The 72089-nt window shown below is 38.8% G+C and overlaps 3 protein-coding genes and 4 long non-coding RNA genes across 13 annotated transcripts in view; all 7 read left to right on the top strand.

The window, feature by feature from the left end:
• The window catches only part of LOC113067602 (zinc finger protein 239-like), a 262749-nt gene extending 260519 nt beyond the window's left edge, over window positions 1-2230 (top strand). The window contains exon 3 of the mRNA XM_026239961.1: window positions 1200-2230. Coding sequence (XP_026095746.1) covers window positions 1200-2230 — 1031 coding nt within the window. The remainder of the gene's footprint in view (window positions 1-1199) is intronic.
• Window positions 2231-12064: 9834 nt separating this feature from the next.
• Window positions 12065-16891, top strand: LOC113067518 (uncharacterized). The gene is made up of 3 exons (XR_003279397.1): window positions 12065-12179; window positions 12285-12411; window positions 16695-16891. It is a non-coding gene; the product is annotated as an uncharacterized LOC113067518 (long non-coding RNA).
• Window positions 16892-31488: 14597 nt separating this feature from the next.
• LOC113067506 (uncharacterized) lies at window positions 31489-44932 on the top strand. The gene is made up of 3 exons (XR_003279385.1): window positions 31489-31501; window positions 33372-33373; window positions 44452-44932. It is a non-coding gene; the product is annotated as an uncharacterized LOC113067506 (long non-coding RNA).
• On the top strand, window positions 40828-42919 carry LOC113067516 (uncharacterized). The gene is made up of 3 exons (XR_003279395.1): window positions 40828-40990; window positions 41271-41411; window positions 42707-42919. It is a non-coding gene; the product is annotated as an uncharacterized LOC113067516 (long non-coding RNA).
• Window positions 44933-45150: 218 nt separating the features above from the next.
• Window positions 45151-48551, top strand: LOC113067442 (zinc finger protein 239-like). Of its 3 annotated transcripts, none has more exons than XM_026239863.1 (3): window positions 45151-45307; window positions 46693-46914; window positions 47246-48551. In XM_026239863.1, exons 2-3 carry the CDS (start codon window positions 46854-46856, stop codon window positions 48133-48135), a joined length of 951 nt encoding a protein of 316 aa, XP_026095648.1. In that variant the 5' UTR covers window positions 45151-45307; window positions 46693-46853; the 3' UTR covers window positions 48136-48551. The 3 variants fall into 3 exon arrangements, with proteins under 3 accessions (XP_026095648.1, XP_026095647.1, XP_026095646.1); XM_026239862.1 differs by having other exon boundaries at window positions 46681-46914; XM_026239861.1 differs by having other exon boundaries at window positions 46676-46914.
• Window positions 48552-53047: 4496 nt separating this feature from the next.
• LOC113067488 (uncharacterized) lies at window positions 53048-54978 on the top strand. Its single transcript, XR_003279360.1, has 4 exons — window positions 53048-53181; window positions 53387-53454; window positions 54250-54267; window positions 54804-54978. It is a non-coding gene; the product is annotated as an uncharacterized LOC113067488 (long non-coding RNA).
• Window positions 54979-64457: 9479 nt separating this feature from the next.
• LOC113067434 (gastrula zinc finger protein XlCGF7.1-like) lies at window positions 64458-68033 on the top strand. Of its 5 annotated transcripts, XM_026239849.1 has the most exons (4): window positions 64458-64583; window positions 65971-66209; window positions 66541-67320; window positions 67405-68033. In XM_026239849.1, the coding sequence occupies exons 2-4, from the start codon at window positions 66149-66151 to the stop codon at window positions 67512-67514; spliced, it is 951 nt and encodes a 316-aa protein (XP_026095634.1). In that variant the 5' UTR covers window positions 64458-64583; window positions 65971-66148; the 3' UTR covers window positions 67515-68033. The 5 variants fall into 5 exon arrangements, with proteins under 5 accessions (XP_026095634.1, XP_026095633.1, XP_026095632.1 ...); XM_026239848.1 differs by having other exon boundaries at window positions 66020-66209; window positions 66541-68033; XM_026239847.1 differs by having other exon boundaries at window positions 66008-66209; window positions 66541-68033.
• The last annotated feature ends 4056 nt before the right edge of the window (window positions 68034-72089 follow it).

The following is a 72089-nucleotide window of genomic DNA, read 5'->3' as shown; positions in this document are numbered from 1 at the left end:
CTTCGGAATGTAGTGAAGTAAAAGTAAAAGTTACTCAAAATAAATTTACTCAAGTAAAGTACAGATACTTGAAAAATGTACTTAAGTACAGTAACGAAGTAAAGCTACTCCGTTACTGTCCACCACTGGTGTCAGAGCTGTTACTTTTTTAATATTGTAATCAAATACTTTTCAAAGAGAAAACACTTTATATTTGCTAGGCTCTGGTCTCTTTGGCTTCACTTGAGTAAATGCTTAAATGTGTAAATGAATTCTCCAAAATCTGCTTCCAGAGAAATTGATGTTCAGTGAAGCTCCTCCCACAACAATCACATCAACAGTGAAGCTCCTCCCACAACAATCACATCGACAGTGAAGCTCCTCCCACAACAATCACATAATCAGTTAAGCTCCTCCCACAACAATCACATCATCAGTGAAGCTCCTCCCACAACAATCACATCATCAGTGAAGCTCCTCCCACAACAATCACATCGACAGTGAAGCTCCTCCCACAACAATCACATCAACAGTGAAGCTCCTCCCACAACAATCACATCATCAGTGAAGCTCCTCCCACAACAATCACATCAACAGTGAAGCTCCTCCCACAACAAATAACATCATCAGTGAAGCTCCTCCCACAACAATCACATCGACAGTGAAGCTCCTCCCACAACAATCACATCATCAGTGAAGCTCCTCCCACAACAATCACATCATCAGTGAAGCTCCTCCCACAAACCCTGCAGAATGGAACACTCTGAAGATACTGAAGAACACACAGGTTGGTGTTTATTCTTGATTCTTCATTAATAATGCTGATGGTTATGAAGCTTCAAGCACTTTTATGTTTTTGCTGTAAAAATCTTTAGAGCGTCTGAATAATCTTGCTGATGCATCATATAATAAGGGACACTTTCTATGAACTGGGAACTTTTTCCTCTAAAACGTTAGATATGTTGGATATTTGATCAAACATTTAATGGTTCTCCCCATAGAAACATGGGATTTGTGCCTATAATTGTTTTAGAAAATAACTGGGAGATTGGTGTAGCTCATTCATGAAAATAGTCAGGGACGCATAAATTATAAAAACGCATCAAAACAATCAACATCTTATATAATAACTGTCTTTTTTTCTGCTGTTAAATCAGGGTCCACTTTTATATTCCTTCATAAAAGTTCCTGAAAAGTAACCGTTTTTACTTTTATTTCAGAGCTGATTGAAGATAACCAGGAGAGTGAAGAATCAAGTGAAGTTGAGGAGACAAATCATGTCAAAACCAGAGAAAAACCTTTGAGTTGCCCTCAAACCAAACAGAAAGATTTAAAGAAAAGAAGAGCCAAGAAATCTTTCACCTGCACTCAGTGTGGAAAGAGTTTCACCCTCAAATATAATCTTGATATTCACATGAGACTTCATACTGGAGAGAAACCATACACATGTGATCAGTGCGGGAAGAGTTTTACAAGATCAGAAAAACTTAAGGGTCACATGAACATCCACACTGGAGAGAAACCTTACAAGTGTTTACACTGTGACAAGAGATTCAGTCTGTCAGGATACCTGAAAACACATGAAAGGATCCACACTGGAGAGAAACTGTCCACATGTGATCAGTGCGGGAAGAGTTTTTCGCGAAAAGAATGCCTTGCAGAGCACATGAGAGTTCATACTGGAGAGAAACCATTCTCTTGTGATCATTGTGGGAAGAGATTTACACAATCATCAAACCTTAAGAGACACATGAACATCCACACAAGAGAGAAACTGTACTCATGTGATCAGTGCGGGCAAACATTTTTGTGGGCTTTAGTCCTGAAGAAACACCTGACGGTTCATACACAGGAGAAGCCATATTCGTGTGATTTGTGTGGAAAGAGTTTTACATTGCTACAAAGTTTGAAACAACATCAGAAACTTCATACTGGTGTGAAAGAGTACATGTGCTTTGAGTGTGAAAAGACTTTTATTTCAGCGGACCGTTTAAAACAGCATGAGATGATTCACACTGGAGAGAAACCTTACAAGTGTTCACACTGTGACAAGAGATTCAATCAGTCAGGACACCTGAAAAGACATGAGATGATTCACACTAGAGAGAAAACGTACAAGTGTTCACACTGTGACAAGAGATTCAGTCTGTCAGGACACCTGAAAACACATGAAAGGTTCCACACTGGAGAGAAACTGTGTGATCAGTGCGGGAAGAGTTTTACGCAAAAGAATGCCTTAAAGAGCACATGAGAGTTCATACTGATGTCACTTCCCAATGCAAACACGCCCAATAAAATGGCCCCACCCCTGTCACTTGATTGACATTCAAATGCAAAAGGAATTGCGATTCCATTTGAGTTTTGGCAGTTTACATACGCAGTGCTGAGAGAGTGAAAAGGCAAATGCGGTAATTATTATTGTTATTTAAATATGACAGGCTCATAGCTCGTGAGATATGGGAATCACAATTGCAAACGGACTTTGTATTTCCATTTTAAATTTGGCAGACACTGTGCATTCACTTAAACAAAAATTAAAACAGTAATGCGCGATTTGCATTTGCGTTTGGATTATGTCACATTTTTATGCGTCCACAAATTGAAAGTCCGGAATATCATTCCATACTGGACGTTTTATTTAAAGTCAATGTCAACTTTAGGTTTTGTGTAACAAAAATAAAAATCGCTTTCTTTTTCTGGGTACAGTGTTTATTAACAGCATTTTTGCCTGATGTAGGCCTACTGTAACTTAACTATAACCACCTTAAGAACATGGTCACACATACATCACCGAGAGTCTGCATTTACATCTGCAAGACATATTTTTCAGAGAGTTTAGGACATTTCCTTTTAGATATCAAATAGACGTCTAATAGATATCTTTGAGATGTTTATGATTTAGGATGTATGTAAAACTTAGATCTTAAAGACGACTGTCAGATGTTTGTAGAGAGTACTGTAGATGCTTTCCATATTAAGAGATCTTTAACAGACATCTTTCAGATGTACGTGTGCTATCTAATCTGAGATTTTTTTTTACTAAAAAAATAAAAAAATAACAATGAAGCCACTGTGCAACTCAAGTATTGAAGAGCAGATGTTTCAGTCATTGACGTTGTTATGATATTTTCAGATTATTTCTAGTGAAATATACAGCGTAGAGTCCTGACAGATCTGAGGAGTAAAATAGTCTCTCCCAGACGTCTCTGTCAAAGTATATGAGATTAGAATAAGGGCATCCCAAAGCATAGTATGTTAAAAAAAAAATATGCCAAAAGTCCCCGGATGGTCTTCTATTTCAGGTGATTTTTGAAGTGTGAATCCGTGCACACTCTAACATACTTTTAGGGCGGAGTATAAGGCGGCACATGAGACTTATAGCCTACTGTATAAAGCAAAGGAGACATGTGATCCATAAATCCAAAGTAGATGGCGCTAATGAGAAAATACAAGCTGGCTATGAAGAAGAAGAAGAAGACTCTTCTGAGGTGAAGCGAACAGTTCACTGTATTTCACTTACACAACCATCAAACACATCTGTACCAGAGAATGTCTAATATTGCGAGAAGTTTCACTCTCACTACACTTCCGGCTTCTGAACTGGTTGCAGTTCCACTCTGATTCCATATGACAAGAGCAGAATGAATGGAGGTCAATGGCGGTATACCCCTCAAAATCCACTTTTCTCAGGACATGATTTTTTGTCTTGTAATTTGAATGTTTTATTGAAAGGAGATGCAAAGAAATTACAAATTGTTTTTTGTCGTCCTTGGGAAATGAGAAATAGGACAACGCTTGCCCACTATTAGAACAATTTATCATTGCACATCTGCGATTTTTTTTCCTTTTAAAATTTTTATTTATATTTAGCACTATTGAGCGTGACATTTGTTTGTGTTTTTTTAAGGTGGCAATACTATACCATATGTATCCGTTATTTCTTAACACAAGAATAACACAACAAGTACTCAAATTCAATTTATTTTCCGTGTAAATTTCACAGTACATACATAACAATAGGCAAATAAAAGTGCCAGCAACCAAAAAAAAAGTTGCTGCATTGAAAAGAAAAACTTGGGCGAAAAAGTTTGCCTTATCATTCTGATCCCACTGATTCTGATTCGGATATCATCAAGTGGTATCTCTGGTCGTAATCAGTCCTTCACTGACCAATCAGCTTTCATTAGCAGAATGCTAGCATGTTATGGGCAATAACAACTCAACCTGTAAGAAATCGAAAGGACATAAGTACTCGTTCATTCAACTCTCGACCTATAACCCATGTTGAACTTGCAAAACCTACAATCCGATCTGAGATTTATCAATGGCAATCGGGTGAAAGGGACAAATTTAGCCATCTAGCCTCATAGACTCCCATTCATTTTGCACTCATAGTGATCACCCCCAGTGGAACTGCAACCAATATTCGGTACAATAGGACTTAATAGGGAGTGGGAAGGCTCTCCGTAGAAGGGCTCTGTCTATACTGTTTGTTAAGCGACTTTTACTTCTGGTGTCTTCCTCCTGAAATAAACATTCAGTGCAGCAGGCAGCAAGCATGTGAGGAAAACATTCAGACTTCAATCTTCTATATATATATACGTGTGTGTATGTGTGTGTGTGTGTATTTATTCTTGTCTATGCTTTCAAATGTTTTTTCTTACCATTATTTTTCGGTGGCCGAGAGAGCTCCAAAAATTAAATAAATAAATAACACCTGGAAATCAAGAAAACATCTTTATCAGATTGACAGCAGATGCTGCAAATGCTCACAATGCAAACAAATAACGTGCTGTAAAATAATTTTTTATTTGATTGTGTTATGACTATTTGCTGTGTGTTTCTTTATTTGTTCTTGATTTACTGGTGTTTGCTGGTGTTTTTTGCATATGTTTTCTGAAGTTGCAACGCATTGAGCTCCCCCCGCCACCTTAATATTTGCTCGAATTTACAATAAATTGTAATCTGATGTTTCTTGATATAGGACTGTATTTGAAAGACACAGAACAATGTTAGGTTTAGCAATCAAAATCATTATGAACTACCATTGTTCAGTTACATCAGTTACTTTACAATGAATTGACAGACGGACATAAATCTATTTATTATGAAAACAAATTTAGAAGCTGATATATTTTTAATTTTGTCAGATTAGCTTTTCCCACAAGAACCCTGCAGAAAAACAATCAGGTTGGTATTCATTTTTATTCCTCATTCATTCATGATGCTGAAGAACAATCATGATTCATAGAGCCATAAATCATAAGATGTTCCTGCAGATGTTTATTTCAATCTCTGCAGCTGAATAAAATACAGAAAGAGAAACATAATGACAATTAAAGCTGCAAGTAGTGATGAAAGGGCTCTTGGACCCGGGCTCACCACCACCCAGTGGCCATAGGAGAACAGCGAACGTTTGGCCATTTGCTTATAAAAAGTTAAATATTTGTGCCACATTTCCTGCTGCCAACAGGTGGCGCTATAATTATAATTGAATATTGGCCTTTAGTTGTGTTCAGGCCAGGAGTCTTATAAAACGTGTGAAGACCCTCATTGTATGCATTAGTTACAACAACTTCCTGTTTCATAGTATTAATAGCAGCCTTTAGAACACAGTAAGTGTTGCTTACATGTTTGAGAATATTTCTAGCATGATTAGCACACAATGGCACATTTTATGGTGTTACTAATAGTGCAGAAAAGTATTGAAACATGTCACTTACTCTTGTCAGTAGGTAGCACTATACCTATAACCAAATATGAGCATGTAGATATCTTCAGGCCAGGACTCTACTAAAACTTGTGACGTTTGAGGCAGATTGGACATAGTTACAGTAATGTTCTGCTTCACTGCATTAATAGCATGCATTAACACTTAGCTAAGTATTGCTAGCATGTTTTAGCATGCCTCTAGAATATGGCCAGCATATTTATCAATTGTTGATGCTTTTTATCATGTTGCTAGGAGTCCATAACAGTGTTAAACATGCCACTTCCTGTTGCCAGCAGATGGCGCTAAGACTATAATTGAACATTAAAATGTAGGTGTGTTAAGGACATGACTCTTGTCAAACTTGTTAAATTTGGGCCAGATTGGACACTGCATGCCTGAGTTACAGTAACTTCCTGCTTCACTGCATTCATAGCATGCTTTAGCACTTAGCTAAGTGTTGCTAGCATGTTTTAGTGTGTTTGAGAATGTTGCCAGTGTATTTAGCATTTGATGACACTTTTTAATATGTTGCTTGGAGTCCAAAACAGTGTTAAACATGACACTTCCTGTTGCCAGCAGGTGGCGCTATGACTATAACCGAATAAGGGCATGTTGATGTGATAAGGACAGAATTTTACGCAATTTAACGTCACAAAGGTCTTATGATGACCCTCACCAAATATGAAGATAATCCGATTAAAACTGTAGGAGGAGTTCGTCAAAGTACGAGGCATGGAAATGGGTGAAAACTGCACAAAAATCTCAGGTAATGGTTCGCCATACGTGTGTAACGAATTTCAATTTCAACTAATTTCATGCATGTACGTGAAATGTAGCTCTGAATAGCAGACTATGTTCATAAAATTTTATTTCTGTGTGACAAATTTTCAAAGTAAGAATTCAATACAATATCTCCATTGACAGTTGAGGTATTAGCCATAAAAACGTAACCATAATTGGTAGACTTAAAACCAGCTACGGCTGTACTAAGCAATTGTATATGCTCATATAAACGCCAAAAGTTCATGGGGCACTAATCTTGTTTTGAGATAAATGCCTTTTATTCGCGATGTCTTGGATAAGTACTTCATTACCCACAATCCTGAACAATCCCACAGTGATGCATCTGATTGGTGGAACTCGTGGAACTGTCTAAACCCCGCGAAGGTCCTTGAAGACTGAAGATCATTAATTAAAAAATAAAAAATAAATAAAAATAAAAAGACTAAACCCCGCGAAGGTCCTTGAAGACTGAAGATCATTAATAAAAAAATTAAAAATAAATAAAAATAAAAAGGGCCGGCTGCCGTCCGTGAGGGAGCGGAGGAGTCGGCGCCGTTCGCCAGGGAGCCAGAGCCTGCCGCCTCCGTGACGGAATCCGGAGGGGCAGGGAACGGGGGACTCCTGCCGCTGCCCAAAATCGGATGGCAGCCGCCCCTCCATATCGTGGGCGGTCGGCAGCGAGCTCGCCCGTCCCCGGCAACTCGCTCCAGCCCACCGCCTCGAGCGTCCATGGCGGCACATACCTCGCCTGCTCGAGGGCACCGCGGATTCACCACAGCGGCGAGGGGGATCTTCAGCAGCGCGTCCCTCCTTCTCCCGGGTTTCGGCACCACTGTAACGATATACAAATCTCCATATTCATCGGGAAGAAGGAGGCGGGAACCGGCGCACGATCAAAACATAATTTTAATATTCAAAATAAACAAAACAGCACAAATAAAAAGCAAACACATAAAATAATGTCCCAGGCCTGGTCCTCTCTCGTCCTTCACGGTCGTCACTCCAGTTTTATATCCTTCCATCTCCTACGTGGGACTCAATACTGGCGGTGGGGCGCAGGTGTAGCTCATCTCCAATCACTACACCTGGCCTCACTCCTCGTTCCCACGCCTCTCAGCCCCGCCCCACTGACCACAGTGTCTACTAATAAACTCTGTGAGTTTCCTTTCAGTTACCCTGAGGGGTCTCCTGGCCACTTAGTGGTGCTGTAGCATCTAGGGGGAAGTGGAGGTGGCAGTTATAGAAGTCTTCTTGTATATGCTGCCTCCCCTTGTCCAAGGTTTCTAAAATTTTAGCTTGCCTCTCCCGTGCGATTCAGTGTCTCTCCGATGCTTAGGAACCTTTAAGTACACATGTTAAGCTTTATGTACTTTCTCAAAACCACATGGTGGTGAGTGTGCAGGTGAACACTTTGCACACTTTCTAAAATCCATGTAAGTTGTAAGTGTGCACGCAAGACTCTGCACACTTTCTGAAATCCTGTACGGTAAGGGTTACGCCCTCCGCTTCGTTCCCTTTCTTGATATAGTTAGACCTTGGTTCCTTGGGCTTCATTCAGCCAGTGTGTATTTGTTTGTACACTTTCAAACATCCCTTCCCTCAACATGAGGGGCTATTTGGGTGATTCTCGTGGTGGTTTAGCAGCGCTCCCCTTTTTGAAAGTGAAAGTGAAAGTGACGTGACATTCAGCCAAGTATGGTGACCCATACTCAGAATTTGTGCTCTGCATTTAACCCATCCGAAGTGCACACACACAGAGCAGTGAACACACACACACACCCGGAGCAGTGGGCAGCCATTTATGCTGCGGCGCCCGGGGAGCAGTTGGGGGTTCGGTGCCTTGCACAAGGGCACCTAAGTCGTGGTATTGAAGGTGGAGAGAGAACTGTACATGCACTCCCCCCACCCACAATTCAAATATTATTTACACGATTACTACTGAAAGAACTGCTATTAACTGCACATTCACTATATAAAATTCACTGGAGGACACGTCGTCAGATTTGGAAGTCACTCAAAAGACTCTTTTGCGGTTGTGGCTTCAGTCGACTTCAGTGAGGCGCAGTGGTTTATGGGATGAGTTCCTTTGCTCGGAAATGAAAATATGTACTGTCTTGTACCTTTGACTTTTTTTGATTTTCTCTTTGTTTTTTCACTCAGAAGGCTATGTTGTATGCTTATGAGTTCAGTCGTAGCTGGTTATCCTCAGACATGCTCTTAAACTCTTTAGATACAGTTGCCAGGTCTGTGCAGTTAACCCAACAAAATAGTTAATCAAACATTGCCCCAAAGTAGCCTAAATTAAGCGCATTTGGCAACAGTGCAGCATGCAAATACACGAAACACAACTGGATGTAAGGAAAGCAAAAAGGTAAAAATCTCTTGCTACCCTGCAGCATAGAAAAATGATTCTCACACTCCCGTTTATGTTCTATTTTTTTTCATCTTGCGATCGTTCCTTTATTTTTGTCTTATGTCCGAGTTTTTGCAGTTTAATTTTTTCATTGTAGATTAGTGTAATCTGTCCGCCCTGATGTCCAAACTCAGGGTATTATATTCAGTGTTGGGCAAGTTACTTTTAAAAAGTAATTAGTTACAGTTACTAGTTACTTCTTCCAAAAAGCTGGGAGCTGGCTCGCATATCTGAAGAGCCGACTCTATTTTTACTAATTTAGCCTATAGAAATTAAATAATTATGTAATAAAAATTGAAATATTATAGTCAAAGTCATTTAAAGAGTAAAAAAGTGTCTCTCGCTCAGAGATCTATTTGGTCTGATGAGAAAAAAAAACAGCTTCATCAGTTATAGTAACGCGCCACATTTTTTGGGCAGTAACGGTAACGGCGTTATTAAGATGAGAAGAGTAATCAATTAGATTACTCGTTACTGGAAAAAGTAATGCGTTAGTAATGGCGTTATCAGTGGTGGACGAAGTACACAAATCAAGTACTTGAGTAAAAGTACAGATACATATGGTAAAATATTACTCCAGTAAAAGTAAAAGTACTCCTTTTTCAATTTTACTCAAGTGAAAGTACAAAAGTACTCAATGTTTTATGTACTTAAGTAAAAAAGTACGGCGAGATAGATGTTTGCAATTTTATATAGGCTACTTAATTTAATTTTATATTAGCAAATTTTTTTATAATCCTACTGCTCAAAAAACCTTGGATTTTTTCAAAATAACCACTATATGGAGTCAAGATATATTTTTGTTGTTGATGTGGACTACGCTGATGAGTTATGTTCACTGTGAAGCTTACACTGTGATGTACCTGAGAGAAAACAGAGATGACCATCTGATTTTCACCAGTAAGAACAAAGTATTTTAAAGTTTGTTGTTTTACAGAACATCAAAGTTACAGTACAGACCAAAAGTTTGGACACACCTTCTCATTCAAAGAGTTTTCTTTATTTTTATGACTATGAAAATTGTAGAGTCACACTGAAGGCATCAAGGGCTATTTGAGCAAGAAGGAGAGTGATGGGGTGCTGCGCCAGATGACCTGGCCTCCACAGTCACCGGACCTGAACCCAATCGAGATGGTTTAGGGGTGAGCTGGACCGCAGACAGAAGGCAAAAGGACCAACAAGTGCTAAGCATCTCTCGGGGAACTCCTTCAAGACTGTTGGAAGACCATTTCAGGTGACTACCTCTTGAAGCTCATCAAGAGAATGCCAAGAGTGTGCAAAGCAGTAATCAAAGCAGAAGGTGGTTACTTTGAAGAACCTACAATATTACATATTTTCAGTTGTTTCACACTTTTTTGTTATGTATATAATTCCATATATAATTCCACATGTGTTAATTCATAGTTTTGATGCCTTCAGTGTGAATCTACAATTTTCATAGTCATGAAAATAAAGAAAACTCTTTGAATGAGAAGGTGTGTCCAAACTTTTGGTCTGTACTATAAATATGACATGATAATAAGGCCTGAAGTTAGAAAGGAAAACAAAATTTAAGGAAAAAATAATAAAAGAATTTTCATAATGATTTTATCCTTCTCAAATCTTGTCTGTGGTTTAAAAACACCTATGGCCAAATGGGGTGCATCTCTTCCCACTGATAATTACTGTAGTTACCATGTTCTGAACATCACATCCTTTCTTTTCTAACCAGATAGGTGGCTGAATAAAAATATTTGGACATTATTTATAAAAATTACATCAACTTAGCACCAACAAGCTTATTAGCTAGACAGTTAGCATCAGCTAACAATATTTACTTATTTTCAGTACGATGAACATTCATGTCTGTCTACTCGTCTAGTTAATCCAAACAATATACATATGTATAACGTTACTGTCGATAAACAATATAAAAACAGACGTCACAAAGGACATTTTAATTAAACTGTTAACATTACGGCAGCGATGAATTTGAACGTGCACAAGTTATTGTATTTAATCTGTGTTATTTTATGTTTTTTTTTGTTGTTGTTGTTTTTTTTTTTACCTAGAATTGATGTGTCTGCATCTTCTGCACTCGAGCATTTCAGTGGGCTTAAATAAATCACTCTTTACAATGGATTTAGTTCCCAAACAACTGACAGTTTTGACCCAAATATGATTTTCAGTTACAATAATTAATCCAAAATTTTGATATTAATAAGTTACTTTTAGCAACATCAGACGCACGCGCGCTCACAAGATCTCCCGGTTCTTACTTCTGTAGACTCGCACTAAACGGTTCATTTGAATCAGTGAGTGGTCGACTCCAGAACAGCTGCAATTGGATCATTCTAATTCGTAAACGAATTGTTTGGTGTGATTCGCGATCCGATTTAAAAGTTTCTTTTGAAAAGACTCAGTTCGTTCATGATGAATCAGACACCGCTTCTGCGTGTCGGAGCACGTGATATATTATAGGGAGTAACGATATGTTTTATGAAATGTAGTGAAGTAAAAAGTACGATTTTATGCTTTGGAATGTAGTGAAGTAAAAGTAAAAGTTGCTCAAAATAAAACTACTCCAGTAAAGTACAGATACTTGAAAAATGTACTTAAGTACAGTAACGAAGTAAAGCTACTCCGTTACTGTCCACCACTGGGCGTTATTCCCATCACTGATTATATTACTGTTTCCATATAGAGCAACAGCTACATTTGAACTAATATTCTATTTTATTCTGTTTACCTTCTTACTGATACAGTGGAATATAGTTCATCATATATGTCAAACCTATATGAGGACATTTTAAATTATAGAACCGTTTATAAAAAAAGGTGTTTATCCATAAAACTAATCATTTTTAGTTTTCGTCCGCAAAAATATATTCGTGACGAAAATAATGACGAAAATATTTAGTCAACGAAATTAACACTGATCGGTAATAAATCTGATTAAAAAAAGGAATCATTTCAAGTTGAAAAACCTCTCGTCTTAAAACTATTTTCAAGTTTAGGATATAGGACGGTATTTTGAACCCTTTGACTTGCCGTACATCCAGTCGTGCTTCATGTGCACGCTAGTTCTGATCGTACGTATAGTAACTCGGCAACTACGCAAGAATTGTAGTATGTTTGCGTAAAGGGCAATAGACATTCTGAGGGGAACAGAATCGACTGCTACACCGGCCCGACAGTCGAAAAGCGACTGGACTACTTCGTTTGCAAACCGCCAAATAAAAACCACAGAAGAAGAAGAAGAAGGAGGAAGAGGAGGAGGGTAACGGAGTTGTTACAGAGAGTGCTGTGCATGTGAGTTATAGGCTCGTTTATACAAGTTCCTGAGAAGAATCCATTGCTGTTTCTTGCCGACATCACGACATAACAACTGTAGGTCTTTTTGTTTTCTCACTACAGAGCTTAGTTTGACCAGTCTTGCCTGAACTAAAAAGCAAACGACAAATCCTTGGACTCGTTTTTCACTCTTTGTCTCGGTTTTATAACATCTTTTGGACGCAGCTGCAGCGAGTCTTCTTGAGGAGAGGTGAGCAATCCATGCAGCATATTTAACATATTTAAACCATTTTAAAATACGATTTACACAATTTATGAAACAATATATGATTTTATCGGACATCGAATATTTCCTGACCTCTGAACAAGAATGTAAAAAAACAACAACAACAAAAAAAACAACCTGTTCATTAAAACCCCTTTACGTGCAAACATCGCCGAGCCCCAGTTTATTATTGTTTCACTTTCACAGCACATTAAACATCACTGTCTTACTTCATCTGGACAAACTGTGTATCAATTGAAAGTTTAAAGACTCTAGCTTCGATATTTGACCAATATTTTGATAAAACATTGTTGCAGTGACAGATATTTAGTGATTTATGTCAGGAGTGCAAAATAATAAATCTGTATTATGCCACATTTTGAATAGAAATTCACCACTCACTCGTATTCAGTCACGTCAGCAGCGGTTTATTTGTGTTCACATAGACTCACTGAACAGCATCAATAAGGATTTTTAGACCAAAGATGCATATCTGCGGAGATAAATGGATATATTTACTGATGTTTACTTCATATTTCTTCAGACAGAATTGTCATTTCTATTCATTTTCCACGGATTTACGCGATCAGATGATAAACAGCCTCTCCCAGCGATCTGGTTGTGCGTGCAGTAGTCACAGCTCGTGCGGTGTGTGACTCAGACTCTGATTGGGTCTTTCAAACGTCAATCTTAGAGTTTCATATCTGGACACCGCCCCATCGTGTCACATGCTTCCTGCACACTTCCTGGTAGTTATCTGGCCAAAACAACACTGAAACACCTCTGTACACACAAAATATCCGAATAATAAACCCGCGATTACGATAGTAAAGCTTGGTATGAGAATTTCTTGAGATCTGGGGCGTTTTTATAAAAAAAAAATCGAAAATGTACATCGGAAATGCTAACTTGTGCAGCGATGAAAAAGGCTACAAATAACATATTTTTACAACAGTAAACGACCAAATTCCACCCCTGATCGCTAAAGGAAGTTATTATAAACACTCGATCGGGGTTTAAAGTGAGTTTTTAGTAAAAGTGTACTAATAATTTCATAAATTGTCAGATGTAGCTTGATGCTAACGTTAGCACCAATGCTACTAATAGCAGGTGCTTTTCTTCTTCATAATGCATTTTTGTCACAATAATTCACGTAAGGTCGTAAGAAAATGTTTTGTTGTATTTTTATAGTAAGACTTTTGATAAATAAGGGCTAAATGCAAACAGAGAATGAAGTTAGATTGCTGCTTTGTGTCTTTGTAAAGCCTGAAAAACCACAATCAAGGCTGATAAAGGTGGAATAAAAACAAAAGAATAATGATAAAAGAATAATGCGGATAATGTGTCATACCTGGCGGAGGTGTGAAATACTCGTTTGGTGAGAACAATACAATAATGAATCGGGCTGCTTTCAACAGTGAAACATACACAAAGAGCACAGGAATGTTTACATGTGAGATCTTATAGAGATGACAAGTGCCATAAATCTGATTAGCCTTCTCTAAAAACACACATGACATGGCCTTAGAAAATATTTCATAAAATTCACAGTTTTACAGATTCGATTATGAATTTTTTTTTGAAGGTTTGGAAGACTTGTGGCCTTAGCTACACTGTGTTTTCAAACTCATTTACTACATCAACATTTTTTTAAATACATTTAAAACATATGTTTTTAATATTTTTATTTTTGTTTTATGTTAGAGCTTATATATCTCTATTATCATAACAGTCTGAGTGATTCTGATTCCTGAACAGTAAACTTTAAAGTGTCAGCTTTGTGAACAAAGGTTGATTATGTATCTAGTCAGAAAGAATCATGAGCAGAAACCTTTTTATTTTGGGTATGTAATTTCGGTCTCCATGCCAAAAAAGGGGGGTTACTAGTATTAAGACCTGAGCGATTCTGTGGTCTTTGGATATATTCGTGTGAATGATTGCTTGAATGTCTAGAGTACTACTGTAAGGAGAAACTTACATCCGAAACTTGGCTAGATATAAATAATGAATGTTTTTCAAACTTAAAAATCGGATATGGTTATATCAAAGACAAGAGAAAACATCCTCCTTACATTAATGCATGTGGAAATTCATTAAGATTCAACGCAGATCTATGAAGATCAATCGCAGCCCATGTCTCACAAACATACAAACCAGTATGTACAACATAAGACAATAATCGAAAGAAAACTGAATATAAAACAACTACAACTCACCGCTGCTTGAGAAGGAGTGAGATGAACTTTAACACTTGTTAATTCCCACCCCCTCTTTCAAACTCTTAATATATTTAATTTCTTAGTACTATCCACTTTTTTCCAAAACACAAGCACATATATCTTCATACATTTAAAGAATCTGTTAGCAACAAAATTTCTGGCTTTACCAACTCATTTAGCTTCTTCTTTAAATCTTTTCCTTAATTGTTTTATTGTTTTAACCCAATTGTTCACTTTTAAGATAGTTCAAGTAGTTCTCAATGAGGATATTTTTATTTTAATAATGATCAAATATCTAAAAAGGAACTACCATTGTCCTACATTTGATACTACTTACTGCTTAATCTTGCTTCTCTATTAGTTAGTAGTATTAAGTTTTAATGTAGTACTACCAATACTTCCTGCATAGTTACTTGTTAACAATTGTAATGGCGATCCAAGACTTATTCTTCACCATTTCCATTAAGGGGTGTCACAAAGTATTTGACACGTGAATCAAAAACTTGATTGAACATGTTTACTTTTTCCTTGTCTTGTTACATTACAAAATAAATTCAAAAATAAAGTCTACACTTATTCCAGTTTCAAAAACAATAAATTTTCACGGTCAAAAGACTGTCTAGTTCCAACCCTTCCTTCCTTCCGTATACTTCTTCAAAGTTTTTTTATGCATACGTAATACGTATGTAACTAGTCAAAGTCACGTGATACAAAAACAAATAATACAAAATACAAATTTTTCGAAAACATAACTTTACATAATCATTCTTAACATAAGGAAAAAATTAATTGTAATTGTAAAATATTACAAAATTATTAATGTTGTTATGGCTCTAACAACAATGGACCATGATTCTAAAGTGTTCGTTGTAAGTGTTATTGTATGTTGTTTTATTGTGTTGTATTACTAAATGGAATGCACTAAATTGTCTGAACTGCATGCTTACAGTGATTCTCTATCAGTTGTAGCGTGCACAAGGTGCAATACACTGATTTAATAAGACTTTGACTAATTGCTTTGTTCCTTTTTTTAAGTCGTTTTGGATAAAAACTTCTAAATGCACATGTAGCCTAAATGTTATGATATTAACAATAGTCCAGTCAGGTCACCTTTATTTATATATAGTGCTTTTAACAATACAGACTGTGTCAAATCAGCTTTATAATAATACTTATTATTTATTTATTAGTTTGTTTCTTCACCTATAAAACTAAATGTTAATTATTTAATTTATCTGAATGTACTTATTAGAAAGTCAAATTATATTAATAAATTATATACTCTAGTTATTTGCCTGTAGTGAAGATGGGTGACATCGAATTTCTGTGTATATGCTTTTTATTCTTACTGTTATTTATGTTTGGGAGAATTCACATTATGTTCTTTTATGTATTTCTATACAGATATCATATTTTGTTATTAAATGGAGCAGAATGAAAAAAAACACATGAATAGAAATGTTAACAATAGAAAGAAAGAAACATAATGTGTGAATTAGCACAAATGTGAGTGCAATGTAAGTTTCTGAGCATTTTAAATCGTGAAGTCATGGCCTAATGGTTAGAGAGTCGGACTTGCAATCGAAAGGTTGTGCGTTCGAGTCTCAGGCCGGCAGGAATTGTGGGTGGGGGGACTGCATGTACAGCGCTCTCTCCACCCTCAATACCACGACTTCGGTGCCTTGCTCAAGGGCACCTAACCCCCAAGTGCTCCCCGGGGCTCCGCAGCATAAATGGCTGCCCAATGCTTCGGGTGTGTGCTCACAGTGTGTGTGTGTTCCCTGCTCTGTGTGTGTGCACTTCGGATGGGTTAAATGCAGAAAACGAATTCTGAGTATGGGTCACCATACTTGGCTGAATGTCATGTCACTTTTACTTTTAAGTTGATGTGCTCTTTGTGTCGGAGCTGTTACTTTTTTAATGTTGTAATAAAATAATTTTCAAAGAGAAAACACCTTATATTTGCTAGGCTCTGGTCTCTTTGGCTTTACTTGAGTAAATGCTTAAAAGTGTAAATGAATTATAAAAAACTCTGAAATCTGCTTCCAGAGAAATCAATGTTCTATGAAACTCCTCCTACAGCAGTCACATCGACAGTGAAGCTCCTCCCACAATAATCACATCATCAGTGAAGCTCCTCCCCAACAAATCACACAATCAGTGAAGCACCTCCCACAATAATCACATTATCCGTGAAGCTCCTCCCACACAATCACATCAACAGCGAAGCTCCTCCCACAACAATCAAATCAACAGTGAAGCTCCTCCCAAAACAAAACACATCATCAGTGAAGCTCCTCCCACAACAATCACATTGACAGTGAAGCTCCTCCCACAATAATCACATCATCAGTGAAGCTCCTCCCACAAATCCTGCAGAATGGAACACTCTGAAGATACTGAAGAACACACAGGTTGGTGTTCATTCTTGATTCTTCATTAATAATGCTGATGGTTATAAAGCTTCAAGCACTTTTATATTTCTGCAGGGACACTTTCTATGAACTGGGTACTTTTTCTTCTAAAATGTTAGATATGTTGGATAGTTAATCAAAAATTTAATAGTTCTCCTCATAGAAACATGGGATTAGTGCCTATAATTGTTTTTCAGGGACGTATAAATTACAAAAGTCGTGGCCTAGTGGTTAGAGAGTCGGACTCGCACTCAAAGGGTTAGGAGTTTGAGTCTTGGGCCGGCAGGAATTGTAGGTGGGGGGAGTGCATGTCCAGTGCTCTCTCCACCCTCAATACCACGACTTGGGTGCCCTTGAGCAAGGCATCGAAACCCCCAATTGCTCCCTGGGTGGCTGCCCACTGCTCCGGGTGTGTGTTCACTTTGGATGGGTTAAATGCAGAGCACGAATTCTGAGTATGGGTCACCATACTTGGCTGAATGTCACGTCACTTTCATAAAAACAATCAACATCTTATATAATAACTTTTTTTTCTGCTGTTAAATTAGGGTTCACATTTATATTCCTTCATAAAAGTTCCTGAAAACTAACCGTTTTTTTATTTCAGAACGATTATTTTGATAATCAATTAATCTGTCGATTATTTTTACGATTAATCGATTAATCGGTTTATGTACTTATATTTTAGTTTTTTCCATTTTTTCCCCAAGTAAATTATTAATAAAGGGTCTTTATCATTCAGCATAGATTTTTAAGAGATTTTAACCATTTTGCATTGTCATATCCTCATCAAAAATATACCTGGAGTTGTTTTATTATGTTAGTAATCCTTTGTCAAACTCTTCTGCAATCAAAACACTGACCCATACTCTAGCAAAATTCACAAGGAGATTTCAAATATTGTTTTCACCATGGCAGTCCTTAGAGCTCCTAAAGTAGTTTAACATCCCAAACAAAGCTTAAGGAATCTTTGAGAACATATTTTCACGAAGTATAAGGATAAAACAGAATAAAATTGCAGTGCATTGTATTTTATTATTTACTGGGAAAAAGCTTTATAGCTTATGCTGTGAAATTGTAAACAATCCTTCGAAAAAAAAGTGCCAATGGCATGAAACCTGAATGGAACTCACAATTTAAAGTAAAATCCATCAGAAGGTTGTCCAGAAAAAAAAAATTGGTACACACACAAAAAACCTGCTGTGTGAAAAAGAGCAGTGAATACTTAGAAAAGAAGTGCATTTTAAATATACTCAAACATTTACCTCTCTCATTCAGTCATAATTAGGCTGCAAGTCTGAATTATGAACTGGTAAACGACAAACTGATCACATAACATGTTTGTAAAGCTTTAAATGTTAACTGTTAAAAAGCAATGTTATCAGCTTTTACGACTAAACATTTGCAAACAACCTTGTACTGGAGAATCTGCACAAATAAAATTCTTAGGGGCCGTTCACATATCGCACCTAAAAACGCGTGGAAAACGCTAGTCGCGCCGCTTTCTCCTTCTTTCCAAAGCGCTCGGGCAGAAGCGCCCCTGAGGCGTCTGCCTTTGCTAAGCAACCATGACGTGCTCTCTCCATGACGTGCCCTCTCCATGAAGACCCGGAAATTTCAGCAAAGTATAAATGGATGCGGTGTGGACGCGCCTGGAAAAACCTGCTGTACTGGCTGAGTAAAACCTCCGGTGGCTCATTACTGCCACACTTTGGTCACCGCAGATTTGAAATATGCACGAAATGAGCCGCTTATGGCAAATAAAATTTATTTAGCGACGAATCGATTACTAAATGAGTTGACAACTATTTTAATAATCGATTTTAATCGATTAAATCGATTCGTTGTTTCAGCTCTAGCAATAATGCTGCAAGCAATAAAATATCACCTGGATAAATCTGTCCTAACCAGACATTACAAGCAACATGACAGAAACAAGTTTTCACAGTTAATAAAGTTCATCTTCATCTTCAAAAGCAGCAGATTCAACTGAGATTCAGATCAACTCAAAGATGGAGTTCCTACCCAAAGAACAATGTCGAAATATTTTATTATTGTATATCATTTTGCTTCATGATATAAATGTTATACTTGTAATTTTCTATGAGTTTCATGTTATATTCTATTGTGTGTCATTTGTAGTTGCTTACTCTTTCATGAAGGAAAGTAGAAGCTTTTTACAAACCGTTATGTACTGTTACTAAGGAGGCTGATTTAGAGGCTGTAACACTTTTAAAGGCGGGCGTACACGATGCGATTTTTGCTGTCGTACGAGTTCGCATGCAATTTTTTTTTTTTCAATCGTATGGAAATCGTGTATTATGCTCGTATATGGTCGTGGCTCGTATCATGTGCGAGGAATTACGAGTCGAGCGGAGTGGCTTAAGGTGGGCATACACTGTGCGATTTCGGTGCGATTTTGTTAAACTAATTAATGTTAATATATTTTAACTGAATCTTTGAGTAAGTTTTTTTTGCACATTTAAGTATGTTACAGTTAAAGTACAGTACAGTTTTGTAACTTTTGTTACATAATTACATTTAAAATTACATTTTAATTTAAACTTTTTTTTTTCATTTACCTGTGTATGTAAGCACAGTTGTAGTGTTAATGTTCAAACTGTATTTAGCATGGTAAAGTGTCTGACAACAATTAATATTCTTATTAGAATAATGTTCAAACTGTATTTACCATGGTAAAGTGTCTGACAACAATTAATATTCTTATTAGAATAAAACTGCCTCATTTTTTAACTGTAGAGCTGTAGCTGAATAGTTTGGCCTACTACGCTGCTGAAATGTAATGTTGGTCATTATGGTGCAACTTAATATTTAATAACAAATATTTTCTGAAGTGGTACTTGGTATAAAAAGTTTGAGAACCAATGGTTTAAAGAAATGGTATAATATGAAATCCTGCTTTTTAAGAACTTTTCAGTAAACTCTTTCTTCTTTCCCCTTGTAGAGTCATCGAGGATCCAGCTTGTTCTTGAAACATTGGTAAGAAATTGTTCATCTGCTACATGGCACTTTCACTTCTGCTAGAGATGCTTTGACCTTTTGTGATAGGTTTTGATTGTGCTTAGTTTAATAAAAATGTACTGAATTTGATTTGACTTGTTTTACTACACTGTAATGTTAGTGTTCTGATTAAAACAGTGTAACTGGGGGCTCTGAAAACACTGCTTGTGAATAATTTGTTAATATTGTAAATTTTCATCTGAATACATTAAATAAGTGTTTAATGAATAGTGTTGTCCACTTTGTTTCCAACCTCACTGTTACTGAACTGTAAAGTGAAAATATTGTGTGATTTATTTTGCATTCAGTTTTCAGTTAAATATATTTCACAATATCAAAGTTATTGTGAAACATTGTGAACATACCTAAACTCACTGGTTAAATCTTATGTGCCCTCCAGAAGTTTGCACTCTGCAAGTGAACGACGCCTTGTGGTGCCATCCCAAAGAGGTTCATAATCACTCTCAAGGACCTTTTCCTGGACTGTGTCCAGCTGGTGGAATCACCTCCCAATCTCAATCCGAACTGCTGAGTCTTTACTCATTTTCAAGAAACATCTTAAGACTCATCTTTTTCACCAGAACTTAACCAACTAATGCTAGCACTTTTCTTTATTTTCTTGTCTTTTATATATATATAAAAAAAAAAACCTGGCTATGCGTTCTGTACTAGACTGAGACTTGTCATAGCACTTGTATCCTGTTGTTGTTCGCTTGTACACCTGACTGCTTCTGTTGTTCTCATTTGTAAGTCGCTTTGGATAAAATCGTGTGTTAAATGATTAAATGTAAATGTTTATACAGGACGGTACAGAAAGTGCACAAGTGGGAGAGAGTGGAGGGGACGGCGTCAGAAAGGACCTAGCGCTGGGACACTTTCAAGGATCACCCGAAGCACAACCACACTGTATACACGAGGCTGCTGGTTCTAACATTTTAGAGTGCCCTGGGTAGAAATCTCATTCTGCATTCCCCACGGTAAAGAAGACACAGTCCGGGGGGGGGGGTTCCCATTAGAAATCAACTGGTGGAAGTTTCCCTTCTCGAACTGTTCAACACATTTTCACTGCACAAATGTACACAACTCTTGTAATGAGACACATTACTAAAACATGTTTTTGACAGAAACTGTAGGTTTCCACCAAAATAAAAGATCCACTGGTTTCAGTCAGTAAGTGGTGCTGCAAAAAAAATATGCATTTATGTGCCAAATTATTTCACAAAAACCTTTAAATATTATTGTATTTGGATTGTTCTACTACCTGTTTTTAGCATTACCTCCCTGCATACTCTGCATAATAAAGTGTGGGATTATTTTCATCTGTTTTATACAGTATGTTTCCAAAATTAAACTGCTGTTTGACAATTTTGACCAAGTGGTAGATTATTGAAGTTGTTTGTAAAGCCATTGCTGCCAGTCATTAGATTTTTAGCCTTGCGTAACTTGTTGATCTAAATGCCAACTAGGATCTAGGTGTATTTACACACGGTGCAAGGTACGACGGGGAAACAACGTCGTGTTATCAACGCTGATTAACTTTTCAAAATCAACACCTCATTCAGCTTTCCTCCCAGGTCTGCAGCACGACCCTAATTCATCCGTAATGCAGGTAAGACGGTGAAACAGCGTCGCGATTTCAACGGTGAATCCACGTCGTGATTTCAACGTTGATCCAATTTGCAAAATCGAAAGGTTATTCAACGTTGATTCAACGTCGTGATTTCAACCGTACATCAACGTCACGATTTCAACGGTGAATCAACGTTGAGATTTCAACGTTGATCCAATTTGCAAAATCGAAAGGTTATTCAACGTTGTTTCAACCATGGTACCTGACGTTGTTTCAACGTTGAATCAACGTTGAAATGCCGGCTGGGATGCCACATTTTATTTTCAAGCATACTAGTGGCGTATCAGGTCCTAAAAAAGGAAGTTTGGCAGCATATTACAGATCCTATTACTGCCCCTCATAATAAAAGTTAAAAGAAAAACCGTATGTAATTAATATATATATATATATATATATATATATATATATATATATATATATATATATATATATATATATATATATATTTAAATAATTTTTTTTTTTTTTTTCAAAATGCTGTGTGTTAATTAAAATGCAGCAGTATTAATGAGCAAAACATTCAGAAGTTAAAAGCACTATTTAGGCGTGGCTGGGAGCAGGTGTAGATTTCCAATAACATTTGGAAAATACGAACGTTTTAATGAATCCGAAAATTTACGCCAAAACCACTTTACACGCGATTTACACAAAAATTCGTTCTGCTCGTGTTTCATGAATGAGACCCATTATGAGTCATTTTCTCCTGATAACCACGAAAGGAACTTAAATTACATTTTCAGTTTTGATCGTACAGATAAGAGCAATACATCAATCGAATCTGTAAAGGGTGTTCTTTTTTTTAATACAGACAAAATAACAACAGAACTTTGTGCACTTACAAAATAAAGATAACAAACAAGGTGTGCTGTCTGCAGCCTTTGTCTCCGCTGATCTTCATGTACAAACACGTCATTAAAATGAAGTGTAACTCCGTGAATACTCAACTAAGAGACATGAGAGAGATATCTATAGAAAGCTTGACATGTCTGCTTTTAAACTAAACAAGTGCTGCCAAAACAGATATTCTGTGATAAAGTAATCCATATGAAAACAACGCGATGTCTGTTTTTCACATCTCCCTTCATTATATTTACTGTGACCACGCCCCCGCGCTGAACGCGCTATTCAGATTCAAACTGAAGCGCGCGGCTTGAATACACACACACAGAAGAAAAAGCAGCCAGACTGTTCAAGTTTTTTTGATTTTACTCTTTATTTTTTCGCTTTGCGATGAGAGCAATAAGACATAATGAACCCCGAAAAGATGTGATGTGGTTGAGGATTTGAGAAATGGATTTCCTCAGAAAAAAAAGATGAAGTGCTTTATTCAGCAGAGATCATAAACATGAGTAAGTCTCTTTTTATTTATGCATATACTTGTAGTACTAGTTTTCACATAACCTATAAACATTTTACTAGTTAGACTTTTTCCAAAATATAATTCCCGACTAAATGTTATACCATTCAAAAGCTTGATGTAAATAATATAAATGTAACAAATAAATGTGACTGTAACAAATGTAATAATGCTGTTCTTTCAATTTATCCCCCCTAATAAACCTGAAAAAATATTCTCAGCTCTTTTCAACATTAATAATAATAATAATAATAATAATAATGATGATAATAATAATAATTTTTGGTAGAAAATCAGATTGTTAAGATAAAGATTTTCGTTTTCTATAAATTGTATCTTAATTTTGATCAATGTTTTATCAATCAATTGCCCGTATTTTATAAATAAGAAGCAAATATATAACAGACAATGAGGCTGCGCTGGCAAGATCACTTGCATGTGACCTGGAGGGCGCCGAAACTCAGCGTGTGCCTCACAGATTTGAGAAATACAAGGCTATCTATTACAGAAAGCTTGAAATGTCTACTTTTAAACGAAAATATTAAAACCAAAATAAATAGGCTACTCTCTGATTATGTAATCCATAATGTGCATTTCTCTCTGGCGTTCATTGGCAAGTGAGCATCGTCAACTTAATCTTTGCAGCAACACAGAAAACACCAGTTTATTACTAAACAATTAAAAATGTCTCCTTGCATTTTTTGGAACCAGCAGGCCATTCTGGGTTGAGCGAGACCCCACGGTATGAGCGAACGGAGCGTAATATATGGAGAAATGCGCAAACCCGAACCTCATGTCTGCTGAACAGAAACATAAAAATAGACATAGCCAGACTAGACTATTTTAGAACAAATGATGAGCTTATTTTTTTTTTTTTTTTTGCCTAGTTCCTATGTCTATGGCCCAATGACGATTTGATGAGCATTTACTACATTTTAAAAATGCGGGTCAGGAAGCAGGTAGAGTACAATATTTTCTTTTCCTTTTTTGCGGTCTGAGTTGCGGGCGGGTTAGTTGAAAATGTTGGTCGGGTGCGGGTTATTTATACATTGACCCGCACATCACTGACGTCTAACCATAGCCCAAGAATAGACTACTCATCAATTACACTACATATACATGTAATAGACAACAAAATGAGGCATAAGGATTCTTTTCACTCAAATATAACAGGTTCTCATAAATGAAAATCCATCCAAACTAACTGAATATAAAGGGATTTATTTTGAACAATTATATAGACAACAACAACTTGGACAACATTCAAACATAAAAATTAACAAATAAAACATTGGAAAAATATGTAAAACAATTAATTTTTAGGAATTAACTGTTTACTTTAGATCCATAACCCCCAACCCCTGCCCTCCCTGGTGCTTGTTTGAAATGATTAGAAATAGCATTTTTTATTTCACATTCCGTAGCTGATGGAAAGCTGGTCATCACTGCGTCTGCCAAATGAGAAAAAGGAAAGAATTATTGCTCAAGAAAAACATTGTTGACGATCCCTTTTAACTAATTAGTCAATCACTCTTGCTAGGATGATTTAATAGATAGAGTTAACAGAATATAGATTGAGACTATATAATTTATATCAATATAGACAATAATTTATATCAATATTATAATTAATATCAATAATTGAACATTTTTGCTCGCTTAATGGTAAAGCAATACGGCGTTTAACGATACGCGTATTGAACAATTCTGTACAAGGCATATATATATATATATATATATATATATATATACATATATATATATATATATATATATATATATATATATATATATATATATGTATGTATGTATATATATATATATATATATATATATATATATATATATATATATATATATATATATATATACACGTGTATATATATATATATACACGTGTATATATATATATATACATATATATATGCTTTTTATACACACACACATACATACATATATATCTGAAATTTTCTTCTGGAATGTTCATTTTTATCAAGCTCATATAATTTCTGTAATTTCACTTAAATGGCAATGAAAATGACCTATTAATTTTCAGCGAGAGCATTAACTCGATCTCTCAAGCGACGCCATTCTCTTAGATATTTGGGATCCATAACTGCTGAATATGGAAATAAAATTAACATTATAATTGATTATGTAACACTGTTATCCCAAGACATGTCTGACTACTATCATAATGTGTTTTGAAACTGAAATACAGTATTTTTTTAATTATCGTTCTAATGAAGGTGAAAACAGATTTTATTCTCATTTCAACTTTAGTTCTTCCCTCAAGTTTAAAGGGATAGTTCACTTTGAAATTAAATTTTGGTATGTTTTAGCTTACCTTAAGGACGTCCAAGATGTAGGTGTCTTTGTTTCCGCAGTAGTTTCAACTTTGATTTTTTAGGTCAAACTATTCTTGTCTGTCAGTCATATAATGCAGGTCTATGGTCACCACCTAAAAAGGCCATGCACAGAGAAGTCCAAATTAAACAATTCCCCATCGTAAGTACACATTGATGGGCTAAGACACGAAACGAGCAGTCTGTGTGAGAAAATGAACAGTATTTATATCGTTTTTACCTCTTGTACACAGCCACGTCCAAGTGATATGAGGACTCGCGTGCTTCCAGGTGTGTGATGCGTCCGCGTTCTGGCTTAATTTGCGCAAGCGCCGCACTTAGACTAAGCCAGCCCAGAATGCGCACACACCGAAGCACCCGCGCCCTCAGATCACTTCGACGTGGCTGAGCGATTCGACCAATCAGATGAAAGCAGCGTTTCAGCTCCGCCCACAAGTGCGAATGAAATATTGAAGCCATAAACTGAAATAATCAAAACGTACATGGACCAACTGTCTTGTCCATGTTCTCTCACTTGAATCCTCTTCTTGAGATTTGAGTCTCTGACCTTCTGTAAGCCCCGCCTTGTTCACGCAGTGATTGACAGGGCGGGAGGGGGCGGAGATGTGATCAGCTCTGAATGCATTTTCAATGTGCACTTTGAATTTTGCTACATTCATTGCGGGACATTGAATGAAAATGCAATCGTAAGTGTCTTGACTGTGAGTGTTAATGCATTTAAGAAAAATAGCATTTTAAATGATCATTTTGCCACAGTTTTTTCTTTAACGTGTTAGACATATCTAATCATTTCTGTAATACATTTGAATTTGAATTTTGCAACTTGTGCAAAAACTGGTTAATTTTGCAAAAACTGGTGTAGGAAATGGCAAATGAAAATTATGTAATTTAATTTTAATTTTCATTTTGCACCAAACGTTGCACAAATGTACTGGAAAATGTAAATGTAAATACAGAAATGCATTGCCATTTTACATTTTGCATTGTCATTTTGCATATTACATCCCAAATTGAATAATGCTACCCATATGCTTCCATACCTAATACTTTATCCTTGAAATTATTAAATATGCTATTTATAGATATGTGTTCACATTCATGTCGGGAGGCAAATCTTGTGTGTATTTTTGCACAGGATGCACAAAGGCACCTTATCAGTGCGGTGACTTGAACAAATGAACTGATCATGCGCGACGCTGACCAATAAACAAAGGAGTTGACTTATTGAATTGGTGGAAATTATGATTATTTCTAGAGATTTGTTCATTTTCGGTTAGTTCACCAAAATGATTCGTTCAGAATCGTTCACTGATTCGTTCAGTGATAATTTCTTCGTATTACACAAAATATGCCAGCAGGTGGCAAAAAAAAGAGTGTGTTATGTGGTATGTCTTTAGTCAACGAACGTATTCACTTGTTACAAAAACTGATCTGGCTTTATTAAAATGTGTGTATAATCGCATTCAATATATAAAGTCTAATTAAGTTGTTTAGATGGACAAAGCACAAGGTTTTCTTGCCTAATTAGCATTTTAATTGTTTGGTCAGTTTGTATATTATATATCCACATTCATAAATTGGGGATTAAACGTGGAGTTGCTAAATATCAAAACAAGCGTATGTGCACAGTACTGTACCTATAACTGCGCTTTGCATTTTCCGAGATTGACATGTTAAATGGCAGACTGAACTGGTTTACTGTCATTCATTTCATTCATGAACAAGATAAGCTATGTACCAGTTTATTTCATTCACGAACGACGTGTATACGTTCATTCAGCTCGTTCACGAATGACATGTGTGCCAGTTCAATCATTTCATTCACGAACAGGATGTCCTAAATCATTCAACTCGTGCACGAATGACATGGGTACCAGTTCAGTCATTTCGTTCACGAACGATAAGATCTCTAGATCTAGTTCAGACTCATATGAAACTCGTTAATTGAAGGGCATATTCGTTCACTACATTGAACAAATCACATACTCTAGTAACATCTCATACTCGAAGGCTATTGGCTATTCTTTGACAGGATGAAATGGTTCAGTTACCCGGTTCACCGAGCTGCGCATGCGCTACTAATAGCGCCAGGCTGCTGTGGAGGGAGGAACTTCACTGAACGAGAAATAGGAGTGGATTACATGAACGAGAATGATTCGTTCACCTAAAAGATTCATTCAAAAAGAAAGTAAGTTATGACTATAACTATGGATCTATGAGACCGAACGATGACCGTCACCATGATCTTACCTTGAATGACGCCATTCTGCCAGCTCTCTTCGAGACCTAATGTAAACAATGTCAGGTGACTGACCCCTAGTGGTTGGTTCCCTATAAAACATCCGGATGAACCGAACACTTCCTCTTGCCTGGAACGCCTCAGTTCATCCGAGTGACAAGAAATGGTGACGGTCATCATTCGGTCTCATAGATCCATAGTTATAGTCATAACTTACGATCTATTTCAACCTCACTCAGACAGTAACCACAGTCTTACCTTGAATGACTAGTCCCATCAAGGTCACAAGGGAATTTAAGCCTCTCCTTCTTTACATCCCTGCTTAGCGGTCCACCACATTGACCCTGTAATACCGGGCAAAGGTACAAGGTGAGCTCCATGATGCCGCTGCACATATGTCCGTTAGTGCCACCCCCTTCAGTGCTGCCCAGGATGTGGCCAGACTCCTGGTAGAATGAGCTACCAGGTTCCCTGGGACTGGTAAGCTCTGACTGGAGTATGTGTGTGCTATCCAATGTGATAGGCACTGTTTCGAGGCTGGTTTTCCGATACTTTTCTTATCGAAACACAAAAACAACTGAGTGTGTAAATGTAACGACTGTGTCCGCTCAATGTATGTGCGAAGTGCTCGAACTGGACATAAGGTAGCAAGATCAAGTTCTGTACAAGAGAGATCAGGATCAGGTTGAAACGCTGCAAGTTCGATTACTTGATTGATCGTGCAAGTATTAAGAACTTTAGGCAGGAAAGCCGGGTTCGGCCAAAGAGAGACCCCTGAATAGTTTGCCTTCCATCTCAGACAGTCTTCACTTACTGCTAAAGAATGTAACTCACCCACTCTCTTTGCTGAACAGATAGCAAGAAGAAAAACTGTTTTCCACGCCAGTGATTTAAGATCCGCCTTGGCCAATGGTTCAAATGGGGCTCTAGTCAATGACTGTAGAACCATTGGAAGATCCCAGGATGGTGATCTCAGCCTTTTTTCTGGATAGAGGCGACGTGCACCTTTGAGAAATTGAGTAACCAACATGTGTTTACCAACTGATAAACCTTCCAAAATACTGTGGAAATGGGAAATAGCCGCCACATAAACTCGTACTGTGTTGACTTTTTTTCCTGAGTCTAAAAGTGACTGAAGAAATCATAAAATGGAATCGAGACCACAATTCATGGAGTCTAAGTTTTTGTCCTGACACCAGTTAGAGAACACACGCCACTTACTCGAGTAGTTATCCCAAGTGGAAGGCGCTTTAGCATTGTTTATGGTTTTCCTTACTGCCTCCTCTAGCTGACAAGAGAGGGGCTCAGTAGGGGCCAAACCCAGAGTTGTAATGTGGCTGGGTTTGGGTGCCAGATCTGTCCCTCCACTTGAGAGAGAAGGTCTGTTCTGGTTGGTAGTGGCCATGGATGGCACGTACCAGACGTAGAAGTGGGAACCAGTGTCTCTTTGGCCATTTCGGGGCGATCAGTAAGATCTTGCAACATCCCAGATCCACCTAGAGCTGTAGTCAAGTCCAGCTTTGTCGAGTCCAAGTCAAGTCCAAGTCCAGGACTAGTCGAGACCGAGTCAAGACCGAGTCCAAAGAGGTTCGATCCAAGTCAAGTCCAAGTCCGAAAGTTTCAAGTCCAGGTCAAGACCGAGTCCAAATGAGAGAAAAAAGGGTCCTCTTCAAGACCACATACTTAACTAATGATAATGTTTGTGATGCAAAGACAGCATATCTCCTATTCTAAGAAAATAATTTTACATTATTATTTGTAATGATCAAAAAGCATGTGCAAAGCAACAACTCTGTAGGACAGGGGTCTCCAAACTAGATCCTGGATGGCAATGTCCTGAAAAATTTAGCTCCAACTGGCCTTAACACACCTGGAAGATTATTGTGTCTAGTAAGAGCTTGATTAGCTGGTTCAAGTGTGTAGGGTTAAAGCTATCAAGGGCATTACACAAGATCCCGGGCCCTATGGATAGGTAGTCCTGATGGGCACCCATGCCCCCCACCCATGAAAATATCCAGGTAAAATAAAATATATTTCAGATTCATACTTTTCAAGGGCCCTCTCTTCCTTCGGGGCCCTGGTAATGAGTACTGGTTTTACCCTCAGTCCAACCTAAACTCTAAAGGACACTGGCCCTTTACAAAGTTTGCAACTGTAAGTTCAAATAATTTTTATGTACTTTATTTTCATTTTATTTAATTTAATAATGCTGCTTTTGCTTACATTATGTCTGTGTTCAAAAATTAAAATGACGGATGCCTTGGCACAGTGCACAGACACACTCAAAGCTTGGGATATGACAAATGTGCGCAGCAAGGCTAGAAGGGATACGTTGGGCATGCGCACATAAATACAGCAAATTTTTTGTCATACTGTACTAGTCGAGCGCTTTCGGAAACAATCGACTACTCCAGCATGCATTAACCATAATGCATACGAAGTGTTTGCAAGTACAACGTGAATTTTAGAATTACAATATTGTGTGACCTGTTACTATATGACCTTATCTATGTTGCATGTAAAAATTAAATATGTAATGTAATAATTAGGGTTGTGCCTGAAGCCGAATACCTTATTCGGAATGGCTCGGATAATGGCTTAAAAAATTAATAACTGAGAAGTAATAATTCTGCCTGAATACTCGGCTGAAGCTGAGACAGTCTGGTGTTTGCTAGATAACAGGTGAGCCAGGGGATCAGCGCCAGAAGTGAATGAATGTATACTTTATGAGTGAAAAGAGCGCAAATCAAACACCGCATTGTTGTTGCCTCTCTTTGCATCTCTCAGAAATCAGATCATTGCAAGAGTAATTTTAACTACAATAATACATCATATACGTTATATTATTTGTATATATTTAAAAGGCAAATATTTAAAGGGGGGGTGAAATGCTATTTCATGCATACTGAGTTTTTTACACTGTTAAAGAGTTGGATTCCCATGCTAAACATGGACAAAGTTTCAAAAATTAAGTTGTACGTTTGAAGGAGTATTTCTGTTCCAAAAATACTCCTTCCGGTTTGTCACAAGTTTCGGAAAGTTTTTTTTGAGTATGGCTCTGTGTGACGTTAGATGGAGCGGAATTTCCTTATATGGGTCCTGAGGGCACGTTTGCCAGAAGAGCGCGCGCTCCCGTATAGCAGAGCAGAGAGAGGCTGTGCAGACAATCACTGATCAGAGCGAGAGCATCGCGAAATGTCACAAAAGGAATGTGTTTTTGGTTGCCAGGGCAAGACAACCCTGCACAGATTACCAAAGAAAAAAGAGCATTAAGGGACCAGTGGATGGAGTTTATTTTTACAGAGCATCAACGGAGTTGTGGAAGTGTTTGTGTTTGTTCCCTGCATTTCTAAAATGCTTGTTTTACAAACAAAGCCCAGTTTGACGACGGATTTGCGTATCGTTTATTTCTTAAGGATGATGCAATCCCAACGAAAAAGGGTCACGATTGTGTGTTGGAACCACAGGCGGTGAGTAAAACTGCTTAAAATATCTCTGCCTCCTTGTTAGTGCGTCCGCCTCCCATCGGAGACCCGGGTTCGAGCCCCGCTCAGAGCGAGTCCTTCAGATGCTCGTGTTTTTCCGGGAAAAATCGGTACAGACTATCTTTCTCTTATGAATATAATAAAACTAAATACTTTTTGGAGTTATGAAGGATGCAGTACTACTCTATAGGTACTCAAGATTAACATGATATTGAGTGAAAACGAGCATTTCACCCCCCCTTTAAAGCTTAGGCCACGATATGATACGAATGAATGGAATAAGCACAGCGCGCTCACCAATCAAACAGCCGCGCTGCGCGTCTCAGTCTCTCAAAAACCATTCAGTTCTATCTCGAGAGTAGGCTAATAATCAGCTTAGATACGGATACACCGTCTACTTGTCCTACATGTTTGCATCTTTACCTTTTGCTGGTTTGCGCGGCACACACACATCTGTTTAGTGAAGTTCATAACATTAAGACTTGCTCAAGTGTTATGTTCTGCGTAATGAAAATGTGCGCATTGAATGGATTCATTCATGTTCAAATGATCACTAAACGTTTGTCATGACATCTCTCTGCTTGCATGATAAATATAATTTTAGAAATTAATAATTAATTTAGTTTAACATGACATTCTGATAACTATGAAAAAATATATAAAACGTCTTAACGAGCTTATCAAGTAACTGTACGACGTTGCATCCGAATGCAAAAATTTGTGATTGTTACAGAAACAAATACTTTTACATATGTAATTGTTGCATAAGGCTATACATTAATATGCGTTTATTGATAAAAAAATGATTTAATTTGTTTTCAATTACATGAACCACGAGTAGCCGAGTAACTCCAAGCATTTTTTATTAAAAAAAATCGAGTAGTAGAAATCAGTAGTCTTGCAACCCCTATACTGTACAACAATAATTAGTATTTCATTATTTTAAAGGGTACGTTGAAGGCTATCTAGGTGTAGACATAAATAAAACACAATCAGTGTTTTAATCCTTAAACAGGTAGAAAATTAAATCATAAACATCTAAACTTTTCAGGTCGCAGTAAGTGCACCGCTGGTCATGCACATCATTTCCTGGAACAATACTGAAAGCTAAGCCAAGATAGAGAAACGGATGATCATAGCTGTACAAGGATAGCCATTTTTTAAATGAATCTATTAGTGTTTTCATGGAGAGCGGGTCATGGTTGCCCAGCAACAGCAGACGCCACTGGAGTGCAAGGAAGATAACAGAGTGCTTTGGAAATAAGGAGAGCGGTGCGCCTAGCGTTTTCCACACGTTTTCAGTCGCGAGTGGTTTTGTTTTGAAGGAGAATTTTTTTTCCTTTTTTTTTTTTGCTGGACTCGGCCGAGACCAACTAGAAGACTTGGCGAGTCCAATGGTCCGAGACGACAGAAAAATGTCCAAGTCCGAACTCGAGTACTACAGCCCTAGATCCACCCTTTTGAGCACATGAGGAATCAATGGTAGGGGAGGAAAAGTGTATAATAAACCTCCCGGCCACTCATGAGACAGTGCATCCAGTCCCAAAGGCCCTCCTTGGCCACTCAGAGAGAACCACATCTTGCAATGGGTTGTCTCGACTGATGCAAACAGGTCGGTGTGGGCTCTCCCAAACCTGGTCCAAATGAGATGCACCACCTCCAGGTGTAATCGCCATTCCCCCGGGAGAGGTCCAGTTCGGGAGAGGAGATCGGCTGCCCGGTTCACTTCTCCGGGTATGTAGATTGCCCTGAGAGAGTCTCGGGTGAGCCAAAAACAGAAGTCTCCTGGTTTCCTGGAGGCAGCGCAATGACCTGGTGCCTCCTTGGTGTTTGAGGTAATAAACTGCCGACATATTGTCGGTTCTTACAAGGACATGCCTGTCCTGTAGGAACGGAATCAAGTGTCTCAAAGACAGATAGATTGCTCTCAGCTCCAGCACATTGATGTTCCATAGTCCATGGGAACATCCATGAGCCTCTGACTGATCCTCCTTGCCAGACAGCCCCCCAACCTTTCAGAGAAGCAACGGTTGTCACCACCATTCTCCCCGCTGGTATATTCCCCAGAGGAACACCTTGACCCAACCTGCTGCTGCTTATCCATGGACGCAGAGCCTGAACACATTTATGTGTGACCTTGAACTTCACTCGCCAGTGTAATGTTGGGTGGAGTTGAAATTTGTTGATCCACCATTGCAATGGTCGTGCTTTGAGCAGTCCCAAAGGCACTACCTTTATTGCTGCCGATATCATCCCCAGTAATCTTTGGAACTGTGCCAACTCCATCTGCTTGCTTTTTTTGAGATTCATGCGGAATCCAAGCTCTTGTACATGGTTGATAACAGCCTCTGTATCTCTTAGAACCTTGTGACGGCTTGGTGCACAGATTAGCCAGTCATCCAGGTATGGGAGGATCTTTATACCCACTGCCTGAAGAGGGTAAAGAATGGCTGACACCACCCTGGTAAATACACGGGGAGAGAGGGAAAGGCCAAAGCGAAAGGATCTCGAATTGATATGCTTGACCTTGAAAAGCAAAGCGAAGGAACTTCCTGTGATCTGGATGAATGGGCACATTACATTTACATTTACATTTAATCATTTAGCAGACGTTTTTATCCAAAGCGACTTACAAATGAGAACAATAGAAGCAGTCAGGTCAACAAGAGAACAACAACAGTATACAAGTGCCATGACAAGTCTCAGTTAGTCTAGTATAGAACGCATAGCCAGTTTTTTTTTTTTTTAATGAAAAAGACAAGAAAAGTTAAAGTACTGGTGTTAGTAGGTTAAGTGCAGGTGAAAAAGATGAGTCTTTAGATGTTTCTTGAAAATGAGTAAAGACTCAGCTGTACGAATTGAGATTGGGAGGTCATTCCACCAGCTGGGCACAGTCCAGGAAAAGGTCAGTGAGAGTGATTTTGAATTTCTTTGGGATGGCACCACAAAGCGTTGTTAACTTGCAGAGCGCAAACTTCCGGAGGGCACATAGGATTTAACCAGTGAATTTAGGTAAGTTGGTGCCGTGCCAGTGGTCGTCTTGTAGGCAAGCATCAGTACCTTGAATTTGATGCGAGCGGCTACTGGTAGCCAGTGTAACCTGATGAGGAGAGGAGTAACATGAGCTTTTTTTGGCTCATTGAAGACAACCCTTGCTGATGCATTCTGGATCATTTGCAGAGGCTTGACAGTACATGCAGGAAGGCCCCGCCAGGAGAGCATTACAATAGTCCAGTCTGGAGAGAACAAGAGCTTGGACAAGAAGTTGGGTTGCTTGCTCTGACAGGAAGGGTCTGATCTTCCTAATGTTGTATAAGGCAAAACTGCAGGACCGGGTCATTGTAGCAATGTGGTCAGTGAAGCTTAATTGATGATCCATCACAACTCCTAGGTTTCTAGGTGTCCTCGAAGGAGTTATGGTTGACGAGCCCAGCTGTATAGAGAAGTTGTGATGTATCAATGGGTTAGCTGGAATCACCAGGAGTTCAGTCTTTGTAAGGTTAAGCTGAAGGTGATGGTCATTCATCCAGCTAGAAATGTCACTCAGACAGGCTGAAATGCGAGCAGCTACCGTCGGGTCATCTGGCTGGAATGAGAAGTAGAGTTGGATGTCATCAGCATAGCAGTAATAAGAAAAGCCATGCTTCTGAATGACAGATCCTAAAGATGTCATGTAGATGGAGAAGAGAAGTGGTCCAAGTACTGAGCCTTGAGGAACCCCAGTAGCAAGGTGGTGTGACTTGGAAACATCACCCCTCCAAGAGACACTGAAGGATCTGTCAGAGAGGTAGGACTTAACCCACAGGAGAGCAGTTCCAGAGATGCCCATCTTTCTGAGGGTGGACAGGAGAATCTGGTGATTAACAGTGTCAAAAGTAGCAGACAGGTCCAGTAAAATGAGTACCAAGGATTTTGAAGCTGCTCTTGCTAGTCGCAGGGCTTCAGTAACCGAGAGCAGAGCAGTCTCAGTTGAGTGGCCACTTTTGAAGCCAGATTGGTTGCTGTCCAGGAGGTTGTTCTGTCCAAGGAACATAGAAAGCTGGTTGAACACAGCTCGCTCAAGTGTCTTTGCAATGAATGGAAGAAGGGATAACGGTCTGTAGTTTTCAAGAAGTGCTGGATTTAGAGATGGTTTCTTGAGCAGTGGGCTTACCCGAGCCTGCTTGAATGCTAAGGGAAATGTTCCAGAGTGAAGAGAGGAGTTGATAATGTGAGTAAGTGAAGGTATGACTGAAGAAGAGATCGCTTGAAGGAGGTGAGTGGGGATAGGATAAAGTGGACAAGTAGTAGGATGATTGGACAGGAGAATTTTGGAGACGTCCATCTCTGAGAGTGGGGAGAAGGAGGATAAAGAGTGTGCATCGATCATTGTGAAGTTGTCCTCAGTCTGCGGTGTGGAGAATTGGTCACTGATGGATCTTGTCTTATTTGTGAAGAAAGCTGCAAAGTCGTCCGCTGTAAGAGTTGATGGAGGAGGTGGAGGCGGCGGATTAAGAAGAGAAGAGAAAGTCTTGAAGAGTGTCCGAGCATCACAGCAGCTGTTAATTTTGTTGTGGTAGTAGGATGTTTTAGCTGTGAAGACATTTGCAGAGAAGGAAGAGAGGAGAGATTGATACACACTGAGGTCCGTAGAGTTTTTTGATTTCTGCCATTTCCTCTCTGCAGAGTTTAGAGCGATGTTCACGGAGAACCTCGGACAGCCAGGGGGCAGATGGGGCAGTGCATGCTGGTCTAGACAACAGTGGGCAAAAGTTGTCCAAGCAAGATGTTAAAGTGGAGCAAAGAGTGTCTGTAGCACTGTTCGTGTCCAGAGCAGAAAAAACTGAGAGAGTGGTGGAAGAGAGGATGAAACCACAGCAGATAGGCGAGATGGAGAGAGTGAGTGTAGGTTCCGTCGAAAGGTGACCAGCGTTGGAGTGTGTGCCTTCAGGGTAGTGCTAGGTTAGCAGTAATGAGGAACTGATCAGAGGTGTGCAGTGGAGCAACTGAAGAGGTGTCCACAGAGCAACAGCGTGTGTAGATGAGGTCCAGTTGGTTGCCTGATTTGTGAGTCGCTGTAGTATACACTAGCTTGAGATCAAATGAGGTGAGCAGAGTTTTGAAGTCAGCAGCCTGGGGTTTATCTAGGTGGATGTTGAAGTCACCAAGCAGTACCAGAGGAGTACCATCTTCAGGAAAGTTTGATAGCAGCACATCCAACTCCTCCAAGAAGTTTCCCAGTTGACCTGGGGGACGATAAATGACCACAAAGTGGATTTTAACAGGGTGGGTTACAGTAATGGCATGTGATTCCAATGAACCAGTACCTTTAGGTGATGGCTGAAGATCAAATTTCCATTCTTTGGATATAAGGAGACCTGTACCTCCACCCCTCCCAGTGGTACGAGGAGTGTGGGAACAAGTGAAATTAGTGGAGAGGGCTGCAGGGGTGGCAGTATCTTCAGGTTTGATCCAAGTCTCTGTCAGTGCCATGAGGTTGAGACCGGAATGAGTAGCAATAGAAGAAATGAAGTCTGCTTTGTTAACTGCAGACTGGCAGTTCCAGAGACCAACTGGAATAGAGAGCGTAGTAGTAGAGGTCAGAGGGACATGGCGTAGGTTTGTCAGACAGGCCTTCCTGCGACGTACATAGCGTGCTCTCCGAGTGTTAGTAGTGATGGTAGAGATCTGAAAGCACATAGTGACTACAAGTGTAAGATATATTTGAGAGGCTATACAAAAAGTAAAGAAAGAGAAAATCAATACTCAAGTGCCCTGTCGGTGTCCTTGCTCGGTGGAGTCGCACAGGTAGAGTCGATTGTCTTTACACTTGTCAGTCTTCACACGAGGAGGGTTCACACGAGGGTTGCCGCGACCGCGGTGAAACCTAGTGCTTTGTATTAGCCTGATTACCTGTGATTGAAGTTAGCTGGACACGCCTCACTATTTAGCAGATCGAAACCAGGCAGTCCCGCGATAGGCAAACACAAAACCAAGCGCCACTTTCAGCACGTATTAACCAGGGTAAGACACACACAATTTAAACCAAAAACTTTCCAAGCAATGATGATCACACACTAGTCTGATGAGAAAACAAGACAAAACACTCACAAGCTGCTGTCCTTCTATGTTGCTCGACTGTTTCTTCACATGAAAGTATGCATCTTTGAGGTCTAGTGTTATAAACGAGTGGTTTGGCTCTCTAACCTCCAAGATTTGGGCGGTGGTCAGCATCTTGAATGGCAACACTTTTATGTATGCATTCAGACGTCTTAGGTCTAAAATGGGTCGGAGACCACCATCTTTTTTGGGCACAAGGAAATAGTTTGAATAAAACCCAGTGTGCTGTTTGTAGGGTTGTAGATGAGTAATTGCCTTCTTCCCAAGAAGGGTTGTTATTTCTTTGGATAAAATTTCTGCCTGGACTGCGTCTTTGACCACAGCTAAGTGAATCCCTGAAAACGAAGGAGGCCGTTGCCGGAACTGGATTCTGTATCCGCTTTTTATCGTAGCGAGTACCCAACGATCTGAGATTTTCCTCTCCCAGCTGTCCAGGCATAGCTGGGAGCAGATTCCGGCAGCTCTTCCAGGATTGCTACGCAGTTCCCCCATAGGGGCCTGAGCCCCTGGGGTTTCACTTCTTTTGTGGTGCATCTCTAACTGATCTACGAGACCGAGCCATTTGTGAATGCCGTGGTGCTTGTCTGGCACTTTGGCTGCTATCAAACCTCTGAGAATGGGTATTTTGTCTTCTGTTGAACTCCCATGGTCCTGGCCGATTAAAATGGGGCTGAAAGCCTTGATATGACTGTCTAGCTGCCTTAGCGGGACCAAACGTGCGCTGCACTGATTCTCTTCTCTTCCGCACTTGCTCAGCTTTATCAAGTGTCATCTGGGTGAAACACACGGCCTGGTGTGACGGGCATGTAGGTCAGTTCCTTCCTGATAGTATCAGGTAGGGAAGTCTGTGCTTACCAAATCTGCCTACGAGAAAGTATTGCAGATGACATAGAAGCCCCAATGTCTCTAGTGAGCTGGGTGTGCGTAACCAGGGCTGCATCGACCAAACCCATAATGTCCCGATCCTCCGGATTTATAAGTTTCCGTAAAGAAGCCAGAATCATGGCTAAGGCATTACCAGATCGGGCTGCACGTGTGGCTGAGTTGTAGGTTCGACACACTAGGTTATCAGTCTTCTCACACTCTTTCCGGGGACAGTGTGGGTCATCAGTCACCCGGTCTAGACCCAAGGATGTTAAAGATGCCATTTCACGCTCCACCGCTGGCATACCGCCCATGCCGGTTTCTGCAGCATATTGTATATTAGCAAAGCGTCTGCAACCAGCATAGAACTGGGGTGCAGCTTTGGGATGAATCCAGGCTTTGCTTAGCATTTGTGAATAGTCCTCAGTAACAGGAATCGAAACAGATGGTTGAGACTGGGAGACCCCAGCCCACACACCTTGCACCACTGGTGTCGTTGAGGCCTCAGCCTGGGTTTCCAGACCTAAAATTCTTGCAGCGCTAAGAATTCTGTTAAAAATGTCAGGTTGGTTACTGTCTCCATCAATAGCAGAAGACCTGGACTCATCTCCTTGATCTTCCTCACTCACATCCTGATCATTACTACCAAAAAGAGAGTCATGAGCATGAAGACAAATTGTGTCAGGAATGTTACCTCTTCCGCCCTGATTTGGAAGGATATCATCCTCAGAAACAACATATGAAACTGCATGCTGTTGTCCACCTAACCCCCTATCGTGGGGTCTAAATTTATCCATTTTCCCAGCCAAATCCCGTAAAGTTGCTAGAATTTGCATCTGGGTGTCAGCTTGAGGCCGGGCATGGTTTTCCAATTTCCTCCAGTAAATGGGCCATACCCAGACATACCTGCACAGTTGTACAGTGTACAGTTGTAGCTCAGATAACATATAGAAATATGAATACTCTACTCCTGCGCACAGGAGTTTGCCAATGATATGTAAATGTGTGTATACACAATCAAAATCATATATATATATATATATATATATATATATATATATATATATATATATATATATATATATACTTCATTTCACTGAGCCGCTGCGAACAGTGGAGTCAGTGTGATAACTATATTCCTTGATTCAAAAAAATGTTTTTTTTTAAAAAAAAATTTATGCAACACCTATCTATGCGCGAACGCACAGATAAAGACAGGTGACCGAGTCCCCTCCGCTGCGAACAGCAGATCACCAGGTAAACAAATAAATCTCCTTTCAACTGATGTGAATATAGAGCAAAAGTTACTCACCACATCCGTACGCTTAAGCGTCGGAATACAATCCCTACAAAACAAATTTTAACATGAATCAAATTCGTTAAATTGTAATGTAAATAATACCAACCACTCACCTGAAAATATAGAAGAAAAAGGAAAAAAATACTGCAAACCTCAGGGGCACCAGGGGCACAGGGATTTCCTCCAAACCGGTCTCTAGAGAGGCGAGAAAGGCCAAGAGGAAGTGTTTGGTTCATCCGGATGTTTTATAGGGAACCAACCACTAGGGGTCAGTCACCGGACATTGTTTACATTAGGTCTCGAGGAGAGCTGGCAGAATGGCGTCATTCAAGGTAAGACCGTGGTGACGGTCTGAGTGAGGTCGAAATAGATCGATTCGTTCATGAATGACACATCACTTGTAGAATATTTCTCTTTTTTCTGAAGTGTTATTGTGCCTTTGACTTGAATCTTATCATCAGTTTTAGTGATGGGAAGTTCGGATCATTTTACTGACTCTTTTGAGTCTCGTTCTGCAAAATGAACAAATCTTTTTTCGAGTCATTTTGTTCATTTTAGCCAAATGTAATTAAAATGTTACGTGTTACTTCCCCAACACATCTAGTACTTATGCAAAGGTTCACACTACAAACCGTACAAAACTAAAATGATATAATAAACAGAAAAGATGAATTAATTCTTTACCTGGGTCTTCAGTCTGTGATTAGCTCACCTCACATCTTGTCTGACCAGTCTTCGGGTTCAAGTCATTCCTTAATCACGAGACAGACCCATACGCTATTTCTGACATTTGTCACTGTTTTTGTTTCCGTTTCTTGAGGATGTGTGGTGTGTTATCATTTTTAAATAAATAAAACCCTGTTATAAATAAAGTATTTATTAATTTGTCTTTTTGACTGTCTAGTAAATAAACACTAGGCTATATAATAATCCAAGCCTACAATAAAAAGTATTTATAGCCTAGTTTGTTCATTTTTACTCCAATTTTGAGTTTGCTGGTATAATATTGCTTTTCCTAAGCAGACTTGAAATATTGGTCTGATATGTATACAATGATTGCTCAAAAAGGACATAATGACATAAATTATAAGCAAATAACATTTTGAATCCTAAATAAGTAACACTACAGTTATATAGTCTAATCTGAAGTGTGAACTCAAAAGACATAAATCATACAACAAAGTCATTTTTGAAGATTTGAAAACAAAACAGAAAAAAAAATGTTCTTTATCAAAGTGATTTTGCCATCATATAAAGCATAACAAACTCTTTGTTACCACATTCAGTGTTATGAAAAAGTACCATCATGACAGAAATTAAAAGCAACCATTTGAAAACAGAAATGCTATTACTATACTATGCTATAATTACTATTGTGATATGTGATATTGATTGTTTTAGGGGACACTTTGACAAGTGGGCACTGGATGCTGAGTATTGAAGGCGAGGTTGTGTGTGAGGGCATTCAGCCCAGTTTCCTGTCCGGCCTTGCCACTCTGTTTGTTGCCTATTACTAGTTTAATCTTGAGTATGAGGAGAAAGAAGTTTGTACCTTGGTGTTCATTCAAAGGTAATGGTTGAATTCTAACAACTTCAGAACCAGCATTTTATAGATAAGTTATATCAGAACATTCCTTTGAATAATGTTATAAGTGTTTTTTTTCTGTTGAGTCTTTAACACAATGTTTCTTAACTCGAGAAGAGAATATATTTGTCTCCCTATTTAACACCAGCAAGCTATAGAGTTACATGTTTTTTTGTTTTTTGTTTTATAAGTGGACATCTCAAACTTTCTGGGAGGTCCTAAAACCGATCTTAATTACATATTGTCTGTTTTATGACCCTTTAAGCGCTTTGTGGGCATAAATCCGGAGAGAGGATCCAAAGCCAAGGGAAAAGTGAAAACAAAAAACAGGACAAGTGATACAGTCAACCCACATGTTGCCACTCTTCTGTGCCACGTAATGGATTTCCAATGGAATTTCTGAAATGTAAGGACACACACACACACACACTAAGATTGTGTCTTCCTTTTATTGTTCTCTATCTGCCTTTGACTGTACCTCTCATCCCTCTATCTGTCTCCGACTGTACCTCTCATCCCTCTGCCTGTCTCCGACTGTACCTCTCATCCTCTCTGTCTTTCTCCGACTGTACCTCTCATCCTCTCTGTCTGTCTCCGACTGTACCTCTCATCCCTCTGCCTGTCTCCGACTGTACCTCTCATCCCTCTGCCTGTCTCCGACTGTACCTCTCATCCCTCTGCTGTCCGACTGTCTCCCCCCTGTCTCCGACTGTACCTCTCATCCCTCTGCCTGTCTCCGACTGTACCTCTCATCCTCTCTGCCTGTCTCCGACTGTACCTCTCATCCTCTCTGTCTGTCTCCGACGGTACCTCTCATCCCTCTGCCTGTCTCCGACTGTACCTCTCATCCCTCTGCCTGTCTCCGACTGTACCTCTCATCCCTCTGCCTGTCTCCGACTGTACCTCTCATCCCTCTCTGTCTCCGACTGTACCTCTCATCCCTCTGCCTGTCTCCGACTGTACCTCTCATCCCTCTGCCTGTCTCCGACTGTATCTCTCATCCCTCTGCCTGTCTCCGACTGTACCTCTCATCCCCTGTCTGTCTCCGACTGTACCTCTCATCCTCTCTGTCTGTCTCCGACTGTACCTCTCATCCTCTCTGTCTGTCTCCGACTGTACCTCTCATCCCTCTGCCTGTCTCCGACTGTACCTCTCATCCTCTCTGCCTGTCTCCGACTGTACCTCTCATCCCTCTGCCTGTCTCCGACTGTACCTCTCATCCCTCTGCCTGTCTCCGACTGTACCTCTCATCCCTCTGCCTGTCTCCGACTGTACCTCTCATCCTCTCTGTCTGTCTCCGACTGTACCTCTCATCCTCTCTGTCTGTCTCCGACTGTATCTCTCATCCCTCTGCCTGTCTCCGACTGTACCTCTCAACCCCCTGTCTGTCTCCGACTGTACCTCTCATCCCTCTGCCTGTCTCCGACTGTACCTCTCATCCCTCTGCCTGTCTCCGACTGTACCTCTCATCCTCTCTGTCTCCGACTGTACCTCTCATCCCTCTGTCTGTCTCCGCCTGTACCTCTCATCCTCTCTGTCTCCGACTGTACCTCTCATCCTCTCTGCCTGTCTCCGACTGTACCTCTCATCCCTCTGTCTGTCTCCGACTGTACCTCTCATCCCCATCTGTTTCTGAAAGTATTATTATGTTTTGTAATATATCTAATGTATTGTCCTCTTTGCTCTTTTCAATATTTCTAGTCACACTTTGAATCCTGGGATGGAACTTCATCTGGAGCATAACTGTTATTTGGTTGATTTTTATCTGTTTTTGATGGAAAGTTTGTATGACTTGTTTTGCCATATTGGTCTATTTATTAAGTGATGAAAGCTATCTGAAAGCGTCATTGTGTTTTTAAAAGGATTAGTTCACCCAAAAAATGAAAATTCAGTCAATAATTACTTACATCTTAATGTGTGTTGTGAAGATCTTCGTTCATCTTCACAACACACATTAAGATGTGGCTCAGTGAAGCCTGCATTTCTAGCAAGATCATTTCTTTTTTCAATGCCCAGAAAGCAACTAAAACATTTAAAACAGTTCATGTGACTACAGTGGTTCAACCTTAATATTATAAAGCGACAAGAATACTTTTTGTGTGACAACCCCCCCCCCCCCCAAAACAACGACTTAATTCAACAATATATATATTTTTTAATAGTCATTATTTTGTTTTTTGGCACACAAAAAGTATTTTCGTCGCTTCATTACACTAAGGTTGAACCACTGTAGTCACACAAACTGTTTTAAATATTTTTTTTGTACCTTTCTGGGCATTGGAAAAGGAAATGATCTTGCCAGCAATGTAGGCCTCAATGGACCATCAGGTTTTATAAAAAACATCTTAATGTGTGTTGTGAAGATGAATGAAGGTCTTAAGGGTGTGGAATGACATGAGGGTGAGAAATGACTGAATTTTCACTTTTGGGTGAACTGTTTTAATATGACCATGTTGGTCATGTTTTGGTTAGAACGCAGTTTGAATATTTCTTTGTGTCAAGGTCCATGATGGCCAATATCTTTCAAGTAATTAAAAAAAAATTCATGCCAAAATTTCATGTCTACTAATTTTTTTTAAAAATGAAAATAAATAAAAATGAGTTCAAAATAATGTACTTTTTATGGCATTTTTTTCCATTTAAATTTGAAAGTGATATATAAAATGTTGAAGTGTTTTTTTTTTTTTCTTAGATTTTACAATTTTTATTTTATTTATTTTTTGGTGAATTAAGTTATGCATTATACAACACTTTATGCAGTTAAAAATTGTTTAAAGCATATGCAGTTATTAGTTTACATTTAAAATTCAGCTGCCAGTCATTAAGTCAGCAATAGGGAAAATATATTGTATGCTATCATTTTACATACTTTAAATATAGCAAATACACATATGCTTTTTTCAAATAATTGCTTTTCACAGTAAACTACTTGAATGTGTGCATTTGCTATTTAAATAAGTATGTTAAATGCCAAATACAATATATAAAATGCAGTATACAATGTATTTTTTTTTTGTAAAAATGCAGTATACAAATTAAAAAAATTACTGTTAATTTTACAGTGTACATATAAAGTTTACGACAACATCTCACTTATTGTCAAACATATCAGAATGGAAATATAATCACTGAATGTTATCACTGTTTAATCTTTTTGATCTCTCTCTTGGCTCTTGTCAGAGGATTTCTGGTGTTGTTGTGAAGGTGTTCAGGTGTCCACACAGGCAATACCAGTCTTCTCAAATGTGGACAGTTCAACATGCTCCTCTTTCCTCCAGTTCAGGCTGCAGTGTCATTCTCTCATAAACTTTAGATATGGTGCTGACTCCAGTCATGGAGTATTTCACTACTCTTACGCAGTCGCTGGTGGCAGACTTTCTGGATGATAATGATGCTGTTGAAGTTGTTGAGGGTCAGTTTGAAGATCTGTGTTTGTCTTTCGTCAGGTGGTAAGGATTGTCGTGCAGATGCAGCTGCGCTGTAGGATGGAGGCAGTGGTGGTGGCTGAATCTGGTGCTGCTGTGGCATTTCTCTAAAGGTGTGAAGCCAGGAGTCCAGATCACAGTCTAAGGGAATAAAGAGAAGAATTCTGAGTAATATGATCTGTTCTTTTATCTTCACATGCTACAGAACTATAATTTTAGTTCATTCCTAAATGACATTGAAATGTATTTCTCTGCGTTCTGCTGCTTCATGCCTGTTATTTAATAAAAATAAAAATTTCTATGTTCCTTTGACTTGTCTTTTTGTTTGTTTTTCCACTTTTTATAATCTCTTAATTTGTTTCCAAGTTTCCAAACTCTCTTTTACGTTGTTCAGGGCTGTTATGCTAAATTTTCTTTTTGGGAACACCATGATTCTAAATCCAGGGTATGATTTCTACAATTATTTTCCCATAATTCTTTTTCGTTTCATTGCTAATTGGACTGTCCAACTCATCAAGATCGATCTTAGATGTGACATTCCCAGACCCCATTTGCCATCCAAGCCCTTACCTGGAACGTGTCCTCTTTCCCTCCAACCCGTTCTCATTAATCTTGTTACTGCTACATTTTCGTTTCTATTCATTCGCTGTATTTTTATTATTATTACCGTTAAGTGCCACTAGGGGCGCTGTAGCTTAAGAGTGAGCTTTGTATGCAGAGAAGAGGTTAATTTCCGCAGAAGAAGCGATCTCTCGAGAGAAAGAAAGATGTATGACTAAAGTGTGGTCACTAAGCAAAGTTTAAGAGAGATAAGATAAACAGAAAGAAGAAGGAAAAAGACTGAAACTAATTCCTCTCTCGGTACTCAGCCAACGAGGTATGTTTTGTATGTTGTATTTGTCAAAATAGTTTTATCTGTCAGATTTCTTTCTTTAAGCTAATTATTGTTTGTTCTGTGCTTTTAGAGAAAATCTTACTGTGATTAATTGTTGATGTGAAATAAAGCCAATAGTTTCAGATTTTTTTTTTAAGTTGGTACATAAATTATTAATTCATCGACTCATTCAACACAAAACTTGTACCGAAAAAAGACTAATCACCGGTAATTGCCGACGGTTTTAGAGGACAGTATAAATCCCGGAGAGGCGAGCAGTTCACAGTATTTCACACATTTACACAAACATCAAACACTTTACAGCTTGTTTAAGCGACGTTTTACAGACTCGTTTCTGTTTTGTTTTCATCGGGATCATTTAACTTTACTGCTGTAGCAGCATGTGAGGAAAAAAATAATTCATTCAGAGCTGAGCGATTTCGACTGCTTGTGTGCTTTGTTTTGATGTTTGTAGTTGAACTGTTAGTGAATGCCCAGTAATAATAATAAAACTAAATAAATAAATATTAATCTGTAAAGGGTATTGGTGGGAATCGATCTCAAGTAGCCTATTGCTGCTACCATTTTCATTTTTACCTTTTTTGCCTCCACTGACATTTAGATTATTTTTACTTGTTAAAATTGAAATAGGTCTGCATTGCAACTGTATTTCCAAACACATTTTGTTCCTGTAATGAGTAATGAACGTTTTTCACATTTTGAAGATTTGAAATTTCAAATCTATTCATAAATGGGAATATATGAAGTTTGACACAGGAAGCATTAAATATTGCTTTGAAAAATGTTATGATCATTGTCAGTTTATGTACAGAAAAATCAAGTTTAGGATTACTATGGTCATGTTAGGCTATGGTGTTGTAAGATAGTTTTTAGTATCATTAGTGTTTGTTTGTTATTGTCAGTAATTTATCAATAATTTATTTATTTTGTCAATGTCATATTTTGATAAATAACAGTACTTCAGTAAAGCAGTTTTATATGCTTTTATATCCTCAAATCTGGTCCCAACAGCAAACACTGAGAATAAAGAGAGATGATCTGAATGTCTTGTTGAATGGGTGTTGATAGAGGCTCATCAATATTAACAGAGCTGCTGAAAATACTCTTTATTTCATGTAAATAGTTCTGGTTTTCAGCTCATTTATTATGCTGATGCCTCAGATCTCCTGTAAATTGCCACTTAAAGCCCATTTCCTTGGTGTCAACAATATTTTTTTTTCTGCGTTTAGTTTTTCCATTATTTTTAACCATTATTTATGTATAAAAATCTATATATTAACATTGTGTTGTAAAACCGATCTTGGTAAGGTGTTTTTTTTCATCTTCTCTCATGCTGCAATTTACCTTCAGTGAAGCTCCTCCCACAGGAATCACATCATCAGTGAAGCTCCTCCCACAGGAATCACATCATCAGTGAAGCTCCTCCCACAGTAGTTCACCAATAAATGCTGGAACATCTCATCAGTTCAGAAGAGAAGAAGAGCTGAAATCTGTAAAGTCTGAGTTTATTAAAGAGGACAGAGAGAAGATGAGAGATCAAGAAGCCTCAACCCTCAGAATCAAACACACTGAAGATACTGAACAAACAGGTTGGTGTTTATTATTGATTTCTCATTCATCCGTGATTCTGAAAAACTCGATTAAATCAGATTTAGTTAAATGGTTGATTCACAGTTTAATTTTGCAGCCATTTTAACCACATTTTTATTTCTATACAGTTTGCTTTTTATACATCAAAAGTAAACACAATTGATCTAGTAAGTAATGACTTAAGCAAAATCTGATTAGCTAGTTACTAATTTATTTCCCATAAATTATAGCAGTTATTCATAGTGATAGAGATTATTTTTCTTACAGTAACTTTGGTAACAGGGTTGATGAAAAGTTCCTGAAAACTAACCATTTTTACTTTTATTTAAGAGCTGATTGAAGAGAACCAGGAGAGTGAAGAATTGAGTGAAGTTGAGGAGAAAAATCATGTCAAAACCAGAGAAAAGCCTTTGAGTTGCTCTCAAACCAAACAGAAAGATTTAAAGAAAAGAAGAGCCAAGAAATCTTTCACCTGCACTCAGTGTCCAAAGAGTTTCTCACGCAAATATAATCTTGATATTCACATGAGAGTTCACACTAGAGAGAGACCATACAAATGTGATCAGTGCGGGAAGTGTTTCACACATACAGCAACACTTAAGGGTCACATGAGAGTTCACACTGGAGAGAGACCATACACATGTGATCAGTGCCGGAAGAGTTTCATACAATCATCACACCTTAAGAGTCACATGAAGATCCACACAAGAGAGAAACTGTACTCATGTGATCAGTGCGGGAAAACATTTTTGAGGGATTCAGTCCTAAAGCAGCACCTGAGAGTTCATACACAGGAGAAGCCATATTCGTGTGATTTGTGTGGAAAGAGTTTTTCAAAGCTACAAACTTTGAAACAACATCAGAAACTTCATACTGGTGTGAGAGAGTACATGTGCTTTGAGTGTGAAAATACTTTTATTTCAGCGGCCCATTTAAAACAGCATGAGAGGATCCACACTGGAGAAAAACCTTACAAGTGTTCACACTGTGAAAAGAGATTCAGTCTGTCAGGAAGTCTGAAAAGACATGAGAGGATCCACACTGGAGAGAAACCTTACAAGTGTTCACACTGTGACAAGAGATTCAGTCGGTCAGGAAGTCTGAAAAGACATGAGAGGATCCACACTGGAGAGAAACCGTATCACTGCACTGCATGTGGGAAGTGTTTCAGTCAATCATCTGCTCTACACAGTCATACAAAAAACATTCACAGTAAGTAGATAATCTTCAGATCCAGCACTTTCAGATCTAATGCTGCAATAATGCTGCAAGCAATAAAATATCACCTGGATAAATCTGTCCTAACCAGACATTACAAGCAACATGACAGAAACAAGTTTTCACAGTTAATAAAGTTCATCTTCATCTTCAAAAGCAGCAGATTCGACTGAGATTCAGATCAACTCAAAGATGGAGTTTCTACCCAAAGAACAATGTCGAAATGTTTTATTATTGTATATCATTTTGCTTCATGATATAAATGTTATACTTGTAATTTTATATGAGTTTCATGTTACCGTAATTCCTCAAATAAAAACCGGTAGTCAAATAAACGCCGGGCCTCTTATAGTGGCCGGGGGCGTGGTCAACACGGACAAATTAAGGCCGGGGGGAAATTTGTGCAGCAGAGCCAGATAACGAAGGTACACGCCCACTGCCGGAGCGTTTCTCGTTCTTGAGTCAAGAACCGGTTGTATCGGTTTTCGGATCACCAGTACACTGAACCGAGAAGCATTTCTGTCGGACGCGTCCGATTCGAGAACCGAGGAGCTGATGATACTGCGCATGCGTGATTCAGCGTGAAGCAGACCGACACAAAGAGCGTCTGAAACGAACTGATTCTTTTGGTGATTGATTCTTAACTGATTCTGTGCTAATGTTATGCCTGTCCACTGGAACGCTATCGCTTTTAATTTAAAACCGGTTATTTAAAACAATTACTTATCAAACAGATGGAATTAGAAATAAATGCCTACCTCTAATAAAAGCCTGCTTCAAATAAAATCCTGTTACTGTAACGGTTCATGAATTCACTCTCTCTCTTTCGTCTAGCGTGCTGTTGTGTGTGTGTCTGTGGGTGTGGTCACTGATCAGCGATGATCAGCAGCGCCAGCTGGTTTCAATTGTTTGTTCCCCTTATAAGTTCAGTAACCTGTGTTTCCTGTTGTCAGATCGTTGTTTTTCCCCGGTGTGCTCCCGTACCTGTTCTCGTGTCCTTAGTTCCTGCCAGAGTCTTTCTGTTTTGTCATTTGTTCCTGGATCTTCACTCATCACTGGATTATCGAGCACCGTCACAAGGATTATTCACACACCGGGATTCAAGGGATCATCACTGGACCGAGCACCACCATCTGTTGTCCACCGAAGTCCCTGCGTCACCATTCCATCAGCCTTGTGTCTGCCCGCCTGTGATTCTTCGTCAATATCTGACTCTTTTGCTGTTTGTCAATAAACACGCCTTGCAATTACATCCTGTTTCTGTCATACGTAACAGAACAATCTGACCATTATGGATGTAGCAGGCACTTCCACGTGGGATGAGTTTGCCGCTCGAAGCATTACTACAATGGACGCCCAGGAGGAGAACACCTCTCTCACAGGGAGGGTGGTCCAAGCGCTTGTGTCGCAGGTGTCCGAGCTCACCCAGCAGATACAACAGCTACGAGTCTCCACTGCGCCACCCACACCGCCAACTCAACCCCCTCTTCCAGAGCCGCAGCCGCGGCGAGAACCGAGACTGCCAACACCAGAAGGTTATTCAGGTGAACCAGAGTTTTGCAGAGCTTTTCTGACCCGATGTACTATGCACTTTGCATTACAGCCTCAGACATTCAACCAAGAGCGATCCAAGGTGCCGTTTGTGCTGACGCTACTTTCCGGCAGGGTGGCTCTCTGGGGAACGGCGTTGTGGGAGAATCAAGACCCATGCTGCGCCTCGTTCCATGCACTCTCCGAAGAGATGAGGAGGGTTTTCGATCGGGCGGTGGCGGGTAGGGAGATGGCCAGACTACTGCTCAGGGCCATGGAGCGGGTCAGGGCAGCGGCGCAGGAGCTGGTCAGGGCAGGGGAGCTGGTCAGGGTGCTGGAGCTGGTGAGGGTGCTGGTCAGGGAAGTGGATAGGGTGCCGGACATGGCAGCGGAGCTGGACACGGAAGCGGAGCTGGTCAGGGAAGCGGACAAGGTGCCGGACACGGCAGCGGAGCTGGACACGGAAGCAGCCAGGGCGCAGGACAGGGAAGCGGTCGAGGGAATTGTCATGGATGTGGCCAAGGTCAATGCTGTGGTCAGGGACATGTTAATGGTAATTTAGGATAATAGTTTCTAGAGATCTTTTCCACTGTTTTGATTCAAATGGCATGTTTTCCCTGTTTGTTCATATGGTTTAGAAAGAATTTCTCTACCACCTCAAATAAAAAAAATTGCTTGATTTGAAGAGTTTGTTTGGTGTCATTTGGTTGTTTTCTCATAACCACTATCTGGCATCAGTGCTGTAAGTTCCTCTCCCTGAGTACTGGACAATTAGGTTTTGTTAGTTTTGTTTCTCAAATGTGGACCGTTCAACATGCTCCTCTTTCCTCCAGTTCATGCTCGTTCAGGCTGCAGTGTCATTCTCTCATGAACTTTAGATATGGTGCTGACTCCAGTCATGGAGTTTTTCACTACTCTTACACAGTCGCTGGTGGCATACTTTGACATACTTGTCTTTTTGTTTGTTTTTCCACTTTTTGTAATCTCTTAATTTGTTTCCACGTTTCCAAATTCTCTTTTACTTTGTTCAGGGCTGTTATGCTAAATGTACATTCTTTTTGGGAACACCATGATTCTAAATCCAGGGTATGACTTCTACAATTATTTTCCCATATTTCTTTTTCATTTCATTGCTAATTGGACTGTCCAACACATCAAGATCGATCTTAGATGTGACATTCCCAGACCCCATTTTTGCCATCCAAGCTTTTACCTGGAACGTGTCCTCTTTCCCTCCAACCCGTTCTCATTAATCTTGTTACTGCTACATTTTCGTTTCTATTCATTCCAGGGGCGTGTCTAGGGGGAGGCTGGGGGAGGCAGTGCCTCCCCTAGGATAAGCCCTGCCTCCCCGAGAAACGGACTGTCCCTCTGATAATAAATAAACATTTAAAAGTTGATTGTTTTGTGCATATTTTTCCATCAGTAGCAGATGAGTCTGACCCAACAAAAATTCAGTTTGGCGCTGTTTGACAGTGCGCGCGCGCTTCAGGCTTATGGGCTCAGAAAAAGTGCATCATGTGAGAATAGAACGCCAATGAAATGTTTACCTGGCAGAGCCTTTGAGCAGTGGCGTGTCCACAAGGGTGGCACAAATGAGCTTTGCAACTCCAGTTGCCACCCCAAAACGGCGTATGGGATCGAAGTGCATTGAGAGCGGAACATCGTGATTTTGACTGAAACAGGGTTTTTTGAAAGTCAGAAATTCTGCGACTTGCAACTACGACTTTGAGGTCCAGCGCTAACCCAGACAGCAAGCCAACATTGAATAAACATTGTTTTTCCATCTGAATCATCATTATGGTTGATATTGAAATTTCAATGCAAAATAAATGTTGAATCACCATTATCATATCGATGAAAACCTGATGTTATTAATGTTGATGGCAACAATATTGGAACAACATTGATCCATAGTTATCTTTATGATTGATTAAGCATTGATATTTGGTTACCGGGTCCCTGAATGTGTTGAAAAGTAATTGATTTATAGTGGACAGAGAAAGGATGCGGTTGTTGAAAAGTCATCGAAATATAGTTGACCGGGAAATATGATAGAAAATGCATCGAAATATAGTTGACCAGGAAATATGATTGAAAATGCATCGAAATATAGTTGACCGGGAAATATGATAGAAAGTGCATCGAAATATAGTTGACCAGGAAATATGATAGAAATTGCATCGAAAAATAGTTGACCGGGAAATATGATTGAAAATCCATCGATTTTTGGTTGACCGGGAGATCAACGGGTGGTATACCCAACGTACTGCACCGGACACAGCTCATTTCTGGACCCTTGGCACAAGCGTACAGGTAAGCTTGCTTAATGTTCGATATGAACCCAGACAGCACAGGCACGCGGTGTGTTTTTATACAGTCTGTGGGCAGCTGAAGAGACTGGCTCATTTTCAAATAATGTTACCGTTAACTTGTTTAGACAACGGTCACGGTAAATTAATGTTAAAGCCTTTCATGTCCAGCAGTTTCTCAGAGGGAAAATGTAAAAGCGGTTTATTAAAGAGAAGTCCTGACTCCTTTATCGTCGTGTTTTTCACTCTTTTACAGGCTGCCAGAAAGAATCCGTCTCTATAGTGAGTGATTATTGAATGAGGCTGTACATTATAAATGTAATGTTTTAACTCGAGATGTTTGTTTGTGTGAATGCTGTGTGTGCGGTGAGTTCTGCGCGAGCGGGGAGCAGAGTTGCCATGGAAACGGCGGGGCGTCAACAAAAAAACCGTTACTGGCAAACAGTTATCTCCGTCTCTCGCTGCGGTTTACGCTGTTTTAGGTAAGTTTAGTCGCTAAAATCACACAAATATGATATACAAATGTTTCTGACACGTTTCTTACTTGTTATTGACATGTTTCAATTAAATTTATTTTATAAAAATGGTTTAGTGTCTTCGAAAAAGTCCGTTAGCATCTATCTTAGCAGTTTTCAGGTAATGTTAGGCTAATTTTGAGCTCTTGTTGATGAAACTCTGGGCTTTTCATCAAATCGTCGTGTGTGTGAGATATTTTGATGGCTCTGTGAATGTTTTGCTGGTGATTTGTCTGGTTTTTTTTTTTTTTTTTTAGAAAAGGCTGATTTACTGAATCGATGACGTCACTTACACTGAGAGTGTAACGTTAATCGGCTGAAAACAAGTTCACATGAGTTTTGATATTTCATGATAAACAGATATTAATACAAATTGTTCTGTGATTTCAGGAGGACAGAAAGAAACTATACAGAACAAAGTGAAACTCCAAGATTTTTGAAAAGAAAATTGGTGAAATATATTCTGAAAAAGGCATATTAATGTATTTCATGAGCTTCTTCAGTAAATCTGTATTTCTAAGTCAGTATCTCCCTTCAGAAATGTTGCTGAAGGGAGATACTGACTTAGAAATACAGGTGAACTCATGAAAAGAAGCTCATGAAATACTCATGAAAGAAGCTCATGAAATACATTAATATGCCTTTTTCAGAATATATTTCACCAAATTTAAGAAGTCCCTGACATCAAAACGTAAGTCACACTCATCCTAAAATTAAAAATATAGATTCTGTTATTTTAAGATTATATTATTAGTAGTAGAATTTGTATATTACATATGTTATTATTGTTGTTATATATATTATTCTGTCTTTTATCTGCATTTTACCTCTGCTTTATCTTGTTTCCTTCTAATGAACCTGGAACTGCAGAGTAAATATTGTTGTCTCTGTGTCAGATTGCTTGTTTTGTTCCTGGACTCTTCAGTGATGATGAGCAGAGTCTGAGTGAACCTCCTGTCAGACAGTAAGTACCCTGAGTACCCTGGGGTTTCAGTCAGGGCCTTCAGTAAACAACTGAGTCAAACAAAATCCTTAATGGTTAATATTTACTAGTTAATATATTATTAATCACTTATAAACCATTGAAATGTCAACATTGTACTATTATCTCAATAAACATTATAAATAATTTACAAAGCTTTCTGCACCCCCTAATCTAAAGTGTAAACTACTCATCAGTTGTACTCATCGGCTTTCATTTGCTTTTGGATGTTTGCGTCGCAAGTGATACAGCATTGTACTTGCACAACTATTGTACTTCATTTTAAAACCCAAACCCGGACCTCTGACACACCAGGCAAAAGTTCTACCACTGAAACATTTGAGCTGACAAACAGATATATTGTAGCTTGATATTCACTATAGGAAGAAAGTGCAGCATAAAAAAATAGCATATTTTAGCATTCAAATCCCTTTAACATTTATGGTGATCTGAGAGGCCGGGGGAGTCCAGTTAATGGGGCGTAATTCATTAGCTTTAATGAGAATTGTATATTTTATAGGCCTACATTAAAGTGTATTTCGTTTTTTATATTTTACATTTATTTCTTGAATGCTACTATTACATCAACTGTAGCTGAAAAGAATAAACCACTGTATATTTAATTTGTATATTATGTTGTTTATATTCTTTTTTTAAATTTTTTTAATAACAGATTGGTTACCTGAGTACATATGTATAAAGTACAGTCACACTGTATGATTGTGAATTTTAATTGCTGTTTTTAACAGAGATTTTTTCTTTTCTGTTCTTTTACAGATCACTATTGCACACCAAGTAAGCAAAACAACATTTTTGATTTCATTTTATTTTATTTCTGCAAACAACTTGCACCACTTGCAATTGGTTTTCCAGCCCAAAACCTCATCAAAAACTGAATGCAACGGTTTTTGTCTATGATTATTTTGTCAAAACATCTTTTGTCTATGGTAACTCTAATCTACATTAACTATTTAATTAGTATCCAGTTATTTATATTAAATTTGTGGAGTTAACAACTACTTCTGAACCAATGAAATAATAAACATAAACATTTTTGAGTCAATTGGCCTCATACATTTTCCTTATGAAAGAGGTCACTGCAAGCTAATCCTTTTTGCCTCCCTTTAATTCGAATACATCCATGAACAGGCAGTTTTGAAAAGTGCTTTGAATATAGGGGAAATATGATCTAGCCTACAACACGAGGACTTATTGCCTTATCCGATCATTGAAAAATCATAGGCCTAGGCTACTGAATTTGTTCAAATATATGTTCTGTTTAACTTAAATGCTATATTTGTTTTGCATTGTGATTTTATTTTCTGTTTTAGATGCTCTTACTCAGCAGATGGGGACAGCTACCATCACCCAATTTTCACCCAAAAGTGGTTGCGCTATTCGCCAGACCGGGCAGGAGGGACTGGACGACAACTTATGCAGGCATCAGATGACAATGAAGTGTAAATAAAGAGTAGAGAGGCTAATAAACATAAATTTGATTTTAAATAGTGTGGTGTGTTCTGTGTTTTATACAAGATTTTAAATGTTCCATTAATTTTTTACATCCTGGCTGTAGATAAAGCAGGCTATTTAATTTATGGCATTACATTTAAAATTAACATTTTAAAACGATTGAAATTCCATTGAAATCACGTTGATCCTTGGTTCAGTTGAAATTTCAACATTGTTTCAATATTCCTGATAATTGAAATAGCATTGAAATTCCGTTGATCTATGGACAGAATTTCAACATTGTTTCAATATTAAATCAGGGTGCAAAATGATGTTGAATCAACATCAGAGTTCGATGTTGATTCAATGACTTAATGTTGACAACGGGATGTTGATTCAGCATAGTTTCAATGACTGTTTGCTATCTGGGAAGTGCCCTCGCGGTCCGGTCTCCCCCCGTCCCAAATTTCTGCCGAGGGTAGTATATTAATATTTTTGGTTGTGGACGATAAAAATGTCTCCACGATCTGCTTTTGAAGAAATATTGTTGCATTGCCATTGTGCCGCAGCGCACATTCTATCAGCTGCAGTTCTGGCGCCACGGAATTATTATAATACATTAACATAAGTGTTAACTCAGCGGTAGAGTTACTCAAACAGGATACTGCACTTATTTACAATTTTTTTTGCATCTGCTTTAAATCCTTACTGCTTATTTAAAAGTTTCATTCGTGTGCTTTTCTGACGTTCGGTTCTTCTAAGCACAATCAAAGTGCGGCACGAAAACGAAAAAGCCCTTCAAACTGTGCCTAATTTCTAAGTTATGTTCTGTGCTAATACTGTCGAAACACACAAGGTTTATGTATAGACTAAGTTGGATATGTCTAAAATGAAAGTAAACAACTGAAAGAGGATGCATGTCTGTATGCATGCAGGTCTTAAAGGGACAGTAGGCTACATGCTGCCGTGTGAATTAAAGGGATAGTTCACCCTAAAATTTAATTTCTGTCATTGTTCATACTGTAATGATTATGATTCTATTGATGGTGTGACGTCATTGCTACGGAAGGAACGATGTCTGTGAGTACACCTGTGGACAATGAACAATTTTGGGAGGCTTTTAAATACGGGGGCGGGGAAAGGTGAGGACGCGCTGATGCCTAATAATGAACTGTGAAAGAGACTGAGACGCTGTGTTTGTAAAGCCTGCTGGGTTCACAAAAGCAAGGGATCCGTTGCGTTCGTGGTTGGCTAGCACCACCGGCGTGAAGAAAACCGGGGTCCCACTTATCGGCCCGGAGGTAGACAGTGGGGGGTAAACTTAGATAGATAGGGAAGCGAGTGTAGGTGGACTTGGCAGGCTGTTTGAAAGAAACCTTCTCAGCATTTCCGCGGAGGGGAAGGTTGAGTCCTCACAGTGACGGCAGGGTGTCGTTGGACGTGGACAGGGAAGTCCGAAGTTATTTTATAATTACGGAGTTGTGTGGGTTATGGTTGTACTCAGTCATTTGTGATTACTGTCCTCCTGAAGTATGTTGATTGCCTGTGCTGGTTGTTTCACATAGAGCATGTGATTTAGGTTTGGAGTTTCTAATTAAGTGTGCTGTGTATGAGATTTCACCTAATTTATTGTGTGCTGTGAATTTGGAGTGAGTACTTGGGTTCTCTTTTAAATGTGTGTCACGGTTTAATGAAATATGACCAGTGTGTGTAATCAGGATATTTAAGTGAGACAATGACAAATGGCTGCTATTGTTAATAAAAAGTGTATTCTTTGATAATTCTTGGTCTCGAGTGTTTTGAGTGCTCCTCCCGGACCAGACCGGGGTGAAATTAAAGGTGGTGGCAGAATAGGTGTTAGTCTGCATTACCAGTGGCCCCTAGCGGTGGCAAAATTCATTACACTGGTGGCAGCGGTGGGATTGATCTAATTGTAATATACCAATATCTTTTTTGGGTGGTAAATTGTTAAAATGGAGCACACTGAAAATGCACACTCTAGTCAAGAGTTTTCTGCAACGACAGCTAGGAGCACGATTGCTACTTCTAATAGTGTAGTGAATCGTCCTGTGTTCATGCCAGAGACATTTACAGGTAGCAGCCGTGACTGGTCTGATTGGTCCCAGCAATTTGAAATGGCTGCGGAGGTGAATAATTGGAATGAGGATTTAAAATTGAAATTTATGTCACTTTTGCTGTCTGGTAGAGCGAGAGATGTATTCTGTGGTTTGACAATAGAAGATCGTAGTAATTATGCCAAACTAAAAGAAGCGCTGAGCAAGTGTTTTGATCCTTGTGAAAGTGAGGACTGGAATCGTGCAAGTTTGTCCGCTAGGCGACGATTACCTGGGGAGAGTGCACGTGAGTTCGGTAATGCTTTAAGGCGATTAGTAGCCAAATCTTATCCAGTGGCTAATTGTGATACGCAAGATTTATTAGCACGTGAGCAATTTATTGCATATGTTGGAACCGGCGAACTGCGAATACAGCTCCGTAGTGCTAGACCAGCTACATTAGAGGCAGCTATAACATTGGCTTCTGAATTGGAGCTTATTCGTGAGTTAGAACGTAGTCAGATTACACCTGAAATGAAGGTGCGTGGGGTGTCTAATAACAATCCTAATGATACTCAAATGGCTATATTGCTTGAAACTGTAGAGAGTTTGCGCCAGGAAGTTAGAACTTTACAGGTTACTGTTCAAAATCTTACTAAGACTCAAGTCAATAATGCCTCTTCTTTTAGGGCTCCTTCCCATTCTGAATTACAGGGTTTTAGCCGGGGCCAGAAGCGTCGTGGGGATGTATGTTGGGAGTGTGGTTGTGACCGCCATTTAAGAAAAGCATGTCCTTATGTACAGGGAAAATAGAGGGGGCGAGTAAAGAGGGCCAAATGCTCGCCCCCCTCCCTGATTATACGACTGGCCTACAAATTAGTGTTTCTTGTAGTGAACAGGGTGTTGGCGTGTTTCTATCAGCTAAAGTGGGAGGTACAGCCTGTGTTTTGTTGTTAGATACAGGTGCTCAGGTGTCTGTAGTGTCGAAAGAATTTTGGGAAAAGGCAACAAATGGGGGTTCTGAATTGGTACCCTATGTAGGGAAGGTGTCTGTAGCTGATGGGGGACAGATGAATATTGTAGGAAAATGGTCCACTGTGTGTCAGATCGAGGCATTGGCTTTGGCCACAGACTTCCTAGTGGCTGACATACCCTTGCAGGAGATCATTTTAGGCACGGATTTCTTGAAGAAATTTGGGGCCGTGATTGACTTAAATACAAGAAGTTGTACCTTAATGGGGAAGAGCCTACCCCTACAACTGGGTAATGTGAACAACAAGACAAGGACTGTATCTGTAAGGCAGGATGTGATTGTGCCCCCGAGAACTGAGGTTATAATTCCTGGTAGTGTTGAAGGAGTGGGGCAAGAGTGGTTGGAAGGAATGCTGGAACCTTCGGATAGATTGGTTACTGAAGTTCTGGTGGCCCGGGTGTTATGTAGAGTGGAAAAGGGAATGTTGCCGCTAAGGGTTATTAATGTGACCAGTGAGGAACTTATCCTAAGAAAAGGGATGACTATTGGAACTTTGTTTACCGATGTTCAGATAGGGGATAATGCAGTCAATTCTCTGGGTTCACTGAAAGGTTTAGTGGAGCAGCCATGGACCGCTGAAGTTTTGCTACAAAATCTGGGGCTGAATGATAGGGGCCTGGAACCGACACAGTTACAAGCTGTTCAAGAATTATTGAATGACTATCTTCCTGTTTTTAGTCAAAGTGACACGGATTTAGGGCGGACCCATAGGACTCTACATCAGATTGACACTGGGGATGCAAAGCCCATTAAATTGGCTCCTCGTCGGGTACCACTTCATTTGCAGCAGGAGGTGGCAGATCATGTGAAGCAGATGCAGGAAGGGGGTATCATACGACCATCCTGTAGTCCTTGGGCTGCTCCTGTTGTTCCGGTGAGAAAGAAAGATGGGTCATTGAGGTTCTGTGTCGATTATAGGAAGTTAAATGATGTTACTAGAAAGGATGCATATCCTCTTCCACGTATTGACGACGCATTAGATAGCCTAACTCATGCACAGTGGTTTTCTACTTTAGATTTAGCTAGTGGCTACTGGCAGGTTGAAGTGGACCCTATAGATCGCCCTAAAACAGCCTTTATAACAAGACAGGGGCTCTTTGAATTTAATGTTCTTCCTTTTGGACTATCCAATAGTCCAAGTACATTCCAAAGACTTATGGACTTGATTCTGGCAGATTTGCAGTGGTCCACATGTTTAGTCTACTTGGATGACATTATAGTTTTCGGAAAAGATTTTAGGGAACATCTTCAGCGGTTAGGTCAAGTATTGTCCAAATTGCAGGCTGCCAATCTTAAAGTGAAACCATCTAAGTGCAATCTGTTTGCTACCAAAGTGCAATACTTGGGTCACGTTATTTCGGCTGAGGGGGTTATGGCCGATCCCAGTAAAGTGGAAGCTGTACAATCATGGCCAATCCCTAAAAATCAGACTGAGGTACGTAGCTTTTTGGGCTTAGCCTCATATTATAGGCGATTTGTAAGGGGTTTTGCTGAGTTGGCTAGACCATTGCATCGGCTTACAGAAAAAGGAAGGCGATTTCAGTGGGATGATGGTTGCCAGGTTGCTTTTGAGAAGTTGAAAGCATGTCTCACTACTGCTCCAGTTTTAGCCTATCCAGACCCGCAGCGTTCATTTATTCTGGATACAGATGCCAGTGATGTAGGGATTGGGGCTGTTTTGTCACAGGAAGTTGATGGTTTAGAACAAGTGGTGGCATATGCCAGTAGAACCCTGAGTAAACAAGAACGTAAATACGCCACTACCAAGAAAGAACTTCTTAGTCTGGTTACTTTTACCAAGTATTTCAAACATTTCCTGTTAGGGAAAGAGTTTTTGCTGCGAACAGATCATAATTCCCTTCGTTGGTTGCATAATTTCCAGGGCCTGGAAGGCCAGTTGGCCCGGTGGTTGGAACAGCTAGCTGTTTTCCAATATAAAATCGTTCACCGACCAGGTAAAGAGCACATTAATGCGGATGCGCTATCAAGATTACCTGCTTATTCTGGGGAGATTATGGCTAGCTCTGTTAGCTATGTAGAAGTAGAACCTTCACCTCAGGGTGGTGTTATGGAACAGGGAGAGATATTGAATTGTGAAATGGGGGAGGTGGAAGGAGGACTGAATGAGTTGACCAGAGCCCAGCACAGTGACCCAGAGTTGAGTTTGATACTAAAACTGAAGAGCCAGAAAGGTAGTAGACAGGAGATAGTGAATGCCTATCCATCCCTTAAGAAGTATGCCTTAGTCTGGGAGCAGATAGAGGTTCAGGGGCAGAGGTTGGTGAGGGTGTTGCCTCCAAAAATTGGTCTGAGCGCAAAGACTCAAGTTATTGTTCCACGGTCTATGGTACCAGAAATGTTGAGGTTATTGCATAATATTACAACTGGAGCCCATTTTGGAGTGCAAAAGCTACAAGAAAAGGTGAGGGATCGTTTTTATTGGCCGGGATGGTATAGGGATGTGAAACGATGGTGTCAGGAATGTCCTGAATGTGCGGTTCATAAAGAAATCGGTCCGGTTCCTCGGGCCCCACTTATTCCTTCTGTAACGTCTCGTCCTTATGAACGAGTGGCACTCGACATATTAGGGCCTCTTCCTGAGACCCTCCTCAGAAATAAATATGTGTTGGTGGTGGGGGACTATTTTTCAAAATGGACAGAAGCGTACCCCCTCCCAAATCAAGAGGCAAAGACCGTAGCTAGAGTCCTGGTAGAAGAGTGGGTGTGTCGTTATGGAACCCCTAGGAGCCTGCATTCCGACCAAGGTCGGAACTTTGAATCAAATTTGTTTGGTGAATTGTGTCGGTTGCTAGACATTAATAAGACCAGGACAACTCCATATCAACCTCAGTCAGATGGAATGATTGAGAGGTTTAATCGTACATTGCTTTCAATGTTGTCTTTCTATATTGATGACAATCAACAGAATTGGGATGTCCTTTTGCCTTATGTGATGATGGCCTATAGAAGTAGTGTTCATTCCAGTACTGGCTTTACCCCATATAAAGTTTTGTTTGGTCAGGAGATGGTTTTACCGGTTGACATCATGATGGATGTAGATGGACAAGAGCGATTTGCAACTGTGAATGAGTATGTGAAGGGGGTAGCTGAAAGTCTTGCCACAGTAGTGGGGGCAGTGAAAAGTCATCAGGCTAGAGCCTCAGAACATCAAAAGCGGTATTTTGACTTTAAGGCCAAGTTTCAGTATTATTCAGTGGGGGAGTTGGTATGGTTAAAGAATAAGGCCAGGAAGAAAGGGGTGAGTCCAAAATTGCAGAAACGGTTTAAGGGCCCATATAGGGTTTTGGAAAGGGTTTCTGAAGTGTTGTATCAGATACAGCCAGAGGCTGGAGGTATAGATCAGGTGGTGCATTTTAATCAACTGAAACCTTATGTCTCTTCTATGGTTGCAGAGTCTACGGGTGGCCATACAACAGCCAAAGCTGACCATAAGACTACATCTGCCCCAATTAGGGGGAAGAAAGAAAGGGGTCCAAGCTTTGGGTCTAGCTGGGTGTTTCGACGATCACGGCCACCTGATTTGCCTGTTGCTGGTGGGGGTGTATATTCATCAGCTACCAGTGTCACCGAGGGGTTTCAGTCGGTTAGGCCACCTGCTGCGGCTGGAATACCGGTTTCACATCAGCTGCCGACTGCTATCAGCGACTCCCAAACATCGCAGCTTTCTGTTGAGGCTGAGGTGTCTTTGGATCCAGTGGAAGTTCCAGTTGTGGACAGTGGTTGCCCCCCGGTGTCTCCGGTCCTAGTGAGAGAACCTCCCTCAGCTGCTGGATCTACAGTTACAGAGGGGGCTGGCAAGAGCGATTTGCCTACGCCAGCTATATCTGCTACAGAGCGGGGCCGTCCCCTACGAACACGTAAACCCCCTGTGTGGTTCAAGGACTACGATGGATCTGTTTAAGGACTCGAGGACGAGTCCTATTTTTTTCAAGAGGGGAAGTAGTGTAATGATTATGATTCTATTGATGGTGTGACGTCATTGCTACGGAAGGAACGATGTCTGTGAGTACACCTGTGGACAATGAACAATTTTGGGAGGCTTTTAAATACGGGGGCGGGGAAAGGTGAGGACGCGCTGATGCCTAATAATGAACTGTGAAAGAGACTGAGACGCTGTGTTTGTAAAGCCTGCTGGGTTCACAAAAGCAAGGGATCCGTTGCGTTCGTGGTTGGCTAGCACCACCGGCGTGAAGAAAACCGGGGTCCCACTTATTGGCCCGGAGGTAGACAGTGGGGGGTAAACTTAGATAGATAGGGAAGCGAGTGTAGGTGGACTTGGCAGGCTGTTTGAAAGAAACCTTCTCAGCATTTCCGCGGAGGGGAAGGTTGAGTCCTCACAGTGACGGCAGGGTGTCGTTGGACGTGGACAGGGAAGTCCGAAGTTATTTTATTATTACGGAGTTGTGTGGGTTATGGTTGTACTCAGTCATTTGTGATTACTGTCCTCCTGAAGTATGTTGATTGCCTGTGCTGGTTGTTTCACATAGAGCATGTGATTTAGGTTTGGAGTTTCTAATTAAGTGTGCTGTGTATGAGATTTCACCTAATTTATTGTGTGCTGTGAATTTGGAGTGAGTACTTGGGTTCTCTTTTAAATGTGTGTCACGGTTTAATGAAATATGACCAGTGTGTGTAATCAGGATATTTAAGTGAGACAATGCCAAATGGCTGCTATTGTTAATAAAAAGTGTATTCTTTGATAATTCTTGGTCTCGAGTGTTTTGAGTGCTCCTCCCGGACCAGACCGGGGTGAAATTAAAGGTGGTGGCAGAATAGGTGTTAGTCTGCATTACCAGTGGCCCCTAGCGGTGGCAAAATTCATTACAATACAATTGGACATGTTGTCCAAAACCTATATTAACTTCTTTCTTGTGCTGAACACAAAAGAAGATATTTTGTAGAAACAAAATGGTTTCTGGTTCACATTGACTTTGATAATAGTAAAACATACTCTGGAAGTCACTGTGAACCAGCAACTGTTTGGTTTTCTTCAAAATAATGCTTATGTTTAGCAGAAGAAAGAAACTCATTCATGTTTTTTCTTCACTATTTAAATTTTTGGGTGAATTATTCCTTTAATGTTAATAAAACACCAAACCCACAGAAAAAAATCACTCAATACTCTTGACTGAAAAAAAAAAAATACAGTTGCTTTAATAGGAATCAGTGTATATAGTGTTTTATTTTTATATTTGTTCATTAATTTTTTTTAATGCTCCTGCTAAATACATCTCTTTTACTGTGGCCTAAATATCCACCATAATTTTTCATATTTTGTTACCTTAAAATGCTTTATAATAGGGAAATTAGTTTGGCTGTGATGCTCAAACAGCATGCAAAATAGAGAAACCAACATGACAAAGAATCAGGATAAAATCATGATTTCTAAAAAAACAAACAAACAAACAAACAAAAAAGACTTATTAGATTTGTATTATATCACCCACCCCCTGAGGGAGACCAAACCCATACAGACTCCACACCCCTGTAAAATAATAATAACATTTGCCTATGTCAAACACCACTAATAATAAATAAAATTAAATAAACAAATAAAATAAAAATAAAACCATATTTAAAAATAGTTATGTTGCTTCTGCTAATGAGATCATAAATTAAATTCTTATAGTTTCACAAAAATATCTTTTATTTCACCTCTCTAAGTCTCCTTACCCCCTGTAGCCTAATATGTTCTCTTTTATCTAGGCCTACATGTTTACATTTATTCATTTAGCAGACACCTTTATCCAAAGCCACTTACAACCAGAGAATACCATTCAAATACTGTTCTCATACTGTTCAAATGAGCATATGCATTTTTTTTTTTACCTGGGGCCGCATTCACAAAGAAACTTAGAGGCTAACTGGCGAATTTATGGTAGCACCTACATCTGGAACAGCTTAGAAGAAACAAATTGATTTACCTCTTGTCTATACAAACATGACTTCAGATTCATTTTAAAAAGCCTACTCGTGTAGCAAGTCTTCTCACAGGCAAACACCTGTCACTCATCATCAGGCAATCACCGTGATCTGTTCTATATATGAATCTGTGAATAATAATAATAATAATATCATCATCATATTATTAATGTTGACCTTTATTAATGTTTGAACTTTTATGTGACAGCCATATAGTCTAATAGGAGCCCTGTACCTATCTCTGGGTTCCTGGCTTAGAAAAAGATATGCACTAAAACAGATTGTGTGCAGTAGGCTATAGATAATTTTGTGCCGATTTTTTCAGTTGTTTATGTTGCCCCCCCAAAAAAGCCAAATGCCCCCCCAAACATGACATCCTGGTAACCCCTCTGATTCATTCTCTGTATTTGTATTATTATTACCGTTAAGTGCCACTAGTGGCGCTGTAGCTTAAGAGTGAGCTTTGTATGCAGAGAAGAGGGTAATTTCCGCAGAAGAAGCGATCTCTCGAGAGAAAGAAAGATGTATGACTAAAGTGTGGTCACTAAGCTGTTTAAGAGAGATAAGATAAACAGAAAGAAGAAGAAAAAGACTGAAACTAATTCCTCTCTCGGTACTGAGCCAACGAGGTATGTTTTGTATGTTGTATTTGTCAAAATAGTTTTATCTGTCAGATTTCTTTCTTTAAGCTAATTATTGTTTGTTCTGTGCTTTTAGAGAAAATCTTACTGTGATTAATTGTTGATGTGAAATAAAGCCAATAGTTTAAGATTTTTTTTATTTTTTAAGTTGGTACATGAATTATTAATTCATCGACTCATTCAACACAAAACCGAAAAAAGACTAATCACCGGTAATTGCCGACGGTTTTAGAGGACACTATAAATCCCGGAGAGGCGAGCAGCACAGTATTTCACACATTTACACAAACATCAAACACTTTACAGCTTGTTTAAGCGACGTTTTACAGACTCGTTTCTGTTTTGTTTTCATCGGGATCATTTAACGTTACTGCTGTAGCAGCATGTGAGGAAAAAATTAATTCATTCAGAGCTGAATGATTTCGACTGCTTGTGTGCTTTGTTTTGATGTTTGTAGTTGAACTGTTAGTGAATGCCCAGTAATAATAATAAAAATAAATAAATATTTATCTGTGAAGGGTACTGGTGGGAATCGATCTCAAGTAGCCTATTGCTGCTACCATTTTCATTTTTACCTTTTTTTTCTCCGCTGACATATGGATTATTTTTACTTGTTAAAATTGAAATATGTCTGCATTGCAACTGTATTTCCAAACACATTTTGTTCCTGTAATGAGTAATGAACGTTTTTCACATTTTGAAGATTTGAAATTTCAAATCTATTCATAAATGGGAATATATGAAGTTTGACACAGGAAGCATTAAATATTGCTTTGAAAAATGTTATGATCATTGTCAGTTTATGTACAGAAAAATCAAGTTTAGGATTACTATGGTCATGTTAGAGCTATGGTGTTGTTTTTAGTTTCATTAGTGTTTGTTTGTTATTGTCAGTAATTTATCAATAATTTATTTATTTTGTCAATGTCATATTTTGATAAATAACAGTTCTTCAGTAAAGCAGTTTTATATTCTTTTATATCCTCAAATCTGGTCCCAACAGCAAACACTGAGAATAAAGAGAGATGATATGAATGTCTTGTTGAATGGGTGTTGATAGAGGCTCATCAATATTAACAGAGCTGCTGAAAAGACTCTTTATTTCATGTAAATAGTTCTGGTTTTCAGCTCATTTATTATGCTGATGCCTCAGATCTCCTGTAAATTGCCACTTAAAGCTCATTTCCCTGGTGTCAACAAGAAGCTTTTTTGCGTTTAGTTTTTCAGCTGTTTTTCTTACCATTATTTATGGTTTTTATATATATATATATATATATATATATATATATATATATATATTAACATTGTGTTGTAAAACCGATCTTGGTAAGGTGTTTTTTTTTCCATCTTCTCTCATGCTGCAATTTACCTTCAGTGAAGCTCCTCCCACAGGAATCACATCATTCGTGAAGCTCCTCCCACAGGAATCACATCATCAGTGAAGCTCCTCCCACAGTAGTTCACCAATAAATGCTGGAACATCTCATCAGTTCAGAAGAGAAGAAGAGCTGAAATCTGTGAAGTCTGAGTTTATTAAAGAGGACCGAGAGAAGATGAGAGATCAAGAAGCCTCAACCCTCAGAATCAAACACACTGAAGATACTGAACAAACAGGTTGGTGTTTATTATTGATTTCTCATTCATCCGTGATTCTGAAAAACTCGGTTAAATCAGATTTACTTAAATGGTTGATTCACAGTTTAATTTTGCAGCCATTTTAACCACATTTTTATTTCTATACAGTTTGCTTTTTATACATCAAAAGTAAACACAGTTGATCTAGTAAGTAATGACTTAAGCAAAATCTGATTAGCTAGTTACTAATTTATTTCCCATAAATTATAGCAGTTATTCATAGTGATAGAGATTATTTTTCTTACAGTAACTTTGGTAACAGGGTTGATGAAAAGTTCCTGAAAACTAACCATTTTTACTTTTATTTAAGAGCTGATTGAAGAGAACCAGGAGAGTGAAGAATTGAGTGAAGCTGAGGAGAAAAATCATGTCAAAACCAGAGAAAAGTTTCTGAGTTGCTCTCAAACCAAACAGAAAGATTTAAAGAAAAGAAGAGCCAAGAAATCTTTCACCTGCACTCAGTGTCCAAAGAGTTTCACATGCAAATCTAATCTTGATATTCACATGAGAGTTCACACTAGAGAGAGACCATACACATGTGATCAGTGCGGCAAGAGTTTCTCTCAAAAAAAATACCTTCCATTGCACATGAACATCCACACTGGAGAGAAACCGTACACGTGTGATCAGTGCGGGAAGTGTTTCACACAATCAACAAACCTTAATAGTCACATGAAGATCCACACAAGAGAGAAACCGTACACTTGTGATCAATGTGGGAAGAGTTTCACACAATCAACAAACCTTAAGAGACACATGAAGATCCACACAAGAGAGAAACTGTACTCATGTAATCAGTGCGGGCAAACATTTTTGTGGGCTTCAAACCTGAAAAGACACCTGAGAGTTCATACACAGGAGAAGCCATATTCGTGTGATTTGTGTGGAAAGAGTTTTACATTGCCACAAAGTTTGAAACAACATCAGAAACTTCATACTGGTGTGAGAGAGTACATGTGCTTTGAGTGTGAAAAGACTTTTATTTCAGCGGCCAATTTAAAACAGCATGAGATGATTCACACTGGAGAGAAACCTTACAAGTGTTCACACTGTGACAAGAGATTCAGTCGGTCAGGAGACCTGAAAACACATGAGAGGATCCACACTGGAGAAAAACCTTACAAGTGTTCACACTGTGACAAGAGATTCACTCATGCAGTAAGTCTGAAAATACACGAGAGGATCCACACTGGAGAGAAACCGTATCACTGCACTGCATGTGGGAAGTGTTTCAATCAATCATCTGCTCTACACAGTCATACAAAAAACATTCACAGTAAGTAGATAATCTTCAGATCCAGCACTTTCAGATCTAATGCTGCAATAATGCTGCAAGAAATAAAATATCACCTGGATAAATCTGTCCTAACCAGACATTAGAAGCAACATGACAGAAACAAGTTTTCACAGTTAATAAAGTTCATCTTCATCTTCAAAAGCAGCAGATTCAACTGAGATTCAGATCAACTCAAAGATGGAGTTGCTACCCAAAGAACAATGTCGAAATGTTTTATTATTGTATATCATTTTGCTTCATGATATAAATGTTATACTTGTAATTTTATATGAGTTTCATGTTACCGTAATTCCTCAAATAAAAACCGGTAGTCAAATAAACGGCGGGCCTCTTATAGTGGCCGGGGGCGTGGTAACACGGACAAATTAAGGCCGGGGGGAAATTTGTGCAGCAGAGCCAGATAACGAACGTACACGCCCACTGCCGGAGCGTTTCTCGTTCTTGAGTCAAGAACCGGTTGCATCGGTTTTCGGATCACCAGTACACTGAACCGAGAAGCATTTCTGTCGGACGCGTCCGATTCGAGAACCGAGGAGCTGATAATACTGCGCATGCGTGATTCAGCGTGAAGCAGACCGACACACAGAGCGTCTGAACCGAACTGATTCTTTTGGTGATTGATTCTGAACTGATTCTGTGCTAATGTTATGCCTGTCCACTGGAACGCTATCGCTTTTAATTTAAAAACGGTTATTTAAAACAATTACTTATCAAACAGATGGAATTAGAAATAAAGGTCTGCCTCTAATAAAAGCCTGCTTCAAATAAAATCCTGTTACCTTCTGCAGTTCAGGTAAATAAAGGCCCCAGCTTATTTGAGGAATTACGGTATATTCTATTGTCGAATGCATGTGTGTCACTTGTAGTTGCTTACTCTTGAAGGAAAGTAGAAGCTTTCTACAAACCGTTATGTATTGTTACGAAGGAGGCTGATGTAGTTGCTGTAACACTTTTAAGTGAGGTTTAGATACATTTTTTTTTGTTTGTTCTTTGTTAAAACAAACAGTTATTGTTCTACTTATGATGTATTTTAGAATCACGGATACAATATATACTTTCATGTAGCTTTGCAACGGATCCTTCTTTGCTTCTCTTAAGTCGGGATGGGTAACTTAACCCTCATTTCTATATGGTTCAAGTGATCTGAAACATGTTTTTTCATACATTTCTCAATAATTATGAAGTAGATATCACATTCAGAAGTATCAAGGGCAGTATGGCAGTGTTTGATTTCATTTCAACCTCAAAAACACACGTAAAAGACATGCAACGAGAACCTTAGACCTACGTTACAGTTCACGCTTCATCAAAAATGGAGATTCTATTGTTTTTTTTCTTAATATTCAAACCCCTTTCATAACTTTCTTTTTCTCCAAAAATAGAATCAATGTTATCTTTTTAACCCTTGACATGAAAATTAATGGAGGTTTTTACGTTTTTACAACATTTCATATGTGCATCACTATTTCAAAGTAAATAGTCTAGATGGAAATAGGGGTCCACGCGAACCCCCAGGCTTTTTTTATGCCACCTGATTTTTTAAAATCCTTAAAGTGTCTATTTTCATAATCTGCCAGGTGCCAAGCTGAAATAATGTCCCAAAGGGTTCTTTTTTAACCCTTTGCTGCACCCGACCGGAATCCGAAAAAATCAAAAAGTGATGTAGAAAGTGGCATAACATTTGAAGTAAACAACACACAGAGACAAGTGAACACATTTTCCCATACAATTCTGACCCCAGGAATATAATGGAATGGTTATTTTTGACATTTCACAACATATTGACCTTATTTCTGGACAAAATAGCAAAAAATGGCCAAAGATGTGTAGAGGATCAACTATTTTTGTGTTTTCTCAAGCGCATAGGGTGATTTTTTTTCACAACATAATATTTCTTTATCATTCAAATGTCTATTTTAAGATTAAATTGGGTACCAAGCTGAAATAATGTCCAAAATGCTTTATTTTTAACCCTTTGCACCAACCCGAAAAATCTAAATATGATATAAAGTGGTATAACTTTTTATGTAAACAACTAACAGAGACAAATGGCCACATTTTTCAATACAATTCTGACCCCAGAAATTGTTATTTGTCATGTTTTATAACATCTTGACCATCTGTGGTCAAAAAGAGAGCATTTTTATTATATTTAGCAGCCTGAAATAGGGTTTATTTTAACCTTTTACTTCACCTATCCTGAACCTAAACATATTTAAAATAGTTTTACTTTTGCAGTAAACAAAACAAACTAACAAATTAACAGCAAATAACCTTAAAGTAAATAAATAACTACAGAAAAAAAATCCAAAAAGGTCTAAAAAGTTGACTGAGCATAAACTGCAAGTTTTTTTTAATTTTGGGGCTTTGCAGTTGGCAGTTGGCAGTCATCGGTTCATACCCGCAGATCGCCATCTCCCACTGCTCTCTCTTTTGGAAAAATTTCAGTAAGTATTTTAAACTATAATTAAGATATACCTTTGTAGTCATAACTTAAAGTGATTTTTCAACAGTTTTTACTATAATCACAGGCTTTCGGAAATCAAATCTGTATTCTTGACTAGCAGTGTTGGTAGCTACTAGCTAAAGTTTTTTTTTTTCTTCTTTTTTTCAGGCTCAATACTTCATACATACTTACCAAGGGGAAAATTAAACATTGTAACACAGCTCAAGTGCCTCCAAAGAGGATTCGTTCCCTAACACATATTTTACATGTCTCAGCTCTTTCTGAGTATGGTAATTTTACAACACTCAACACATGCAGGTGAGGAGGGCAAGCAAGAAGCTATCATATCTACACAGTATATGAGATGTGAGACTCTGTAAAGACGTCAGTTCACTATACCACATGAGGGATATTTATGAACAGGTTGAAATTAGAGGACTTGTCTTTGTAAGTCTTTTAAAAGGTCACTGGCTGAGATATCATGGAATCAGGTCTTCCGACATCAGGATGCCGAAACAGCTTATCAGACATTTATGAATATATTTTCATCTTTGTTTAAAAAATGTTTTCCAGTGGTACAAAGCAGAAGTAAAAACAGGAATATTTCTAAGCCATGGTTTACACCTGCATTAAGAAAATCTTCCATTACTAAAAATAAGTTATATAAAAAATCTCTCATTAGCCCCACACCGTTAAATATTGCATATTATAAAAAATATAAAAACAAATTTAGCAAAATTCTAAAAGTTGCCAAGAAAAAATATTTTCTGAAAAGTTGGGAAATTCATGTGAAAATATAAAAAAAACTTGGAATGTTATAAATGAATTATTAAATAAATAAAAAAAACTAATAGGGTTTTAAACGGTTTCAATGATTTCTTTGTGAATGTTGGTCCTTCACTGGCAAAAAACATTGTGAATACAGGAAAATTTACTTCACAATTTTTTGATTTGCCTCATCCTTACTTAAATTAATTTGATCCTCCAACTCCAAATGAAGTGCTTGAAATCATACTAAAGATGAAGGACACCGCTCCAGGACATGATGAAATTTGTGCTGGTCTCATAAAGAAAGTAGCTTCCTCTATTATTGAGCCTGTAACATATGTTCTCTCTTTGTCACTTAAAACAGGCGTTGTACCAAGAGATCTCAAATTAGCTAAAGTAATTCCCTTGTTTAAGTCTGGGAATTCACATTTATTTAACAATTATTGACCTATTTCTGTGTTACCTTTCTTTTCTAAAATACTTGAAAAACTAGTTTATAAAAGGTTATTAAAACACTTGACAGAAAATTTGATCTTATATGATCACCAGTATGGCTTCAGAGAGAACATGTCTACAGAAATGGCTCTTTTACAGTTTGTTGACAAAATCACAAAAAATCTGCATGAGAAAAATAATACTATTGGTATATTTCTAGACTTGTCAAAAGCATTTGACACAGTAAATCATAATATTCTTTTAGCAAAATTAGAGAATTATGGCATTAAACATATAGCCTTAACTTGGGTACAAAATTATTTGGAAGAGAGAGAGCAATTTGTTTATTTCAACAATCCGAGCTCAAGTAGGGGAAAACTTTTATGTGGGGTACCGCAGGGGTCCGTTTTGGGACCTCTATTATTTCTAATTTATATCAATGATTTAAGAGTTGTTTGTAAAAATGTTATGCCACTCATGTTTGCAGATGATACATGTCTTCTATTATCTCATTCTAACATTGACACATTGATAAGAGTAGTAAATGAAGAATTACAAAATATTTCTAAATGGTTTACAATTAATCAACTCTCTCTTAATATACAAAAAACTAACTTTATGATTTTTAGCACAAAAAACAAAGGAGATTGTCAGGACATATAGGTATCAATTGATGGTTTAAAAATTGGCCAAGTGAACCAAATAAAATTTTTAGGTGTCATTGTCGACCATAAACTAACCTGGAGATATCATATCCAGCATATTTGCAGAAAAATAATGAAATCTGTTGGTATACTGAGTAGAGTTCGTTCTTTAATTGATATTTCATGTATGAAAACATCATATTACAGCTTGATCTATCCCCACATTTTGTACTGTAATATTGTTTGGGGTGCAACATGCCAAACATATC

This window comes from Carassius auratus, linkage group LG28B (assembly GCF_003368295.1).
Source record: "Carassius auratus strain Wakin linkage group LG28B, ASM336829v1, whole genome shotgun sequence".
Taxonomy (NCBI): Eukaryota; Metazoa; Chordata; class Actinopteri; order Cypriniformes; family Cyprinidae; genus Carassius; species Carassius auratus.
The sequence above is the reverse complement of the archived record's forward strand: the minus strand, read 5'-3'. Positions and strand labels throughout refer to the sequence as shown.

Coding starts and splice junctions, on each gene's coding strand:
- LOC113067442 (XM_026239863.1), top strand. CDS start 46,854: ATGAGAGATCAAGAAGCCTCAACCCTCAGAATCAAACACACTGAAGAT. Junction 46,915..47,245: donor TGAAGATACTGAACAAACAG/GTTGGTGTTTAT, acceptor CTTTTATTTAAG/AGCTGATTGAAGAGAACCAG.
- LOC113067434 (XM_026239848.1), top strand. CDS start 66,149: ATGAGAGATCAAGAAGCCTCAACCCTCAGAATCAAACACACTGAAGAT. Junction 66,210..66,540: donor TGAAGATACTGAACAAACAG/GTTGGTGTTTAT, acceptor CTTTTATTTAAG/AGCTGATTGAAGAGAACCAG.